Raw genomic sequence first — 60,948 nt, forward strand, 5'->3', positions numbered from 1 at the left:
TTCACTCGCAGTCAATTCACCCTCAGTCAATTCACCCCCATTCAATTCACTCTCTGACAATTTAGTCTCTGACAATTCACTCTCGGTCAATTCACTGTCAGTCAATTCACGCTCAGTCAATTCATCCTCAGTCAGTTCTCCCTCAGACAAGACACTCTCAGTCAGTGCACTCTCAGTCAATTCACCCTCAGACAATTCACTCTCAGTCAATTCACTCTCAGTCAATTCAATCTCAGTAAATTCGTCACTCAATTCACTCTCAGCCAATTCACTCTCAGTCAATTCACCGTCAGTTAATTCAATCTCAGTCAATTCACTCTCATTCAATTCACTCTCCATCAATTCACCCTCAGTCAATTCAATCTCAGTCAATTCATCCTCAGTCAATTCACTCTCAGCCAATTCACTCTCAGTCAATTCACCCTCAGTCAATTCACTCGCAGTCAATTCACCCTCAGTCAATTCACCCCCATTCAATTCACTCTCTGACAATTTAGTCTCTGACAATTCACTCTCGGTCAATTCACTGTCAGTCAATTCACTCTCAGTCAATTCATCCTCAGTCAATTCTCCCTCAGACAAGACACTCTCAGTCAGTGCACTCTCAGTCAATTCACCCTCAGACAATTCACTCTCAGTCAATTCACCCTCAGTTAATTCACCATCAGTCAATTCAATCTTAACCATTTCAATCTCAGCCAATTCACCCTCAGTCAATTCACTCTCAGTCAATTCACTCTCAGTCAATTCAATCTCAGTAAATTCCTCAGTCAATTCACTCTCAGCCAATTCACTCTCAGCCAATTCACTCTCAGTCAATTCACCGTCAGTTAATTCAATCTCAGTCAATTCTCCCTCAGTTAATTCATTCTCAATCAATTCACCCTCAGACAATTGACACTCAGTCAATTCACCCTCAGTCAATTCACCCTCAGTCAATTCACCCTCAGTCAATTCACCCTCAGTCAAATCACTCGCAGTCAATTCACACTCAGTCAATCCATCCTCAGTCAATTCACTCGCAGACAATTGATCCTCAGTCAATTCACCCTCAGTCAATTCACCGTCAGTCAATTCACCTTCAAACAAGACACTCTCAGTCAATTCACTATCAGTCAATTCACCCTCAGTCAATTCACCCTCAGTCAATTCATTCTCAGACAACTCCCTTTCATTCAATTCACACTCTGTCAATTCAGCCTCAATCAATTTACCCTCAGTCAATTCACTCCCAGTCAATTCACCCTCAGTCAATTCACCCTCAGTCAATTCACCCTCAGACAACTCACTCTCAGTCAATTTACCCGAGTCAATTCACTCCCAGTCAATTCACCCTCAGTCAATTCAATCTCAGTCAATTCACTCTCAGCCAATTCACTCTCAGTCAATTCAATCTCAGTCAATTCATCGTCAGTCAATTCACTCAGTTAATTCACCCTCAGTCAATTCAATCTCAGTTAATTCACTCTCAGCCAATTCACTCTCAGCCAATTCACTCTCAGTCAATTCTTCCTCAGTCAATTCACTCTCAGTCAATTCACTCTCAGTCAATTCACCCTCAGTCAATTCACCCTCAGTCAATTCACTCTCAGTCAATTCACCCTCAGTCAATTCAATCTCAGTTAATTCACTCTCAGCCAATTCACTCTCAGTCAATTCATCCTCAGTCAATTCACTCTCAGTCAATTCACTCTCAGTCAATTCAATCTCAGTCAATTCACTCTCAGTCAATTCAATCTCATTCAATTCATCCTCAGTCAATTCACTCTCAGCTAATTCACTCTCAGTCAATTCACTCTCAGTCAATTCACTCTCAGTCAATTCAATCTCAGTCAATTCACTCTCAGCCAATTCACTCTCAGCCCATTCACTCTCAGTCAATTCAATCTCAGTCAATTCACTCTCAGTCAATTCATCCTCAGTCAATTCACTCTCAGCCAATTCACTCTCAGTCAATTCACCCTCAGTCAATTCACTCTCAGTCAATTCTCCCTCAGCCAATTCACTCTCAGTCAATTCACTCTCATTCAATTCAATCTCAGACAATTCAATTTCAGTCAATTCACTCTCAGTCAATTCACTCTCCATCAATTCACCCTCAGTCAATTCAATCTCAGTCAATTCATCCTCAGTCAATTCACTCTCAGCCAATTCACTCTCAGTCAATTCACCCTCAGTCAATTCACTCGCAGTCAATTCACCCTCAGTCAATTCACCCCCATTCAATTCACTCTCTGACAATTTAGTCTCTGACAATTCACTCTCGGTCAATTCACTGTCAGTCAATTCACTCTCAGTCAATTCATCCTCAGTCAATTCTCCCTCAGACAAGACACTCTCAGTCAGTGCACTCTCAGTCAATTCACCCTCAGACAATTCACTCTCAGTCAATTCACCCTCAGTTAATTCACCATCAGTCAATTCAATCTCAACCATTTCAATCTCAGCCAATTCACCCTCAGTCAATTCACTCTCAGTCAATTCACTCTCAGTCAATTCAATCTCAGTAAATTCCTCAGTCAATTCACTCTCAGCCAATTCACTCTCAGCCAATTCACTCTCAGTCAATTCACCGTCAGTTAATTCAATCTCAGTCAATTCTCCCTCAGTCAATTCATTCTCAATCAATTCACCCTCAGACAATTGACACTCAGTCAATTCACCCTCAGTCAATTCACCATCAGTCAATTCATCAATTCTCCCACAGTCAATTCAAACTCAGTCAATTCACCCTCAGTCAATTCACCCTCAGTCAAATCACTCGCAGTCAATTCACACTCAGTCAATCCATCCTCAGTCAATTCACTCGCACACAATTGATCCTCAGTCAATTCACCCTCAGTCAATTCACCGTCAGTCAATTCACCTTCAAACAAGACACTCTCAGTCAATTCACTATCAGTCAATTCACCCTCAGTCAATTCACCCTCAGTCAATTCATTCTCAGACAACTCCCTTTCAGTCAATTCACACTCTGTCAATTCAGCCTCAATCAATTTACCCTCAGTCAATTCACTCCCAGTCAATTCACCCTCAGTCAATTCACCCTCAGTCAATTCACCCTCAGACAAGACACTCTCAGTCAATTCACTCTCAGTCAATTCACTATCAGTCAATTCACCCTCAGTCAATTCACCCTCAGTCAAATCATTCTCAGACAACTCCCTTTCAGTCAATTCACACTCTGTCAATTCAGCCTCAATCAATTTACCCTCAGTCAATTCACTCCCAGTCAATTCACCCTCAGTCAATTCACCCTCAGACAAGACACTCTCAGTCAATTCACCCTCAGTCAATTTACCCTCAGTCAATTCACCCTCAGTCAATTCACCCTCAGACAAGACAATCTCAGTCAATTCACCCTCAGTCAATTCACCCTCAGTCAATTCACCCTCAGTCAATTCAGCCTCAGTCAATTCACCCTCAGAGAACTCACTCTCAGTCAATTTACCCTAGTCAATTCACTCCCAGTCAATTCACCCTCAGTCAATTCAATCTCAGTCAATTCACTCTCAACCAATTCACTCTCAGTCAATTCACTCTCAGTCAATTCACTCTCAGCCAATTCACTCTCAGTCAATTCAATCTCAGTCAATTCATCATCAGTCAATTCACTCAGTCAATTCACCCTCAGTCAATTCAATCTCAGTTAATTCACTCTCAGCCAATTCACTCTCAGTCAATTCATCCTCAGTCAATTCACTCTCAGTCAATTCACTCTCAGTCAATTCACCCTCAGTCAATTCACTCTCAGTCAATTCACCCTCAGTCAATTCAATCTCAGTTAATTCACTCTCAGCCAATTCACTCTCAGTCAATTCATCCTCAGTCAATTCACTCTCAGTCAATTCACTCTCAGTCAATTCAATCTCAGTCAATTCACTCTCAGTCAATTCAATCTCATTCAATTCATCCTCAGTCAATTCACTCTCAGCGAATTCACTCTCAGTCAATTCACTCTCAGTCAATTCACTCTCAGTCAATTCAATCTCAGTCAATTCACTCTCAGCCAATTCACTCTCAGCCAATTCACTCTCAGTCAATTCAATCTCAGTCAATTCATCATCAGTCAATTCACTCAGTCAATTCACCCTCAGTCAATTCAATCTCAGTTAATTCACTCTCAGCCAATTCACCCTCAGTCAATTCATCCTCAGTCAATTCACTCTCAGTCAATTCACTCTCAGTCAATTCACCCTCAGTCAATTCACTCTCAGTCAATTCACCCTCAGTCAATTCAATCTCAGTTAATTCACTCTCAGCCAATTCACTCTCAGTCAATTCATCCTCAGTCAATTCACTCTCAGTCAATTCACTCTCAGTCTATTCACCCTCAGTCAATTCACTCTCAGTCAATTCACCCTCAGTCAATTCATACTCAGTCAATCCATCCTCAGTCAATTCACCCTCAGTCAATTCACCGTCAGTCAATTCACCTTCAAACAAGACACTCTCAGTCAATTCACTATCAGTCAATTCACCCTCAGTCAATTCACCCTCAGTCAATTCATTCTCAGACAACTCCCTTTCAGTCAATTCACACTCTGTCAATTCAGCCTCAATCAATTCACTCTTAGACAATTCACTCCCAGTCAATTCACCCTCAGTCAATTCACCCTCAGTCAATTCACCCTCAGACAAGACACTCTCAGTCAATTCACCCTCAGTCAATTTACCCGAGTCAATTCACTCCCAGTCAATTCACCCTCAGTCAATTCAATCTCAGTCAATTCACCCTCAGTCAATTCACTCGCAGTCAAGTCACCCTCAGTCAATTCACCCTCAGTGAAATCACCCTCAGTCAATTCACTGTCAGTCAATTCACCCTCAGTCAATTCACCCTCAGTCAATTCACCCTCAGACAATTCACTCTCAGTCAATTCACCCTCAGTCAATTCACTCGCAGTCAATTCACCCTCAGTCAATTCAATCTCAGTTAATTCACCCTCAATCAAATCAGTCGCAGTCAATTCACACTCAGTCAATCCACCCTCAGTCAATTCACCCTCAGTCAATTCACCCTCAGTCAATTCACTCTCAGTCAATTCACCCTCAGTCAATTCACTCGCAGACAATTGATCCTCAGTCAATTCACCGTCAGTCAATTCACCCTCAAACAAGACACTCTCAGTCAATTCACTATCAGTCAATTCACCCTCAGTCAATTCACCCTCTGTCAATTCAATCTCAGTTAATTCACTCTCAGCCAATTCACTCTCAGCCAATTCACTCTCAGTCAATTCAATCTCAGTCAATTCCTCAGTCAATTGACCCTCAGTCAATTCACCCTCAGTCAATTCAATCTCAGTCAATTCTCCCTCAATCAATTCACTCTCAGTCAATTCACCCTCAGACAATTGACACTCAGTCAATTCACCCTCAGTCAATTCACCCTCAGTTATTTCACTCTCAGTCAATTCTCCCACAGTCAATTCAAACTCAGTCAATTCACCCTCAGTCAATTCACCCTCAATCAAATCACTCGCAGTCAATTCACACTCAGACAATCCACCCTCAGTTAATTCACCCTCAGTCAATTCACCCTCAGTCAATTCACTCTCAGTCAATTCACCCTCAGTCAATTCACTCGCAGACAATTGATCCTCAGTCAATTCACCGTCAGTCAATTCACCCTCAAACAAGACACTCTCAGTCAATTCACTATCAGCCAATTCACTCTCAGTCAATTCACTCTCAGTCAATTCTCCCTCAGCCAATTCACTCTCAGTCAATTCACTCTCAGTCAATTCAATCTCAGTCAATTCAATTTCAGTCAATTCACTCTCAGCCAATTCACTCTCAGTCAATTCACTCTCAGTCAATTCAATCTCAGTCAATTCACTCTCAGCCAATTCACTCTCCATCAATTCACCCTCAGTCAATTCAATCTCAGTCAATTCATCCTCAGTCAATTCACTCTCAGCCAATTCACTCTCAGTCAATTCACCCTCAGTCAATTCAATCTCAGTCAATTCATCCTCTGTCAATTCACTCTCAGTCAATTCACCCTCAGTCAATTCACTCGCAGACAATTGATCCTCAGTCAATTCACCGTCAGTCAATTCACCTTCAAACAAGACACTCTCAGTCAATTCACTATCAGTCAATTCACCCTCAGTCAATTCACCCTCAGTCAATTCATTCTCAGACAACTCCCTTTCAGTCAATTCACACTCTGTCAATTCAGCCTCAATCAATTTACCCTCAGTCAATTCACTCCCAGTCAATTCACCCTCAGTCAATTCACCCTCAGTCAATTCACCCTCAGACAAGACACTCTCAGTCAATTCACCCTCAGTCAATTTACCCTCAGTCAATTCACCCTCAGTCAATTCACCCTAAAACAAGACAATCTCAGTCAATTCACCCTCAGTCAATTCACCCTCAGTCAATTCAGCCTCAGTCAATTCACCCTCAGAGAACTCACTCTCAGTCAATTTACCCTAGTCAATTCACTCCCAGTCAATTCACCCTCAGTCAATTCAATCTCAGTCAATTCACTCTCAACCAATTCACTCTCAGTCAATTCACTCTCAGTCAATTCACTCTCAGCCAATTCACTCTCAGTCAATTCAATCTCAGTCAATTCATCATCAGTCAATTCACTCAGTCAATTCACCCTCAGTCAATTCAATCTCAGTTAATTCACTCTCAGCCAATTCACTCTCAGTCAATTCATCCTCAGTCAATTCACTCTCAGTCAATTCACTCTCAGTCAATTCACCCTCAGTCAATTCACTCTCAGTCAATTCACCCTCAGTCAATTCAATCTCAGTTAATTCACTCTCAGCCAATTCACTCTCAGTCAATTCACTCTCAGTCAATTCACTCTCAGTCAATTCAATCTCAGTCAATTCACTCTCAGTCAATTCAATCTCATTCAATTCATCCTCAGTCAATTCACTCTCAGCTAATTCACTCTCAGTCAATTCACTCTCAGTCAATTCACTCTCAGTCAATTCAATCTCAGTCAATTCACTCTCAGCCAATTCACTCTCAGCCAATTCACTCTCAGTCAATTCAATCTCAGTCAATTCATCATCAGTCAATTCACTCAGTCAATTCACCCTCAGTCAATTCAATCTCAGTCAATTCATCATCAGTCAATTCACTCAGTCAATTCACCATCAGTCAATTCAATCTCAGTTAATTCACTCTCAGCCAATTCACTCTCAGTCAATTCATCCTCAGTCAATTCACTCTCAGTCAATTCACTCTCAGTCAATTCACCCTCAGTCAATTCACTCTCAGTCAATTCACCCTCAGTCAATTCAATCTCAGTTAATTCACTCTCAGCCAATTCACTCTCAGTCAATTCATCCTCAGTCAATTCACTCTCAGTCAATTCACTCTGAGTCAATTCAATCTCAGTCAATTCACTCTCAGTCAATTCAATCTCATTCAATTCATCCTCAGTCAATTCACTCTCAGCTAATTCACTCTCAGTCAATTCACTCTCAGTCAATTCACTCTCAGTCAATTCAACCTCAGTCAATTCACTCTCAGCCAATTCACTCTCAGCCAATTCACTCTCAGTCAATTCACTCTCAGTCAATTCAATCTCAGTCAATTCACCCTCAGTCAATTCACCCTCAGTCAAATCACTCGCAGTCAATTCACACTCAGTCAATCCATCCTCAGTCAGTTCACCCTCAGTCAATTCACCCTCAGTCAATTCACTCTCAGTCAATTCACCCTCAATCAATTCACTCGCAGACAATTGATCCTCAGTCAATTCACCCTCAGTCAATTCACCGTCAGTCAATTCACCTTCAAACAAGACACTCTCAGTCAATTCACTATCAGTCAATTCACCCTCAGTCAATTCACCCTCAGTCAATTCATTCTCAGACAACTCCCTTTCAGTCAATTCACACTCTGTCAATTCAGCCTCAATCAATTCACTCTTAGACAATTCACTCCCAGTCAATTCACCCTCAGTCAATTCACCCTCAGTCAATTCACCCTCAGACAAGACACTCTCAGTCAATTCACCCTCAGTCAATTTACCCGAGTCAATTCACTCCCAGTCAATTCACCCTCAGTCAATTCAATCTCAGTCAATTCACCCTCAGTCAATTCACTCGCAGTCAAGTCACCCTCAGTCAATTCACCCTCAGTGAAATCACCCTCAGTCAATTCACTGTCAGTCAATTCACCCTCAGTCAATTCACCCTCAGTCAATTCACCCTCAGACAATTCACTCTCAGTCAATTCACCCTCAGTCAATTCACTCGCAGTCAATTCACCCTCAGTCAATTCAATCTCAGTTAATTCACCCTCAATCAAATCAGTCGCAGTCAATTCACACTCAGTCAATCCACCCTCAGTCAATTCACCCTCAGTCAATTCACCCTCAGTCAATTCACTCTCAGTCAATTCACCCTCAGTCAATTCACTCGCAGACAATTGATCCTCAGTCAATTCACCGTCAGTCAATTCACCCTCAAACAAGACACTCTCAGTCAATTCACTATCAGTCAATTCACCCTCAGTCAATTCACCCTCTGTCAATTCAATCTCAGTTAATTCACTCTCAGCCAATTCACTCTCAGCCAATTCACTCTCAGTCAATTCAATCTCAGTCAATTCCTCAGTCAATTGACCCTCAGTCAATTCACCCTCAGTCAATTCAATCTCAGTCAATTCTCCCTCAATCAATTCACTCTCAGTCAATTCACCCTCAGACAATTGACACTCAGTCAATTCACCCTCAGTCAATTCACCCTCAGTCAATTCACTCTCAGTCAATTCTCCCACAGTCAATTCAAACTCAGTCAATTCACCCTCAGTCAATTCACCCTCAATCAAATCACTCGCAGTCAATTCACACTCAGTCAATCCACCCTCAGTCAATTCACCCTCAGTCAATTCACCCTCAGTCAATTCACTCTCAGTCAATTCACCCTCAGTCAATTCACTCGCAGACAATTGATCCTCAGTCAATTCACCGTCAGTCAATTCACCCTCAAACAAGACACTCTCAGTCAATTCACTATCAGTCAATTCACCCTCAGTCAATTCACCCTCAGTCAATTCATTGTCAGACAACTCACTCTCAGTCAATTCACACTCTGTCAATTCAGCCTCAATCAATTCACTCTTAGACAATTCACTCCCAGTCAATTCACCCTCAGTCAATTCACCCTCAGTCAATTCACCCTCAGACAAGACACTCTCAGTCAATTCACCCTCATTCAATTCACCATCAGTCAATTCACCCTCAGACAAGACACTCTCAGTCAATTCACGCTCAGTCAATTCACCCTCAGTCAATTCACCCTCAGTCAATTCAGCCTCAGTCAATTCACCCTCAGACAACTCACTCTCAGTCAATTTACACTCTGTCAATTCAGCCTCAGTCAATTCACCATCAGTCAATTCACTCTCAGTAAATTTACCCGAGTCAATTCACTCCCAGTCAATTCACCCTCAGTCAATTCACCCTCAGTCAATTCAATCTCAGTTAATTCACTCTCAGCCAATTCACTCTCAGCCAATTCACTCTCAGTCAATTCAATCTCAGTCAATTCATCCTCAGTCAATTCATCCTCACTCAATTCACTCTCAGTCAATTCACTCTCAGTCAATTCACCCTCAGTCAATTCACTCTCAGTCAATTCACCCTCAGTCAATTCAATCTCAGTTAATTCACTCTCAGCCAATTCACTCTCAGTCAATTCACCGTCAGTCAATTCACCCTCAAACAAGACACTCTCAGTCAATTCACTATCAGTCAATTCACCCTCAGTCAATTCACCCTCAGTCAATTCATTGTCAGACAACTCACTCTCAGTCAATTCACACTCTGTCAATTCAGCCTCAATCAATTCACTCTTAGACAATTCACTCCCAGTCAATTCACCCTCAGTCAATTCACCCTCAGTCAATTCACCCTCAGACAAGACACTCTCAGTCAATTCACCCTCATTCAATTCACCATCAGTCAATTCACCCTCAGACAAGACACTCTCAGTCAATTCACGCTCAGTCAATTCACCCTCAGTCAATTCACCCTCAGTCAATTCAGCCTCAGTCAATTCACCCTCAGACAACTCACTCTCAGTCAATTTACACTCTGTCAATTCAGCCTCAGTCAATTCACCATCAGTCAATTCACTCTCAGTAAATTTACCCGAGTCAATTCACTCCCAGTCAATTCACCCTCAGTCAATTCACCCTCAGTCAATTCAATCTCAGTAAATTCACTCTCAGCCAATTCACTCTCAGCCAATTCACTCTCAGTCAATTCAATCTCAGTCAATTCATCCTCAGTCAATTCATCCTCACTCAATTCACTCTCAGTCAATTCACTCTCAGTCAATTCACCCTCAGTCAATTCACTCTCAGTCAATTCACCCTCAGTCAATTCAATCTCAGTTAATTCACTCTCAGCCAATTCACTCTCAGTCAATTCATCCTCAGTCAATTCACTCTCAGTCAATTCACTCTCAGTCAATTCACTCTCAGTCAATTCAATCTCAGTCAATTCATCCTCAGTCAATTCACTCTCAGTCAATTCACTCTCAGTCAATTCACCCTCAGTCAATTCAATCTCAGTTAATTCACTCTCAGCCAATTCACCCTCAGTCAATTCACCCTCAGTCAATTCAATCTCAGTCAATTCACTCTCAGTCAATTCAATCTCATTCAATTCATCCTCAGTCAATTCACTCTCAGTCAATTCAATCTCAGTCAATTCAATCTCAGTCAATTCACTCTCAGCCAATTCACTCTCAGCCAATTCACTCTCAGTCAATTCACTCTCAGTCAATTCAATCTCAGTCAATTCACTCTCAGTCAATTCATCCTCAGTCAATTCACTCTCAGCCAATTCACTCTCAGTCAATTCACCCTCAGTCAATTCACTCTCAGTCAATTCTCCCTCAGCCAATTCACCCTCAGTCAATTCACCCTCAGACAATTCACTCTCAGTCAATTCACCCACAGTCAATTCACTCGAAGTCAATTCACCCTCAGCCAATTCACCCTCAGTCAATTCACCCTCAGACAATTCACTCTCAGTCAATTCACCCACAGTCAATTCACTCGAAGTCAATTCACCCTCAGCCAATTCACCCTCAGTCAATTCACCCTCAGACAATTCACTCTCAGTTAATTCACCCACAGTCAATTCACTCGCAGTCAATTCACACTCAGTCAATCCACCCTCAGTCAATTCACCCTCAGTCAATTCACCCTCAGTCAATTCACTCTCAGTCAATTCACCCTCAGTCAATTCACTCGCAGACAATTGATCCTCAGTCAATTCACCGTCAGTCAATTCACCCTCAAACAAGACACTCTCAGTCAATTCACTATCAGTCAATTCACCCTCAGTCAATTCACCCTCTGTCAATTCAATCTCAGTTAATTCACTCTCAGCCAATTCACTCTCAGCCAATTCACTCTCAGTCAATTCAATCTCAGTCAATTCCTCAGTCAATTGACCCTCAGTCAATTCACCCTCAGTCAATTCAATCTCAGTCAATTCTCCCTCAATCAATTCACTCTCAGTCAATTCACCCTCAGACAATTGACACTCAGTCAATTCACCCTCAGTCAATTCACCCTCAGTCAATTCACTCTCAGTCAATTCTCCCACAGTCAATTCAAACTCAGTCAATTCACCCTCAGTCAATTCACCCTCAATCAAATCACTCGCAGTCAATTCACACTCAGTCAATCCACCCTCAGTCAATTCACCCTCAGTCAATTCACCCTCAGTCAATTCACTCTCAGTCAATTCACCCTCAGTCAATTCACTCGCAGACAATTGATCCTCAGTCAATTCACCGTCAGTCAATTCACCCTCAAACAAGACACTCTCAGTCAATTCACTATCAGTCAATTCACCCTCAGTCAATTCACCCTCAGTCAATTCATTCTCAGACAACTCACTCTCAGTCAATTCACACTCTGTCAATTCAGCCTCAATCAATTCACTCTTAGACAATTCACTCCCAGTCAATTCACCCTCAGTCAATTCACCCTCAGTCAATTCACCCTCAGACAAGACACTCTCAGTCAATTCACCCTCATTCAATTCACCATCAGTCAATTCACCCTCAGACAAGACACTCTCAGTCAATTCACGCTCAGTCAATTCACCCTCAGTCAATTCACCCTCAGTCAATTCAGCCTCAGTCAATTCACCCTCAGACAACTCACTCTCAGTCAATTTACACTCTGTCAATTCAGCCTCAGTCAATTCACCATCAGTCAATTCACTCTCAGTAAATTTACCCGAGTCAATTCACTCCCAGTCAATTCACCCTCAGTCAATTCACCCTCAGTCAATTCAATCTCAGTTAATTCACTCTCAGCCAATTCACTCTCAGCCAATTCACTCTCAGTCAATTCAATCTCAGTCAATTCATCCTCAGTCAATTCATCCTCACTCAATTCACTCTCAGTCAATTCACTCTCAGTCAATTCACCCTCAGTCAATTCACTCTCAGTCAATTCACCCTCAGTCAATTCAATCTCAGTTAATTCAATCTCAGTCAATTCATCCTCAGTCAATTCACTCTCAGTCAATTCACTCTCAGTCAATTCACCCTCAGTCAATTCAATCTCAGTTAATTCACTCTCAGCCAATTCACCCTCAGTCAATTCACCCTCAGTCAATTCAATCTCAGTCAATTCACTCTCAGTCAATTCAATCTCATTCAATTCATCCTCAGTCAATTCACTCTCAGTCAATTCAATCTCAGTCAATTCAATCTCAGTCAATTCACTCTCAGCCAATTCACTCTCAGCCAATTCACTCTCAGTCAATTCACTCTCAGTCAATTTAATCTCAGTCAATTCACTCTCAGTCAATTCATCCTCAGTCAATTCACTCTCAGCCAATTCACTCTCAGTCAATTCACCCTCAGTCAATTCACTCTCAGTCAATTCTCCCTCAGCCAATTCACCCTCAGTCAATTCACCCTCAGACAATTCACTCTCAGTCAATTCACCCTCAGTCAATTCACTCGCAGTCAATTCACCCTCAGTCAATTCAATCTCAGTTAATTCACCCTCAATCAAATCAGTCGCAGTCAATTCACACTCAGTCAATCCACCCTCAGTCAATTCACCCTCAGTCAATTCATCCTCAGTCAATTCACTCTCTGTCAATTCACCCTCAGTCAATTCACTCGCAGACAATTGATCCTCAGTCAATTCACCGTCAGTCAATTCACCCTCAAACAAGACACTCTCAGTCAATTCTCTATCAGTCAATTCACCCTCAGTCAATTCACCCTCTGTCAATTCAATCTCAGTTAATTCACTCTCAGCCAATTCACTCTCAGCCAATTCACTCTCAGTCAATTCAATCTCAGTCAATTCCTCAGTCAATTGACCCTCAGTCAATTCACCCTCAGTCAATTCAATCTCAGTCAATTCTCCCTCAATCAATTCACTCTCAGTCAATTCACCCTCAGACAATTGACACTCAGTCAATTCACCCTCAGTCAATTCACCCTCAGTCAATTCACTCTCAGTCAATTCTCCCACAGTCAATTCAAACTCAGTCAATTCACCCTCAGTCAATTCACCCTCAATCAAATCACTCGCAGTCAATTCACACTCAGTCAATCCACCCTCAGTCAATTCACCCTCAGTCAATTCACCCTCAGTCAATTCACTCTCAGTCAATTCACCCTCAGTCAATTCACTCGCAGACAATTGATCCTCAGTCAATTCACCGTCAGTCAATTCACCCTCAAACAAGACACTCTCAGTCAATTCACTATCAGTCAATTCACCCTCAGTCAATTCACACTCTGTCAATTCAGCCTCAATCAATTCACTCTTAGACAATTCACTCCCAGTCAATTCACCCTCAGTCAATTCACCCTCAGTCAATTCAACCTCAGACAAGACACTCTCAGTCAATTCACCCTCATTCAATTCACCATCAGTCAATTCACCCTCAGACAAGACACTCTCAGTCAATTCACGCTCAGTCAATTCACCCTCAGTCAATTCACCCTCAGTCAATTCAGCCTCAGTCAATTCACCCTCAGACAACTCACTCTCAGTCAATTTACACTCTGTCAATTCAGCCTCAGTCAATTCACCATCAGTCAATTCACTCTCAGTAAATTTACCCGAGTCAATTCACTCCCAGTCAATTCACCCTCAGTCAATTCACCCTCAGTCAATTCAATCTCAGTTAATTCACTCTCAGCCAATTCACTCTCAGCCAATTCACTCTCAGTCAATTCAATCTCAGTCAATTCATCCTCAGTCAATTCATCCTCACTCAATTCACTCTCAGTCAATTCACTCTCAGTCAATTCACCCTCAGTCAATTCACTCTCAGTCAATTCACCCTCAGTCAATTCAATCTCAGTTAATTCACTCTCAGCCAATTCACTCTCAGTCAATTCATCCTCAGTCAATTCACTCTCAGTCAATTCACTCCCAGTCAATTCACTCTCAGTCAATTCAATCTCAGTCAATTCATCCTCAGTCAATTCACTCTCAGTTAATTCACTCTCAGTCAATTCACCCTCAGTCAATTCAATCTCAGTTAATTCACTCTCAGCCAATTCACCCTCAGTCAATTCACCCTCAGTCAATTCAATCTCAGTCAATTCACTCTCAGTCAATTCAATCTCATTCAATTCATCCTCAGTCAATTCACTCTCAGTCAATTCAATCTCAGTCAATTCAATCTCAGTCAATTCACTCTCAGCCAATTCACTCTCAGCCAATTCACTCTCAGTCAATTCACTCTCAGTCAATTCAATCTCAGTCAATTCACTCTCAGCCAATTCATCCTCAGTCAATTCACTCTCAGCCAATTCACTCTCAGTCAATTCACCCTCAGTCAATTCACTCTCAGTCAATTCTCCCTCAGCCAATTCACTCTCAGTCAATTCACTCTCAGTCAATTCCCCCTCAGCCAATTCACTCTCAGTCAATTCACTCTCAGTCAATTCACTCTCATTCAATTCAATCTCAGTCAATTCAATTTCAGTCAATTCACTCTCAGTCAATTCACTCTCCATCAATTCACCCTCAGTCAATTCAATCTCAGTCAATTCATCCTCAGTCAATTCACTCTCAGTCAATTCACTCTCAGTCAATTCACCCTCAGTCAATTCACTCGCAGTCAATTCACCCTCAGTCAATTCACCCCCATTCAATTCACTCTCTGACAATTTAGTCTCTGACAATTCACTCTCGGTCAATTCACTGTCAGTCAATTCACTCTCAGTCAATTCATCCTCAGTCAATTCTCCCTCAGACAAGACACTCTCAGTCAGTGCACTCTCAGTCAATTCACCCTCAGACAATTCACTCTCAGTCAATTCACCCTCAGTTAATTCACCATCAGTCAATTCAATCTCAACCATTTCAATCTCAGCCAATTCACCCTCAGTCAATTCACTCTCAGTCAATTCACTCTCAGTCAATTCAATCTCAGTCAATTCCTCAGTCAATTCACTCTCAGCCAATTCACTCTCAGTCAATTCACCGTCAGTCAATTCACCCTCAGTCAAATCACTCGCAGTCAATTCACACTCAGTCAATCCATCCTCAGTCAATTCACTCGCAGACAATTGATCCTCAGTCAATTCACCCTCAGTCAATTCACCGTCAGTCAATTCACCTTCAAACAAGACACTCTCAGTCAATTCACTATCAGTCAATTCACCCTCAGTCAATTCACCCTCAGTCAATTCATTCTCAGACAACTCCCTTTCAGTCAATTCACACTCTGTCAATTCAGCCTCAATCAATTTACCCTCAGTCAATTCACTCCCAGTCAATTCACCCTCGGTCAATTCACCCTCAGTCAATTCACCCTCAGACAAGACACTCTCAGTCAATTCACTCTCAGTCAATTCACTATCAGTCAATTCACCCTCAGTCAATTCACCCTCAGTCAATTCATTCTCAGACAACTCCCTTTCAGTCAATTCACACTCTGTCAATTCAGCCTCAATCAATTTACCCTCAGTCAATTCACTCCCAGTCAATTCACCCTCAGTCAATTCACCCTCAGTCAATTCACCCTCAGACAAGACACTCTCAGTCAATTCACCCTCAGTCAATTCACCCGCAGTCAATTCAGCCTCAGTCAATTCACCCTCAGACAAGACAATCTCAGTCAATTCACCCTCAGTCAATTCACCCTCAGTCAATTCACCCTCAGTCAATTCAGCCTCAGTCAATTCACCCTCAGACAACTCACTCTCAGTCAATTTACCCTAGTCAATTCACTCCCAGTCAATTCACCCTCAGTCAATTCAATCTCAGTCAATTCACTCTCAACCAATTCACTCTCAGTCAATTCACTCTCAGTCAATTCACTCTCAGCCAATTCACTCTCAGTCAATTCAATCTCAGTCAATTCATCATCAGTCAATTCACTCAGTCAATTCACCCTCAGTCAATTCACTCTCAGTCAATTCAATCTCAGTCAATTCACTCTCAGCCAATTCACTCTCAGCCAATTCACTCTCAGTCAATTCACTCTCAGTCAATTCAATCTCAGTCAATTCACTCTCAGTCAATTCATCCTCAGTCAATTCACTCTCAGCCAATTCACTCTCAGTCAATTCACCCTCAGTCAATTCACTCTCAGTCAATTCTCCCTCAGCCAATTCACTCTCAGTCAATTCACTCTCAGTCAATTCTCCCTCAGCCAATTCACTCTCAGTCAATTCACTCTCAGTCAATTCACTCTCAGTCAATTCAATCTCAGTCAATTCACTCTCAGCCAATTCACTCTCCATCAATTCACCCTCAGTCAATTCAATATCAGTCAATTCATCCTCAGTCAATTCACTCTCAGCCAATTCACTCTCAGTCAATTCACCCTCAGTCAATTCAATCTCAGTCAATTCATCCTCTGTCAATTCACTCTCAGTCAATTCACTCTCAGTCAATTCAATCTCAGTTAATTCACTCTCAGCCAATTCACTCTCAGTCAATTCACCCTCAGTCAATTCAATCTCAGTCAATTCTCTTTCAGTCAATTCAATCTCAGCCAATTCAATCTCAGTCAATTCACCCTCAGACAATTGACCCTCAGTCAATTCACCCTCAGTCAATTCAATCTCATTCAATTCTCTCTCAGTCAATTCTCCCACAGTCAATTCAATCTCAGTCAATTCACCCTCAGTCAAATCACTCGCAGTCAATTCACACTCAGTCAATTCACCCTCAGTCAATTCACTCTCAGTCAATTCACCCTCAGTCAATTCACCCTCAGTCAATTCACTCTCAGTCAATTCACCCTCAGTCAATTAACTCTCAGAAAATTGATCCTCAGTCAATTCACCCTCAGTCAATTCACCGTCAGTCAATTCACCCTCAAACAAGAAATTCTCAGTCAATTCACTATCAGTCAATTCACCCTCAGTCAATTCAGCCTCAATCAATTCACTCTTAGACAATTCACTCTCAGTCAATTCGCCCTCAGTTAATTCACCCTCAGTCATTTCACTCTGAGACAATTCACTCCAAGTCAATTCACCCACAGACAATTCACCCTCAGTCAATTCACCCTCAGTCAATTCAGCCTCAGGCAATTCACCCTCAGACAATTCACTCTCAGTCAATTCGCCCTCAGTTAATTCACTCTCAGTCATTTCACTCTGAGACAATTCACTCCAAGTCAATTCACCCTCAGTAAGTTCTCTCTCAGTCAATTCACCCTCAGTCAATTCACTCTCATTCAATTCACCATCAGTCAATTCACTCTTATTCAATTCACCATCAGTCAATTCACTCTCACTAAATTTACCCTCAGTCAATTCACTCCCAGTCAATTCATCCTCAGTCAATTCATTCTCAGTCAATTCAATCTCATTCAATTCATCCTCAGTCAATTCACTCTCAGCTAATTCACTCTCAGTCAATTCAATCTCAGTCAATTCACTCTCAGCCAATTCACTCTCCGTCAATTCACCCTCAGTCAATTCAATCTCAGTCAATTCATCCTCAGTCAATTCACTCTCAGCCAATTCACCCTCAGTCAATTCAGCCTCAATCAATTCACTCTTAGACAATTCACTCTCAGTCAATTCGCCCTCAGTTAATTCACCCTCAGTCATTTCACTCTGAGACAATTCACTCCAAGTCAATTCATCCTCAGTCAATTCACTCTCAGCCAATTCACTCTCAGTCAATTCATCCTCAGTCAATTCACTCTCAGTCAATTCACTCTCAGTCAATTCAATCTCAGTCAATTCACTCTCAGTCAATTCAATCTCATTCAATTCATCCTCAGTCAATTCACTCTCAGCTAATTCACTCTCAGTCAATTCACTCTCAGTCAATTCACTCTCAGTCAATTCAATCTCAGTCAATTCACTCTCAGCCAATTCACTCTCAGCCAATTCACTCTCAGTCAATTCACTCTCAGTCAATTTAATCTCAGTCAATTCACTCTCAGTCAATTCATCCTCAGTCAATTCACTCTCAGCCAATTCACTCTCAGTCAATTCACCCTCAGTCAATTCACTCTCAGTCAATTCTCCCTCAGCCAATTCACTCTCAGTCAATTCACTCTCAGTCAATTCTCCCTCAGCCAATTCACCCTCAGTCAATTCTCCCTCAGCCAATTCACTCTCAGTCACTTCACTCTAAGTCAATTCACTCTCAGTCAATTGAATCTCAGTCAATTCAATTTCAGTCAATTCACTCTCAGCCAATTCACTCTCAATCAATTCACTCTCAGTCAATTCAATCTCAGTCAATGCAATTTCAGTCAATTCACTCTCAGCCAATTCACTCTCAGTCAATTCACTCTCAGTCAATTCAATCTCAGTCAATTCAATCTCAGTCAATTCACTCTCAGCCAATTCACTCTCCATCAGTTCACCCTCAGTCAATTCAATCTCAGTCAATTCATCCTCAATCAATTCACTCTCAGCCAATTCACTCTCAGTCAATTCACCCTCAGTCAATTCAATCTCAGTCAATTCATCCTCTGTCAATTCACTCTCAGTAAATTCACTCTCAGTCAATTCAATCTCAGTTAATTCACTCTCAGCCAATTCACTCTCAGTCAATTCACCCTCAGTCAATTCAATCTCAGTCAATTCTCTTTCAGTCATTTCAATCTCAGCCTATTCAATCTCAGTCAATTCACCCTCAGACAATTGACCCTCAGTCAATTCACCCTCAGTCAATTCACCCTCAGTCAATTCACTCTCAGTCAATTCACCCTCAGTCAATTCACTCTCAGAAAATTGATCCTCAGTCAATTCACCCTCAGTCAATTCACCGTCAGTCAATTCACCCTCAAACAAGACACTCTCAGTCAATTCACTATCAGTCAATTCACCCTCAGTCAATTCAGCCTCAATCAATTCACTCTTAGACAATTCAATCTCAGTCAATTCGCCCTCAGTTAATTCACCCTCAGTCATTTCACTCTGAGACAATTCACTCCAAGTCAATTCACCCACAGACAATTCACCCTCAGTACATTCACCCTCAGTCAATTCAGCCTCAGGCAATTCACCCTCAGACAATTCACTCTCAGTCAATTCGCCCTCAGTTAATTCACTCTCAGTCATTTCACTCTGAGACAATTCACTCCAAGTCAATTCACCCTCAGTAAGTTCTCTCTCAGTCAATTCACCCTCAGTCAATTCACTCTCATTCAATTCACCATCAGTCAATTCACTCTCATTCAATTCACCATCAGTCAATTCACTCTCTGTAAATTTACCCTCAGTCAATTCACTCCCAGTCAATTCACCCTCAGTCAATTCACTCTCAGTCAATTCAATCTCATTCAATTCATCCTCAGTCAATTCACTCTCAGCTAATTCACTCTCAGTCAATTCAATCTCAGTCAATTCACTCTCAGCCAATTCACTCTCCGTCAATTCACCCTCAGTCAATTCAATCTCAGTCAATTCATCCTCAGTCAATTCACTCTCAGCCAATTCACCCTCAGTCAATTCAGCCTCAATCAATTCACTCTTAGACAATTCACTCTCAGTCAATTCGCCCTCAGTTAATTCACCCTCAGTCATTTCACTCTGAGACAATTCACTCCAAGTCAATTCACCCACAGACAATTCACCCTCAGTCAATTCACCCTCAGTCAATTCAGCCTCAGGCAATTCACACTCAGACAATTCACTCTCAGTCAATTCGCCCTCAGTTAATTCATTCTCAGTCATTTCACTCTGAGACAATTCACTCCAAGTCAATTCACCCTCAGTAAGTTCTCTCTCAGTCAATTCACCCTCAGTCAATTCACTCTCTTTCAATTCACCATCAGTCAATTCACTCTCATTCAATTCACCATCAGTCAATTCACTCTCAGTAAATTTACCCTCAGTCAATTCAGTCCCAGTCAATTCACCCTCAGTCAATTCACCCTCAGTCAATTCACCCTCAGACAAGACACTCTCAGTCAATTCACCCTCAGTCAATTCACTCTCAGTCAATTCACCCTCAGTCAATTCAGCCTCAGTCAATTCACCATCAGACAACTCACTCTCAGTCAATTTACACTCTGTCAATTCAGCCTCAGTCAATTCACCGTCAGTCAATTCACCTTCAAACAAGACACTCTCAGTCAATTCACTATCAGTCAATTCACCCTCAGTCAATTCACCCTCAGTCAATTCATTCTCAGACAACTCCCTCTCAGTCAATTCACACTCTGTCAATTCAGCCTCAATCAATTCACTCTTAGACAATTCACTCCCAGTCAATTCACCCTCAGACAATTCACCCTCAGTCAATTCACCCTCAGACAAGACACTCTCAGTCAATTCACCCTCAGTCAATTCACCCTCAGTCAATTCACCCTCAGTCAATTCGCCCTCAGACAAGAAACTCTGTCAATTCACCCTCAGACAACTCACTCTCAGTCAATTTACCCTAGTCAATTCACTCCCAGTCAATTCACTCTCAGTCAATTCACTCTCAGTCAATTCACTCTCAGCCAATTCACTCTCAGTCAATTCAATCTCAGTCAATTCATCCTCAGTCAATTCACTCAGTCAATTCACACTCAGTCAATTCAATCTCAGTTAATTCACTCTCAGCCAATTCACTCTCAGTCAATTCATCCTCAGTCAATTCACTCTCAGTCAATTCACTCTCAGTCAATTCACCCTCAGTCAATTCTCCCTCAGTCAATTCACTCTCAGTCAATTCACCCTCAGTCAATTCAATCTCAGTTAATTCACTCTCAGCCAATTGACCCTCAGTCAATTCATCCTCAGTCAATTCACTCTCAGTCAATTCACTCTCAGTCAATTCAATCTCATTCAATTCATCCTCAGTCAATTCACTCTCAGCTAATTCACTCTCAGTCAATTCAATCTCAGTCAATTCACTCTCAGGCAATTCACTCTCCGTCAATTCACCCTCAGTCAATTCAATCTCAGTCAATTCATCCTCAGTCAATTCACTCTCAGCCAATTCACTCTCAGTCAATTCACCCTCAGTCAATTCAATCTCAGTCAATTCATCCTCTGTCAATTCACTCTCAGTCAATTCACTCTCAGTCAATTCAATCTCAGTTAATTCACTCTCAGCCAATTCACTCTCAGTCAATTCACCCTTAGTCAATTCAATCTCAGTCAATTCTCTTTCAGTCAATTCAATCTCAGCCAATTCAATCTCAGTCAATTCACCCTCAGTCAAATCACTCGCAGTCAATTCACCCTCAGTCAATTCACCCTCAGTCAATTCACTCTCAGTCAATTCACCCTCAGTCAATTCACCCTCAGTCAATTCACTCAGTCAATTCACCCTCAGTCAATTCACTCTCAGAAAATTGATCCTCAGTCAATTCACCCTCAGTCAATTCACCGTCAGTCAATTCACCCTCAAACAAGACACTCTCAGTCAATTCACTATCAGTCAATTCACCCTCAGTTAATTCAGCCTCAAACAATTCACTCTTAGACAATTCACTCTCAGTCAATTCGCCCTCAGTTAATTCACCCTCAGTCATTTCACTCTGAGACAATTAACTCCAAGTCAATTCACCCACAGACAATTCACCCTCAGTCAATTCACCCTCAGCCAATTCAGCCTCAGGCAATTCACCCTCAGACAATTCACTCTCAGTCATTTCACTCTGAGACAATTCACTCCAAGTCAAATCACCCTCAGTAAGTTCTCTCTCAGTCAATTCACCCTCAGTCAATTCACTCTCATTCAATTCACCATCAGTCAATTCACTCTAATTCAATTCACTATCAGTCTATTCACTCTCAGTAAATTTACCCTCAGTCAATTCACTCCCAGTCAATTCACTCAGTCAATTCACCCTCAGTCAATTCAATCTCAGTTAATTCACTCTCAGCCAATTCACTCTCAGTCAATTCATCCTCAGTCAATTCACTCTCAGTCAATTCACTCTCAGTCAATTCACCCTCAGTCAATTCACCCTCAGACAAGACACTCTCAGTCAATTCACCCTCAGTCAATTCACCCTCAGTCAATTCACCCTCAGTCAATTCACCCTCAGACAACTTACTCTCAGTCAATTTACACTCTGTCAATTCAGCCTCAGTCAATTCAGCCTCAGTCAATTCACTCTCAGTAAATTTACCCCAGTCAATTCACTCTCAGCCAATTCACTCTCAGTCAATTCAATCTCAGTCAATTCACTCTCAGTCAATTCACTCTCAGCCAATTCACTCTCAGTCAATTCAATCTCAGTCAATTCACTCTCAGTCAATTCACTCTAAGTCAATTCACCCTCAGTCAATTCACTCTCAGCCAATTCACCCTCAGTCAATTCACTCTCAATCAATTCACTCTCAGTCAATTCACCCTCAGTCAATTCACCCTCAGTCAATTCACTCTCAGTCAATCCACCGTCAGTCAATTCACCCTCAGTCAATTCACCCTCAGTCAATTCACTCTCAGTCATTTCACTCTGAGACAATTCACTCCAAGTCAATTCACCCTCAGTAAGTTCTCTCTCAGTCAATTCACCCTCAGTCAATTCACTCTCATTCAATTCACCATCAGTCAATTCACTCTCATTCAATTCACCATCAGTCTATTCACTCTCAGTAAATTTACCCTCAGTCAATTCACTCCCAGTCAATTCACCCTCAGTCAATTCACCCTCAGTCAATTCACCCTCAGTCAAGACACTCTCAGTCAATTCACCCTCAGTCAATTCAGCCTCAGTCAATTCACCCTCAGACAACTCACTCTCAGTCAATTTACACTCTGTCAATTCAGCCTCAGTCAATTCACCATCAGTCAATTCACGCTCAGTAAATTTACCCGAGTCAATTCACTCCCAGTCAATTCACCCTTAGTCAATTCAATCTCAGTCAATTCACTCTCAGCCAATTCACTCTCAGTAAATTTACCCCAGTCAATTCACTCTCAGACAATTCACTCTCAGTCAATTCAATCTCAGTCAATTCACTCTCAGTCAATTCACTCTCAGCCAATTCACTCTCAGTCAGTTCAATCTCAGTCAATTCACTCTCAGTCAATTCACTCTAAGTCAATTCACCCTCAGTCAATTCACTCTCAGCCAATTCACCCTCAGTCAATTCACTCTCAATCAACTCACTCTCAGCCAATTCACCCTCAGTCAATTCACTCTCAATCAATTCACTCTCAGTCAATTCACCCTCAGTCAATTCACCCTCAGTCAATTCACTCTCAGTCAATTCTCCCACAGTCAATTCACTATCAGTCAATTCACCCTCAGTCAATTCACCCTCAATCAAATCACTCGCAGTCAATTCACACTCAGTCAATCCACCCTCAGTCAATTCACCCTCAGTCAATTCACCCTCAGTCAATTCACCCTCAGTCAATTCACTCGCAGTCAATTCACCCTCAGTCAATTCACTCGCAGACAATTGATCCTCAGTCAATTCACCCTCAGTCAATTCACCCTCAGTCAATTCACCCTCAATCAAATCACTCGCAGTCAATTCACTCTCAGTCAATTCAATCTCAGTCAATTCACTCTCAGTCAATTCACTCTCAGCCAATTCACTCTCAGTCAATTCAATCTCAGTCAATTCACTCTCAGTCAATTCACTCTAAGTCAATTCACCCTCAGTCAATTCACTCTCAGCCAATTCACCCTCAGTCAATTCATTCTCAGACAACTCACTCTCAGTCAATTCACACTCTGTCAATTCAGCCTCAATCAATTCACTCTTAGACAATTCACTCCCAGTCAATTCACCCTCAGTCAATTCACCCTCAGTCAATTCACCCTCAGACAAGACACTCTCAGTCAATTCACCCTCAGTCAATTCACCCTCAGACAAGGCACTCTCAGTCAATTCACCCTCAGTCAATTCACCCTCAGTCAATTCACCATCAGTCAATTCACTCTCAGTTAATTCACTCTCAGCCAATTCACTCTCAGTCAATTCATCCTCAGTCAATTCACTCTCAGCCAATTCACTCTCAGTCAATTCACCCTCAGTCAATTCACTCTCAGTCAATTCACCCTCAGTCAATTCACTCGCAGACAATTGATCCTCAGTCAATTCACCCTCAGTCAATTCACCCTCAGTCAATTCACCCTCAATCAAATCACTCGCAGTCAATTCACTCTCAGTCAATTCAATCTCAGTCAATTCACTCTCAGTCAATTCACTCTCAGCCAATTCACTCTCAGTCAATTCAATCTCAGTCAATTCACTCTCAGTCAATTCACTCTAAGTCAATTCACCCTCAGTCAATTCACTCTCAGCCAATTCACCCTCAGTCAATTCATTCTCAGACAACTCACTCTCAGTCAATTCACACTCTGTCAATTCAGCCTCAATCAATTCACTCTTAGACAATTCACTCCCAGTCAATTCACCCTCAGTCAATTCACCCTCAGTCAATTCACCCTCAGTCAATTCACCCTCAGACAAGACACTCTCAGTTAATTCACTCTCAGCCAATTCACTCTCAGTCAATTCATCCTCAGTCAATTCACTCTCAGTCAATTCACTCTCAGTCAATTCACTCTCAGTCAATTCACTCTCAGCCAATTCACTCTCAGTCAATTCAATCTCAGTCAATTCATCCTCAGTCAATTCACTCAGTCAATTCACCCTCAGTCAATTCACCCTCAGTCAATTCAATCTCAGTTAATTCACTCTCAGCCAATTCACTCTCAGTCAATTCATCCTCAGTCAATTCACTCTCAGTTAATTCACTCTCAGCCAATTCGCTCTCAGTCAATTCATCCTCAGTCAATTCACTCTCAGTCAATTCACTCTCAGTCAATTCACTCTCAGTCAATTCACTCTCAGCCAATTCACTCTCAGTTAATTCAATCTCAGTCAATTCATCCTCAGTCAATTCACTCAGTCAATTCACCCTCAGTCAATTCACCCTCAGTCAATTCAATCTCAGTTAATTCACTCTCAGCCAATTCACTCTCAGTCAATTCATCCTCAGTCAATTCACTCTCAGTCAATTCAATCTCAGTCAATTCACCCTCAGTCAATTCACCCTCAGACAAGGCACTCTCAGTCAATTCACCCTCAGTCAATTCACTCTCAGTCAATTCACCCACAGACAATTCAGCATGAGCCAATTCACCCTTTGTCAATTCACCCCCATTTAATTGACACTCAGTCAATTCACCCTCAGTGAAATCACCCTCAGTCAATTCACTGTCAGTCAATTCACCTCAGTCAATTCACCCTCAGTCAATTCACCCTCAGTCAATTCACCCTCAGTCAATTCAGCATCAGTCAATTCACCCTCAGACAACTCACTCTCAGTCAATTTACCCGAGTCAATTCACTCCCAGTCAATTCACACTCAGTCAATACAATCTCAGTCAATTCATTCTCAGCCAATTCACTCTCAGTCAATTCAATCTCAGTCAATTCACTCTCAGTCAATTCACTCTCAGTCAATTCACTCTCAGCCAATTCACTCTCAGCCAATTCACTCTCAGTCAATTCAATCTCATTAAATTCATCCTCAGTCAATTCACTCTCAGCTAATTCACTCTCAGCCAATTCACTCTCAGCCAATTCACTCTCAATCAATTCACTCTCAGTCAATTCAATCTCAGTCAATTCACTCTCAGTCAATTCATCCTCAGTCAATTCACTCTCAGCCAATTCACTCTCAGTCAATTCACCCTCAGTCAATTCACTCTCAGTCAATTCTCCCTCAGCCAATTCACCCTCTGTCAATTCTCCCTCAGCCAATTCACTCTCAGTCAATTCACTCTCAGTCAATTCACTCTCAGTCAATTCAATCTCAGTCAATTCAATTTCAGTCAATTCACTGTCAGTCAATTCATCCTCAGTCAATTATCCCTCAGACAGGACACTCTAAGTCAGTGCACTCTCAGTCAATTCACCCTCAGAAAATTCACTCTCAGTCAATTCACCCTCAGTTAATTCACCATCAGTCAATTCAATCTCAGCCATTTCAATCTCAGCCAATTCACCCTCAGTCAATTCACTCTCAATCAATTCACTCTCAGTCAATTCAATCTCAGTCAATTCCTCAGTTAATTCACTCTCAGCCAATTCACTCTCAGTCAATTCACCGTCAGTTAATTGAATCTCAGTCAATTCATCCTCAGTCAATTCACTCTCAGTCAATTCACCCTCAGCCAATTCACTCTCAGTCAATTCTCCCTCAGCCAATTCACCCTCAGTCAATTCTCCCTCAGCCAATTCACTCTCAGTCAATTCACTCTCAGTCAATTCACTCTCAGTCAATTCAATCTCAGTCAATTCAATTTCAGTCAATTCACTCTCAGCCAATTCACTCTCAGTCAATTCACTCTCAGTCAATTCAATCTCAGTCAATTCACTCTCAGTCAATTCACTCTCAGCCAATTGACTCTCCCTCAATTCACCCTCAGTCAATTCAATCTCAGTCAATTCATCCTCAGTCAATTCACTCTCAGCCAATTCAATCTCAGTTAATTCACTCTCAGCCAATTCACTCTCAGTCAATTCACCCTCAGTCAATTCACCCTCAGTCAATTCAATCTCAGTCAATTCATCCTCAGTCAATTCACTCTCAGTCAATTCACCCTCAGTCAATTCAATCTCAGTCAATTCTCTCTGTCAATTCAATCTCAGCCAATTCAATCTCAGCCAATTCACCCTCAGTCAATTCAATCTCAGTCAATTCACTCTCAGTCAATTCAATCTCATTAAATTCATCCTCAGTCAATTCACTCTCAGCTAATTCACTCTCAGCCAATTCACTCTCAGCCAATTCACTCTCAATCAATTCACTCTCAGTCAATTCAATCTCAGTCAATTCTCTGTCAGTCAATTCTCCCACAGTCAATTCAATCTCAGTCAATTCACCCTCAGTCAAATCACTCGCATTCAATTCACTGTCAGTCAATTCACTGTCAGTCAATTCATCCTCAGTCAATTCTCCCTCAGACAGGACACTCTCAGTAAGTGCACACTCAGTCAATTCACCCTCAGACAATTCACTCTCAGTCAATTCACCCTCAGTTAATTCACCATCAGTCAATTCAATCTCAGCCATTTCAATCTCAGCCAATTCACCCTCAGTCAATTCACTCTCAATCAATTCACTCTCAGTCAATTCAATCTCAGTCAATTCCTCAGTTAATTCACTCTCAGCCAATTCACTCTCAGTCAATTCACCGTCAGTTAATTGAATCTCAGTCAATTCATCCTCAGTCATTTCAAACTCAGCCAATTCACCCTCAGTCAATTCAATCTCAGTCAATTCACCCGAAGACAATTGACCCTCAGTCAATTCACAGTCAGTCAATTCATTCTCAGTTAGTTCTCTCTCAGTCAATTCACTCTCAGTCAATTCACCCTCAGCCAATTCACTCTCAGTCAATTCTCCCTCAGCCAATTCACCCTCAGTCAATTCTCCCTCAGCCAATTCACTCTCAGTCAATTCACTCTCAGTCAATTCACTCTCAGTCAATTCAATCTCAGTCAATTCAATTTCAGTCAATTCACTCTCAGCCAATTCACTCTCAGTCAATGCACTCTCAGTCAATTCAATCTCAGTCAATTCATCCTCAGTCAATTCACTCTCAGCCAATTCACTCTCAGTCAATTCACCCTCAGTCAATTCAATCTCAGTCAATTCATCCTCAGTCAATTCACTCTCAGTCAATTCAATCTCAGTTAATTCACTCTCAGCCAATTCACTCTCAGTCAATTCACCCTCAGTCAATTCACTCTCAGTCAATTCTCCCACAGTCAATTCACTATCAGTCAATTCACCCTCAGTCAATTCACCCTCAATCAAATCACTCGCAGTCAATTCACACTCAGTCAATCCACCCTCAGTCAATTCACCCTCAGTCAATTCACCCTCAGTCAATTCACCCTCAGTCAATTCACTCTCAGTCAATTCACCCTCAGTCAATTCACTCGCAGACAATTGATCCTCAGTCAATTCACCCTCAGTCAATTCACCCTCAGTCAATTCACCCTCAATCAAATCACTCGCAGTCAATTCACTCTCAGTCAATTCAATCTCAGTCAATTCACTCTCAGTCAATTCACTCTCAGCCAATTCACTCTCAGTCAATTCAATCTCAGTCAATTCACTCTCAGTCAATTCACTCTAAGTCAATTCACCCTCAGTCAATTCACTCTCAGCCAATTCACCCTCAGTCAATTCATTCTCAGACAACTCACTCTCAGTCAATTCACACTCTGTCAATTCAGCCTCAATCAATTCACTCTTAGACAATTCTCTCCCAGTCAATTCACCCTCAGTCAATTCACCCTCAGTCAATTCACCCTCAGACAAGACACTCTCAGTCAATTCACCCTCAGTCAATTCACCCTCAGACAAGGCACTCTCAGTCAATTCACCCTCAGTCAATTCACCCTCAGTCAATTCACCATCAGTCAATTCACTCTCAGTTAATTCACTCTCAGCCAATTCACTCTCAGTCAATTCATCCTCAGTCAATTCACTCTCAGTCAATTCACTCTCAGTCAATTCACTCTCAGTCAATTCACTCTCAGCCAATTCACTCTCAGTCAATTCAATCTCAGTCAATTCACGCTCAGTCAATTCACTCTCAGTCAATTCTCCCACAGTCAATTCACTATCAGTCAATTCACCCTCAGTCAATTCACCCTCAATCAAATCACTCGCAGTCAATTCACACTCAGTCAATCCACCCTCAGTCAATTCACCCTCAGTCAATTCACCCTCAGTCAATTCACCCTCAGTCAATTCACTCTCAGTCAATTCACCCTCAGTCAATTCACTCGCAGACAATTGATCCTCAGTCAATTCACCCTCAGTCAATTCACCCTCAGTCAATTCACCCTCAATCAAATCACTCGCAGTCAATTCACTCTCAGTCAATTCAATCTCAGTCAATTCACTCTCAGTCAATTCACTCTCAGCCAATTCACTCTCAGTCAATTCAATCTCAGTCAATTCACTCTCAGTCAATTCACTCTAAGTCAATTCACCCTCAGTCAATTCACTCTCAGCCAATTCACCCTCAGTCAATTCATTCTCAGACAACTCACTCTCAGTCAATTCACACTCTGTCAATTCAGCCTCAATCAATTCACTCTTAGACAATTCTCTCCCAGTCAATTCACCCTCAGTCAATTCACCCTCAGTCAATTCACCCTCAGACAAGACACTCTCAGTCAATTCACCCTCAGTCAATTCACCCTCAGACAAGGCACTCTCAGTCAATTCACCCTCAGTCAATTCACCCTCAGTCAATTCACCATCAGTCAATTCACTCTCAGTTAATTCACTCTCAGCCAATTCACTCTCAGTCAATTCATCCTCAGTCAATTCACTCTCAGTCAATTCACTCTCAGTCAATTCACTCTCAGTCAATTCACTCTCAGCCAATTCACTCTCAGTCAATTCAATCTCAGTCAATTCATCCTCAGTCAATTCACTCAGTCAATTCACCCTCAGTCAATTCACGCTCAGTCAATTCAATCTCAGTTAATTCACTCTCAGCCAATTCACTCTCAGTCAATTCATCCTCAGTCAATTCACTCTCAGTTAATTCACTCTCAGCCAATTCACTCTCAGTCAATTCATCCTCAGTCAATTCACTCTCAGTCAATTCACTCTCAGTCAATTCACTCTCAGTCAATTCACTCTCAGCCAATTCACTCTCAGTCAATTCAATCTCAGTCAATTCATCCTCAGTCAATTCACTCAGTCAATTCACCCTCAGTCAATTCACCCTCAGTCAATTCAATCTCAGTTAATTCACTCTCAGCCAATTCACTCTCAGTCAATTCATCCTCAGTCAATTCACTCTCAGTCAATTCACTCTCAGTCAATTCACCCTCAGTCAATTCACCCTCAGACAAGGCACTCTCAGTCAATTCACCCTCAGTCAATTCACTCTCAGTCAATTCACCCACAGACAATTCAGCATGAGCCAATTCACCCTTTGTCAATTCACCCCCATTTAATTGACACTCAGTCAATTCACCCTCAGTGAAATCACCCTCAGTCAATTCACTGTCAGTCAATTCACCTCAGTCAATTCACCCTCAGTCAATTCATCCTCAGTCAATTCACCCTCAGTCAATTCAGCATCAGTCAATTCACCCTCAGACAACTCACTCTCAGTCAATTTACACTCTGTCAATTCAGCCTCAGTCAATTCACCATCAGTCAATTCACTCTCAGTAAATTTACCCGAGTCAATTCACTCCCAGTCAATTCACCCTCAGTCAATACAATCTCAGTCAATTCACTCTCAGCCAATTCACTCTCAGTCAATTCAATCTCAGTCAATTCACTCTCAGTCAATTCACTCTCAGTCAATTCACTCTCAGCCAATTCACTCTCAGCCAATTCACTCTCAGTCAATTCAATCTCATTAAATTCATCCTCAGTCAATTCACTATCAGCTAATTCACTCTCAGCCAATTCACTCTCAGCCAATTCACTCTCAATCAATTCACTCTCAGTCAATTCAATCTCAGTCAATTCACTCTCAGTCAATTCATCCTCAGTCAATTCACTCTCAGCCAATTCACTCTCAGTCAATTCACCCTCAGTCAATTCACTCTCAGTCAATTCTCCCTCAGCCAATTCACTCTCAGTCAATTCACTCTCAGTCAATTCTCCCTCAGCCAATTCACCCTCTGTCAATTCTCCCTCAGCCAATTCACTCTCAGTCAATTCACTCTCAGTCAATTCACTCTCAGTCAATTCAATCTCAGTCAATTCAATTTCAGTCAATTCACTGTCAGTCAATTCATCCTCAGTCAATTATCCCTCAGACAGGACACTCTAAGTCAGTGCACTCTCAGTCAATTCACCCTCAGAAAATTCACTCTCAGTCAATTCACCCTCAGTTAATTCACCATCAGTCAATTCAATCTCAGCCATTTCAATCTCAGCCAATTCACCCTCAGTCAATTCACTCTCAATCAATTCACTCTCAGTCAATTCAATCTCAGTCAATTCCTCAGTTAATTCACTCTCAGCCAATTCACTCTCAGTCAATTCACCGTCAGTTAATTGAATCTCAGTCAATTCATCCTCAGTCATTTCAAACTCAGCCAATTCACCCTCAGTCAATTCAATCTCAGTCAATTCACCCTAAGACAATTGACCCTCAGTCAATTCACAGTCAGTCAATTCAATCTCAGTTAGTTCTCTCTCAGTCAATTCACTCTCAGTCAATTCACCCTCAGCCAATTCACTCTCAGTCAATTCTCCCTCAGCCAATTCACCCTCAGTCAATTCTCCCTCAGCCAATTCACTCTCAGTCAATTCACTCTCAGTCAATTCACTCTCAGTCAATTCAATCTCAGTCAATTCAATTTCAGTCAATTCACTCTCAGCCAATTCACTCTCAGTCAATTCACTCTCAGTCAATTCAATCTCAGTCAATTCACTCTCAGTCAATTCACTCTCAGCCAATTCACTCTCAGTCAATTCACCCTCAGTCAATTCAATCTCAGTCAATTCATCCTCAGTCAATTCACTCTCAGTCAATTCAATCTCAGTCAATTCACTCTCAGTCAATTCAATCTCATTAAATTCATCCTCAGTCAATTCACTCTCAGTCAATTCACCCTCAGTCAATTCAATCTCAGTCAATTCTCTCTGTCAATTCAATCTCAGCCAATTCAATCTCAGTCAATTCACTCTCAGTCAATTCAATCTCATTAAATTCATCCTCAGTCAATTCACTCTCAGCTAATTCACTCTCAGCCAATTCACTCTCAGCCAATTCACTCTCAGTCAATTCAATCTCAGTCAATTCTCCCACAGTCAATTCAATCTCAGTCAATTCACCCTCAGTCAAATCACTCGCATTCAATTCACTGTCAGTCAATTCACTGTCAGTCAATTCATCCTCAGTCAATTCTCCCTCAGACAGGACACTCTCAGTCAGTGCACACTCAGTCAATTCACCCTCAGACAATTCACTCTCAGTCAATTCACCCTCAGTTAATTCACCATCAGTCAATTCAATCTCAGCCATTTCAATCTCAGCCAATTCACCCTCAGTCAATTCACTCTCAATCAATTCACTCTCAGTCAATTCAATCTCAGTCAATTCCTCAGTTAATTCACTCTCAGCCAATTCACTCTCAGTCAATTCACCGTCAGTTAATTGAATCTCAGTCAATTCATCCTCAGTCATTTCAAACTCAGCCAATTCACCCTCAGTCAATTCAATCTCAGTCAATTCACCCTAAGACAATTGACCCTCAGTCAATTCACAGTCAGTCAATTCATTCTCAGTTAGTTCTCTCTCAGTCAATTCACTCTCAGTCAATTCACCCTCAGCCAATTCACTCTCAGTCAATTCTCCCTCAGCCAATTCACCCTCAGTCAATTCTCCCTCAGCCAATTCACTCTCAGTCAATTCACTCTCAGTCAATTCACTCTCAGTCAATTCAATCTCAGTCAATTCAATTTCAGTCAATTCACTCTCAGCCAATTCACTCTCAGTCAATTCACTCTCAGTCAATTCAATCTCAGTCAATTCACTCTCAGTCAATTCACTCTCAGCCAATTGACTCTCCGTCAATTCACCCTCAGTCAATTCAATCTCAGTCAATTCATCCTCAGTCAATTCACTCTCAGCCAATTCACTCTCAGTCAATTCACCCTCAGTCAATTCAATCTCAGTCAATTCATCCTCAGTCAATTCACTCTCAGTCAATTCAATCTCAGTTAATTCACTCTCAGCCTATTCACTCTCAGTCAATTCACCCTCAGTCAATTCACCCTCAGTCAATTCAATCTCAGTCAATTCATCCTCAGTCAATTCACTCTCAGTCAATTCACCCTCAGTCAATTCAATCTCAGTCAATTCTCTCTGTCAATTCAATCTCAGCCAATTCAATCTCAGCCAATTCACCCTCAGTCAATTCAATCTCAGTCAATTCACTCTCAGTCAATTCAATCTCATTAAATTCATCCTCAGTCAATTCACTCTCAGCTAATTCACTCTCAGCCAATTCACTCTCAGCCAATTCACTCTCAATCAATTCACTCTCAGTCAATTCAATCTCAGTCAATTCTCTGTCAGTCAATTCTCCCACAGTCAATTCAATCTCAGTCAATTCACCCTCAGTCAAATCACTCGCATTCAATTCACTGTCAGTCAATTCACTGTCAGTCAATTCATCCTCAGTCAATTCTCCCTCAGACAGGACACTCTCAGTCAGTGCACACTCAGTCAATTCACCCTCAGAAAATTCACTCTCAGTCAATTCACCCTCAGTTAATTCACCATCAGTCAATTCAATCTCTGCCATTTCAATCTCAGCCAATTCACCCTCAGTCAATTCACTCTCAGTCAATTCACTCTCAGTCAATTCATCCTCAGTCAATTCAAACTCAGCCAATTCACCCTCAGTCAATTCAATCTCAGTCAATTCACCCTCAGACAATTGACCCTCAGTCAATTCACCATCAGTCAATTCAATCTCAGTCAATTCTCTCTGTCAATTCACTCTCAGTCAATTCACCCTCAGACAATTGACACTCAGTCAATTCAACCTCTGTCAATTCACCCTCAGTCAATTCATCAGTCAATTCTCCCACAGTCAATTCAAACTCAATCAATTCACCCTCAGTCAATTCACCCTCAGTCAAATCACTCGCAGTCAATTCACCCTCTGTCAATTCACCCTCAACCAAGACACTCTCAGTCAATTCACCCTGAGTCAATTCATCCTCCGTCAATTCACCCTCAGACAATTGACTCTCATTCAATTCATCCTGAGTCAATTCACCCTCAGTCAATTCACTCTTAGTCAATTCACCCTGAGTCAATTCATCCTCAGTCAATTCACCCTCAGACAATTGACTCTCATTTAATTCATCCTGAGTCAATTCATCCTCGGTCAATTCACTCTCAGTCAATTCACCCTCAGTCCATTCACTCTCAGTCAATTCACCCTCAGTCAATTCACTCTCGGTCAATTCACTCTCGGTCAATTCACCCTCAGTCAATTCCCACTTCAGTAAATTCACGCTCAGATAATTCACCCTCAATCATTTCATCCTCAGACAATTCACCCTCAATCAATTCACTCTCAGTCTATTCACCTTCAGTCAATTCACTCTCAGACAATTCACTCTCAGTCTATTCACCTTCAGTCAATTCACTCTCAGTCAAGTCACCCTCAGACAATTCACCCTCAGTCAATTCACCCTCAGTTAATTCACTCTCATTCAATTCACCCACAGACAATTCAGCATGAGCCAATTCACCCTCAGTCAATTCACCCCCATTTAATTGACACTCAGTCAATTCACCCTCAGTGAAATCACCCTCAGTCAATTCACTGTCAGTCAATTCAGCCTCAGTCAATTCACCATCAGTCAATTCACTCTCAGTAAATTTACCCGGGTCAATTCACTCCCAGTCAATTCACCCTCAGTCAATACAATCTCAGTCAATTCACTCTCAGCCAATTCACTCTCAGTCAATTCACTCTCAGTCAATTCAATCTCAGTCAATTCACTCTCAGTCAATTCACTCTCAGTCAATTCACTCTCAGCCAATTCACTCTCAGTTAATTCAATCTCAGTCAATTCATCCTCAGTCAATTCATTCAGTCAATTCACCCTCAGTCAATTCACCCTCAGTCAATTCAATCTCAGTTAATTCACTCTCAGCCAATTCACTCTCAGTCAATTCATCCTCAGTCAATTCACTCTCAGTCAATTCACTCTCAGTCAATTCATCCTCAGTCAATTCACCCTCAGACAAGACACTCTCAGTCAATTCACCCTCAGTTAATTCACCCTCAGTCAATTCACCCTCAGACAAGACACTCTCAGTCAATTCAACCACAGTCAATTCAATCTCAGTTAATTCACTCTCAGCCAATTCACTCTCAGTCAATTCACCCTCAGTCAATTCAATCTCAGTCAATTCTCTCTCAGTCAATTCAATCTCAGCCAATTCCTCAGTTAATTCACTCTCAGCCAATTCACTCTCAGTCAATTCACCGTCAGTTAATTGAATCTCAGTCAATTCAACCTCAGTCATTTCAAACTCAGCCAATTCACCCTCAGTCAATTCAATCTCAGTCAATTCACCCTAAGACAATTGACCCTCAGTCAATTCACACTCAGTCAATTCACCCTCAGTCAATTCACTCTCAGTCAATTCTCCCTCAGCCAATTCACCCTCAGTCAATTCTCCCTCAGCCAATTCACTCTCCGTCAATTCACTCTCAGTCAATTCACTCTCAGTCAATTCAATCTCAGTCAATTCAATTTCAGTCAATTCACTCTCAGCCAATTCACTCTCAGTCAATTCACTCTCAGTCAATTCAATCTCAGTCAATTCACTCTCAGCCAATTCACTCTCAGCCAATTCACTCTCTGTCAATTCACCCTCAGTCAATTCAATCTCAGTCAATTCATCCTCAGTCAATTCACTCTCAGCCAATTCACTCTCAGTCAATTCACCCTCAGTCAATTCAATCTCAGTCAATTCATCCTCAGTCAATTCACTCTCAGTCAATTCACTCTCAGTCAATTCAATCTCAGTTAATTCACTCTCAGCCAATTCACTCTCAGTCAATTCACCTTCAGTCAATTCACCCTCAGTCAATTCAATCTCAGTCAATTCACCCTCAGTCAAATCACTCGCAGTCAATTCAATCTCAGCCAATTCAATCTCAGTCAATTCACCCTCAGACAATTGACCCTCAGTCAATTCACCCTCAGTCAATTCAATCTCAGTCAATTCTCTCTCAGTCAATTCTCCCACAGTCAATTCAATCTCAGTCAATTCACTCTCAGTCAAATCACTCGCAGTCAATTCACCCTCAGTCAATTCACCCTCAGTCAATTCAATCTCAGTCAATTCATCCTCAGTCAATTCACTCTCAGTCAATTCACTCTCAGTCAATTCAATCTCAGTTAATTCACTCTCAGCCAATTCACTCTCAGTCAATTCATCCTCAGTCAATTCAATCTCAGTCAATTCTCTCTCAGTCAATTCAATCTCAGCCAATTCAATCTCAGTCAATTCACCCTCAGACAATTGACCCTCAGTCAATTCACCCTCAGTCAATTCAAGCTCAGTCAATTCTCTCTCAGTCAATTCTCCCACAGTCAATTCAATCTCAGTCAATTCACCCTCAGTCAAATCACTCGCAGTCAATTCAATCTCAGCCAATTCAATCTCAGTCAATTCACCCTCAGACAATTGACCCTCAGTCAATTCACCCTCAGTCTATTCAATCTCAGTCAATTCTCTCTCAGTCAATTCTCCCACAGTCAATTCAATCTCAGTCAATTCACCCTCAGTCAAATCACTCGCAGTCAATTCACTGTCAGTCAAATTCACTGTCAGTCAATTCATCCTCAGTCAATTCTCCCTCAGACAGGACACTCTCAGTCAGTGCACACTCAGTCAATTCACCCTCAGACAATTCACTCTCAGTCAATTCACCCTCAGTTAATTCACCATCAGTCAATTCAATCTCTGCCATTTCAATCTCAGCCAATTCACCCTCAGTCAATTCACTCTCAGTCAATTCACTCTCAGTCAATTCATCCTCAGTCAATTCAAACTCAGCCAATTCACCCTCAGTCAATTCAATCTCAGTCAATTCACCCTCAGACAATTGACCCTCAGTCAATTCACCATCAGTCAATTCAATCTCAGTCAATTCTCTCTGTCAATTCACTCTCAGTCAATTCACCCTCAGACAATTGACACTCAGTCAATTCAACCTCAGTCAATTCACCCTCAGTCAATTCACTCAGTCAATTCTCCCACAGTCAATTCAAACTCAATCAATTCACCCTCAGTCAAGTCACCCTCAGTCAAATCACTCGCAGTCGATTCACCCTCAGTCAATTCACCCTCAACCAAGACACTCTCAGTCAATTCACCCTGAGTCAATTCATCCTCAGTCAATTCACCCTCAGACAATTGACTCTCATTCAATTCACCCTGAGTCAATTCATCCTCAGTCAATTCACCCTCAGACAATTGACTCTCATTTAAATCATCCTGAGTCAATTCATCCTCAGTCAATTCACTCTCAGTCAATTCACCCTCAGTCCATTCACTCTCAGTCAATTCACTCTCGGTCAATTCACTCTCGGTCAATTCACCCTCAGTCAATTCCCACTTCAGTAAATTCACGCTCAGATAATTCACCCTCAATCAATTCATCCTCAGACAATTCACCCTCAATCAATTCACTCTCAGTCTATTCACCTTCAGTCAATTCACTCTCAGTCAAGTCACCCTCAGACAATTCACCCTCAGTCAATTCACCCTCAGTTAATTCACTCTCATTCAATTCACCCACAGACAATTCAGCATGAGCCAATTCACCCTCAGTCAATTCACCCCCATTTAATTGACACTCAGTCAATTCACCCTCAGTGAAATCACCCTCAGTCAATTCACCATCAGTCAATTCACTCTCAGTAAATTTACCCGGGTCAATTCACTCCCAGTCAATTCACCCTCAGTCAATACAATCTCACTCAATTCACTCTCAGCCAATTCACTCTCAGTCAATTCACTCTCAGTCAATTCAATCTCAGTCAATTCACTCTCAGTCAATTCACTCTCAGTCAATTCACTCTCAGCCAATTCACTCTCAGTTAATTCAATCTCAGTCAATTCATCCTCAGTCAATTCATTCAGTCAATTCACCTCAGTCAATTCACCCTCAGTCAATTCACCCTCAGACAACTCACTCTCAGTCAATTTACACTCTGTCAATTCAGCCTCAGTCAATTCACCATCAGTCAATTCACTCTCAGTAAATTTACCCGGGTCAATTCACTCCCAGTCAATTCACCCTCAGTCAATACAATCTCACTCAATTCACTCTCAGCCAATTCACTCTCAGTCAATTCACTCTCAGTCAATTCAATCTCAGTCAATTCACTCTCAGTCAATTCACTCTCAGTCAATTCACTCTCAGCCAATTCACTCTCAGTTAATTCAATCTCAGTCAATTCATCCTCAGTCAATTCATTCAGTCAATTCACCCTCAGTCAATTCACCCTCAGTCAATTCAATCTCAGTTAATTCACTCTCAGCCAATTCACTCTCAGTCAATTCATCCTCAGTCAATTCACTCTCAGTCAATTCACTCTCAGTCAATTCATCCTCAGTCAATTCACCCTCAGACAAGACATTCTCAGTCAATTCACCCTCAGTCAATTCACCCTCAGTCAATTCACCCTCAGACAAGACACTCTCAGTCAATTCACCCTCAGTCAATTCAATCTCAGTTAATTCACTCTCAGCCAATTCACTCTCAGTCAATTCACCCTCAGTCAATTCAATCTCAGTCAATTCTCTCTCAGTCAATTCACCGTCAGTTAATTGAATCTCAGTCAATTCATCCTCAGTCATTTCAAACTCAGCCAATTCACCCTCAGTCAATTCAATCTCAGTCAATTCACCCTAAGACAATTGACCTTCAGTCAATTCACACTCAGTCAATTCACCCTCAGTCAATTCACTCTCAGTCAATTCTTCCTCAGCCAATTCAATCTCAGTTAATTCACTCTCAGCCAATTCACTCTCAGTCAATTCACCCTCAGTCAATTCAATCTCAGTCAATTCTCTCTCAGTCAATTCAATCTCAGCCAATTCAATCTCAGTCAATTCACCCTCAGACAATTGACCCTCAGTCAATTCACCCTCAGTCAATTCAATCTCAGTCAATTCTCTCTCAGTCAATTCTCCCACAGTCAATTCAATCTCAGTCAATTCACCCTCAGTCAAATCACTCGCAGTCAATTCACACTCAGTCAATTCACCCTCAGTCAATTCACTCTCAGTCAATTCACCATCAGTCAATTCACCCTCAGTCAATTCACTCTCAGTCAATTCACCCTCAGTCAATTCACCCTCAGTCAAGTCACTCTCAGAAAATTGATCCTCAGTCAATTCACCCTCAGTCAATTCACCGTCAGTCAATTCACCCTCAAACAAGACACTCTCAGTCAATTCACTATCAGTCAATTCACCCTCAGTCAATTCAGCCTCAATCAATTCACTCTTAGACAATTCACTCTCAGTCAATTCGCCCTCAGTTAATTCACCCTCAGTCATTCCACCCTCAGTCAATTCAGCCTCAGTCAATTCATCCTCAGTCAATTCTCCCTCAGACAGGACACTCTCAGTCAGTGCACCCTCAGTCAATTCACCCTCAGAAAATTCACTCTCAGTCAATTCACCCTCAGTTAATTCACCATCAGTCAATTCAATCTCAGCCATTTCAATCTCAGCCAATTCACCCTCAGTCAATTCACTCTCAATCAATTCACTCTCAGTCAATTCAATCTCAGTCAATTCCTCAGTTAATTCACTCTCAGCCAATTCACTCTCAGTCAATTCACCGTCAGTTAATTGAATCTCAGTCAATTCATCGTCAGTCATTTCAAACTCAGCCAATTCACCCTCAGTCAATTCAATCTCAGTCAATTCACCCTAAGACAATTGACCCTCAGTCAATTCACACTCAGTCAATTCAATCTCAGTTAGTTCTCTCTCAGTCAATTCACTCTCAGTCAATTCACCCTCAGTCAATTCACTCTCAGTCAATTCTCCCTCAGCCAATTCACCCTCAGTCAATTCTCCCTCAGTAAATTCACTCTCAGTCAATTCACTCTCAGTCAATTCACTCTCAGTCAATTCAATCTCAGTCAATTCAATTTCAGTCAATTCACTCTCAGCCAATTCACTCTCAGTCAATTCACTCTCAGTCAATTCAATCTCAGTCAACTCACTCTCAGCCAATTCACTCTCAGCCAATTCACTCTCCGTCAATTCACCCTCAGTCAATTCAATCTCAGTCAATTCATCCTCAGTCAATTCACTCTCAGTCAATTCACTCTCAGTCAATTCAATCTCAGTCAACTCACTCTCAGCCAATTCACTCTCAGCCAATTCACTCTCCGTCAATTCACCATCAGTCAATTCAATCTCAGTCAATTCATCCTCAGTCAATTCACTCTCAGCCAATTCACTCTCAGTCAATTCACCCTCAGTCAATTCACTCTCAGTCAATTCAATCTCAGTTAATTCACTCTCAGCCAATTCACTCTCAGTCAATTCACCCTCAGTCAATTCAATCTCCGTCAATTCTCTCTCAGTCAATTCAATCTCAGCCAATTCAATCTCAGTCAATTCACCCTCAGACAATTGACCCTCAGTCAATTCACACTCAGTCAATTCAATCTCAGTCTATTCTCCCTCAGTCAATTCTCCCACAGTCAATTCAATCTCAGTCAATTCACCCTCAGTCAAATCACTCGCAGTCAATTCACACTCAGTCAATTCACCCTCAGTCAATTCACTGTCAGTCAATTCACCCTCAGTCAATTCACCCTCAGTCAATTCACTCTCAGTCAATTCACCCTCAGTCAATTCACTCTCAGAAAATTGATCCTCAGTCAATTCACCCTCAGTCAATTCACCGTCAGTCAATTCACCCTCACTCAAGAAACTCTCAGTCAATTACTTTCAGTCAATTCACACTCAGTCAATTCAGCCTCAATCAATTCACTCTTAGACAATTCACTCTCAGTCAATTCGCCCTCAGTTAATTCACCCTCAGTCATTCCACCCTCAGTCAATTCACTCTCATTCAATTCACCCTCAGTCAATTCACCCTCAGTCAATTCACCCTCAGTCAATTCACTCTCATTCAATTCATCCTCAGTCAATTCACCCTCAGTCAATTCACCCTCAGTCAATTCAGCCTCAGTCAATTCACCATCAGTCAATTCACTCTCAGTAAATTTACCCTAGTCAATTCACTCCCAGTCAATTCACCCTCAGTCAATTCCCCTGAGTCAATTCATCATCAGTCAATTCACTCTCAGTAAATTTACCCTCAGTCAATTCACTCTCAGTCAATTCACCCTGAGTCAATTCATCCTCAGTCAATTCACCCTCAGACAATTGACTCTCATTCAATTCACCCTGAGTCAATTCACCCTCAGTCAATTCACCCTCAGTCAATTCACTCTTAGTCAATTCACCCTGAGATAATTCACACTCAGTAATTTAATTCTCATTCAATGCACCCTCAGTCAATTCACTCTCAGTCAATTCACTCTCAGTCAATTCAATCTCAGTCAACTCACTCTCAGCCAATTCACTCTCAGCCAATTCACTCTCCGTCAATTCACCATCAGTCAATTCAATCTCAGTCAATTCATCCTCAGTCAATTCACTCTCAGCCAATTCACTCTCAGTCAATTCACCCTCAGTCAATTCAATCTCAGTCAATTCATCCTCAGTCAATTCACTCTCAGTCAATTCACTCTCAGTCAATTCAATCTCAGTTAATTCACTCTCAGCCAATTCACTCTCAGTCAATTCACCCTCAGTCAATTCACCATCAGTCAATTCAATCTCAGTCAATTCATCCTCAGTCAATTCACTCTCAGTCAATTCACTCTCAGTCAATTCAATCTCAGTTAATTCACTCTCAGCCAATTCACTCTCAGTCAATTCACCCTCAGTCAATTCATCCTCAGTCAATTCACTCTCAGTCAATTCACTCTCAGTCAATTCACCCTCAGTCAATTCACTCTCAGTCAATTCAATCTCAGTTAATTCACTCTCAGCCAATTCAATCTCAGTCAATTCACCCTCAGACAATTGACCCTCAGTCAATTCACCCTCAGTCAATTCAATCTCAGTCAATTCTCTCTCAGTCAATTCTCCCACAGTCAATTCAATCTCAGTCAATTCACCCTCAGTCAAATCACTCGCAGTCAATTCACACTCAGTCAATTCACCCTCAGTCAATTCACTCTCAGTCAATTCACCCTCAGTCAATTGACCCTCAGTCAATTCACCCTCAGTCAATTCAATCTCAGTCAATTCTCTCTCAGTTAATTCACTCTCAGCCAATTCAATCTCAGTCAATTCACTCTCAGTCAATTCACTCTCAGTCAATTCAATCTCAGTTAATTCACTCTCAGCCAATTCACTCTCAGTCAATTCACCCTCAGTCAATTCAATCTCAGTCAATTCTCTCTCAGTTAATTCACTCTCAGTCAATTCAATCTCAGTCAATTCACCCTCAGTCAATTCACTCTCAGTCAATTCACGGTCAAACAAGACACTCTCAGTCAATTACTATCAGTCAATTCACCCTCAATCAATTCAGCCTCAATCAATTCACTCTTAGACAATTCACTCTCAGTCAATTCGCCCTCAGTTAATTCACCCTCAGTCATTCCACCCTCAGTCAATTCACTCTCATTCAATTCACCCTCAGTCAATTCACCCTCAGTCAATTCACCCTCAGTCAATTCACTCTCAGTCAATTCAGCCTCAGTCAATTCACCATCAGTCAATTCACTCTCAGTAAATTTACCCTAGTCAATTCACTCTCATTCAATTCACCCTCAGTCAATTCACTCTCATTCAATTCATCCTCAGTCAATTCATCTTCAGTCAATTCATCCTCAGTCAATTCACCCTCAGTCAATTCACTCCCAGTCAATTCACCCTCAGTCAATTCCCCTGAGTCAATTCATCATCAGTCAATTCACTCTCAGTAAATTTACCCTCAGTCAATTCACTCTCAGTCAATTCACCCTGAGTCAATTCATCCTCAGTCAATTCACCCTCAGACAATTGACTCTCATTCAATTCACCCTGAGTCAATTCACCCTCAGTCAATTCACCCTCAGTCAATTCACTCTTAGTCAATTCACCCTGAGATAATTCACACTCAGTAATTTAATTCTCAGTCAATGCACCCTCAGTCAATTAACTCTCAGTCAATTCACCCTCAGTCAATTCACTCTCAGTCAATTCACTCTCGGTCAATTCACTCTCAGTCAATTCACTCTCGGTCAATTCACCCTCAGTCAATTCACTCTCAGTCAATTAACTCTCAGTCAATTCACCCTCAGTCAATTCACGCTCAGTCAATTCACTCTCGGTCAATTCACCCTCAGTCAATTCACCCTCAATCAATTCACCCTCAGTCAATTCACTCTCAGTCAATTCACTCTCGGTCAATTCACCCTCAGTCAATTCCCACTTCAGTAAATTCACGCTCAGGTAATTCACCCTCAATCAATTCATCCTCAGACAATTCACTCTCACTCAATTCACCCTCAGTCAATTCACTCTCGGTTAATTCACTCTCGGTCAATTCACCCTCAGTGAATTCCCACTTCAGTAAATTCACCCTCAGTTAATTCACTCTCAGTAAATTCACCCACAGACAATTCAGCATGTGCCAATTCAGCCTCAGTCAATTCAGCACCATTCAATTGACACTCAGTCAATTCACCCTCAGTGAAATCACCCTCAGTCAATTCACTGTCAGTCAATTCACCCTCAGTCAATTCACCCTCAGTCAATTCAATCTCAGTTAATTCACTCTCAGCCAATTCACTCTCAGTCAATTCACCCTCAGTCAATTCACTCGCAGTCAATTCACCCTCAGTCAATTCACCCCCATTCAATTCACTCTCTGACAATTCACTGTCTGACAATTCACTCTCGGTCAATTCACTGTCAGTCAATTCACCGTCAGTTAATTCACCATCAGTAAATTCAATCTCAGCCATTTCAATCTCAGCCAATTCACCCTCAGTCAATTCACTCTCAGCCAATTCACTCTCAGTCAATTCACCCTCAGTCAATTCAATCTCAGCCAATTCACCCTCAGTCAAATCACTCGCAGTCAATTCACACTCAGTCAATTCACCCTCAGTCAATTCATTCTCAGTCAATTCACCCTCAGTCAATTCACCCTCAGTCAATTCACTCTCAGTCAATTCACCCTCAGTCAATTCACTCTCAGAAAATTGATCCTCAGTCAATTCACCCTCAGTCAATTCACCGTCAGTCAATTCACCCTCAAACAAGAAACTCTCAGTCAATTACTTTCAGTCAATTCACCCTCAGTCAATTCACTCTCATTCAATTCATCCTCAGTCAATTCACCCTCAGTCAATTCACCCTCAGTCAATTCAGCCTCAGTCAATTCACCATCAGTCAATTCACTCTCAGTAAATTTACCCTAGTCAATTCACTCCCAGTCAATTCACCCTCAGTCAATTCCCCTGAGTCAATTCATCATCAGTCAATTCACTCTCAGTAAATTTACCCTCAGTCAATTCACTCTCAGTCAATTCACCCTGAGTCAATTCATCCTCAGTCAATTCACCCTCAGACAATTGACTCTCATTCAATTCACCCTGAGTCAATTCACCCTCAGTCAATTCACCCTCAGTCAATTCACTCTTAGTCAATTCACCCTGAGATAATTCACACTCAGTAATTTAATTCTCATTCAATGCACCCTCAGTCAATTCACTCTCAGTCAATTCACTCTCAGTCAATTCAATCTCAGTCAACTCACTCTCAGCCAATTCACTCTCAGCCAATTCACTCTCCGTCAATTCACCATCAGTCAATTCAATCTCAGTCAATTCATCCTCAGTCAATTCACTCTCAGCCAATTCACTCTCAGTCAATTCACCCTCAGTCAATTCAATCTCAGTCAATTCATCCTCAGTCAATTCACTCTCAGTCAATTCACTCTCAGTCAATTCAATCTCAGTTAATTCACTCTCAGCCAATTCACTCTCAGTCAATTCACCCTCAGTCAATTCATCCTCAGTCAATTCACTCTCAGTCAATTCACTCTCAGTCAATTCACCCTCAGTCAATTCACTCTCAGTCAATTCAATCTCAGTTAATTCACTCTCAGCCAATTCAATCTCAGTCAATTCACCCTCAGACAATTGACCCTCAGTCAATTCACCCTCAGTCAATTCAATCTCAGTCAATTCTCTCTCAGTCAATTCTCCCACAGTCAATTCAATCTCAGTCAATTCACCCTCAGTCAAATCACTCGCAGTCAATTCACACTCAGTCAATTCACCCTCAGTCAATTCACTCTCAGTCAATTCACCCTCAGTCAATTGACCCTCAGTCAATTCACCCTCAGTCAATTCAATCTCAGTCAATTCTCTCTCAGTTAATTCACTCTCAGCCAATTCAATCTCAGTCAATTCACTCTCAGTCAATTCACTCTCAGTCAATTCAATCTCAGTTAATTCACTCTCAGCCAATTCACTCTCAGTCAATTCACCCTCAGTCAATTCAATCTCAGTCAATTCTCTCTCAGTTAATTCACTCTCAGTCAATTCAATCTCAGTCAATTCACCCTCAGTCAATTCACTCTCAGTCAATTCACGGTCAAACAAGACACTCTCAGTCAATTACTATCAGTCAATTCACCCTCAATCAATTCAGCCTCAATCAATTCACTCTTAGACAATTCACTCTCAGTCAATTCGCCCTCAGTTAATTCACCCTCAGTCATTCCACCATCAGTCAATTCACTCTCATTCAATTCACCCTCAGTCAATTCACCCTCAGTCAATTCACCCTCAGTCAATTCACTCTCAGTCAATTCAGCCTCAGTCAATTCACCATCAGTCAATTCACTCTCAGTAAATTTACCCTAGTCAATTCACTCTCATTCAATTCACCCTCAGTCAATTCACTCTCATTCAATTCATCCTCAGTCAATTCATCTTCAGTCAATTCATCCTCAGTCAATTCACCCTCAGTCAATTCACTCCCAGTCAATTCACCCTCAGTCAATTCCCCTGAGTCAATTCATCATCAGTCAATTCACTCTCAGTAAATTTACCCTCAGTCAATTCACTCTCAGTCAATTCACCCTGAGTCAATTCATCCTCAGTCAATTCACCCTCAGACAATTGACTCTCATTCAATTCACCCTGAGTCAATTCACCCTCAGTCAATTCACCCTCAGTCAATTCACTCTTAGTCAATTCACCCTGAGATAATTCACACTCAGTAATTTAATTCTCAGTCAATGCACCCTCAGTCAATTAATTCTCAGTCAATTCACCCTCAGTCAATTCACTCTCAGTCAATTCACTCTCGGTCAATTCACTCTCAGTCAATTCACTCTCGGTCAATTCACCCTCAGTCAATTCACTCTCAGTCAATTAACTCTCAGTCAATTCACCCTCAGTCAATTCACGCTCAGTCAATTCACTCTCGGTCAATTCACCCTCAGTCAATTCACCCTCAATCAATTCACCCTCAGTCAATTCACTCTCAGTCAATTCACTCTCGGTCAATTCACCCTCAGTCAATTCCCACTTCAGTAAATTCACGCTCAGGTAATTCACCCTCAATCAATTCATCCTCAGACAATTCACTCTCACTCAATTCACCCTCAGTCAATTCACTCTCGGTTAATTCACTCTCGGTCAATTCACCCTCAGTGAATTCCCACTTCAGTAAATTCACCCTCAGTTAATTCACTCTCAGTAAATTCACCCACAGACAATTCAGCATGTGCCAATTCAGCCTCAGTCAATTCAGCACCATTCAATTGACACTCAGTCAATTCACCCTCAGTGAAATCACCCTCAGTCAATTCACTGTCAGTCAATTCACCCTCAGTCAATTCACCCTCAGTCAATTCAATCTCAGTTAATTCACTCTCAGCCAATTCACTCTCAGTCAATTCACCCTCAGTCAATTCACTCGCAGTCAATTCACCCTCAGTCAATTCACCCCCATTCAATTCACTCTCTGACAATTCACTGTCTGACAATTCACTCTCGGTCAATTCACTGTCAGTCAATTCACCGTCAGTTAATTCACCATCAGTAAATTCAATCTCAGCCATTTCAATCTCAGCCAATTCACCCTCAGTCAATTCACTCTCAGCCAATTCACTCTCAGTCAATTCACCCTCAGTCAATTCAATCTCAGCCAATTCACCCTCAGTCAAATCACTCGCAGTCAATTCACACTCAGTCAATTCACCCTCAGTCAATTCACTCTCAGTCAATTCACCCTCAGTCAATTCACCCTCAGTCAATTCACTCTCAGTCAATTCACCCTCAGTCAATTCACTCTCAGAAAATTGATCCTCAGTCAATTCACCCTCAGTCAATTCACCGTCAGTCAATTCACCCTCAAACAAGAAACTCTCAGTCAATTACTTTCAGTCAATTCACACTCAGTCAATTCAGCCTCAATCAATTCACTCTTAGACAATTCACTCTCAGTCAATTCGCCCTCAGTTAATTCACCCTCAGTCATTCCACCCTCAGTCAATTCACTCTCATTCAATTCACCCTCAGTCAATTCACCCTCAGTCAATTCACCCTCAGTCAATTCACTCTCATTCAATTCATCCTCAGTCAATTCACCCTCAGTCAATTCACCCTCAGTCAATTCAGCCTCAGTCAATTCACCATCAGTCAATTCACTCTCAGTAAATTTACCCTAGTCAATTCACTCCCAGTCAATTCCCCTGAGTCAATTCATCATCAGTCAATTCACTCTCAGTAAATTTACCCTCAGTCAATTCACCCTCAGTCAATTCCCCTGAGTCAATTCATCATCAGTCAATTCACTCTCAGTAAATTTACCCTCAGTCAATTCACTCTCAGTCAATTCACCCTGAGTCAATTCATCCTCAGTCAATTCACCCTCAGACAATTGACTCTCATTCAATTCACCCTGAGTCAATTCACCCTCAGTCAATTCACCCTCAGTCAATTCACTCTTAGTCAATTCACCCTGAGATAATTCACACTCAGTAATTTAATTCTCATTCAATGCACCCTCAGTCAATTCACTCTCAGTCAATTCACTCTCAGTCAATTCAATCTCAGTGAACTCACTCTCAGCCAATTCACTCTCAGCCAATTCACTCTCCGTCAATTCACCATCAGTCAATTCAATCTCAGTCAATTCATCCTCAGTCAATTCACTCTCAGCCAATTCACTCTCAGTCAATTCACCCTCAGTCAATTCAATCTCAGTCAATTCATCCTCAGTCAATTCACTCTCAGTCAATTCACTCTCAGTCAATTCAATCTCAGTTAATTCACTCTCAGCCAATTCACTCTCAGTCAATTCACCCTCAGTCAATTCACCATCAGTCAATTCAATCTCAGTCAATTCATCCTCAGTCAATTCACTCTCAGTCAATTCACTCTCAGTCAATTCAATCTCAGTTAATTCACTCTCAGCCAATTCACTCTCAGTCAATTCACCCTCAGTCAATTCATCCTCAGTCAATTCACTCTCAGTCAATTCACTCTCAGTCAATTCACCCTCAGTCAATTCACTCTCAGTCAATTCAATCTCAGTTAATTCACTCTCAGCCAATTCAATCTCAGTCAATTCACCCTCAGACAATTGACCCTCAGTCAATTCACCTTCAGTCAATTCAATCTCAGTCAATTCTCTCTCAGTCAATTCTCCCACAGTCAATTCAATCTCAGTCAATTCACCCTCAGTCAAATCACTCGCAGTCAATTCACACTCAGTCAATTCACCCTCAGTCAATTCACTCTCAGTCAATTCACCCTCAGTCAATTGACCCTCAGTTAATTCACCCTCAGTCAATTCAATCTCAGTCAATTCTCTCTCAGTTAATTCACTCTCAGCCAATTCAATCTCAGTCAATTCACTCTCAGTCAATTCACTCTCAGTCAATTCAATCTCAGTTAATTCACTCTCAGCCAATTCACTCTCAGTCAATTCACCCTCAGTCAATTCAATCTCAGTCAATTCTCTCTCAGTTAATTCACTCTCAGTCAATTCAATCTCAGTCAATTCACCCTCAGTCAATTCACCGTCAGTCAATTCACCCTCAAACAAGACACTCTCAGTCAATTACTATCAGTCAATTCACCCTCAGTCAATTCAGCCTCAATCAATTCACCCTCAAACAAGACACTCTCAGTCAATTACTATCAGTCAATTCACCCTCAGTCAATTCAGCCTCAATCAATTCACTCTTAGACAATTCACTCTCAGTCAATTCGCCCTCAGTTAATTCACCCTCAGTCATTCCACCCTCAGTCAATTCACTCTCATTCAATTCACCCTCAGTCAATTCACCCTCAGTCAATTCACCCTCAGTCAATTCACTCTCAGTCAATTCAGCCTCAGTCAATTCACCATCAGTCAATTCACTCTCAGTAACTTTACCCTAGTCAATTCACTCTCATTCAATTCACCCTCAGTCAATTCACTCTCATTCAATTCATCCTCTGTCAATTCATCCTCAGTCAATTCACCCTCAGTCAATTCACTCCCAGTCAATTCACCCTCAGTCAATTCCCCTGAGTCAATTCATCATCAGTCAATTCACTCTCAGTAAATTTACCCTCAGTCAATTCACTCTCAGTCAATTCACCCTGAGTCAATTCATCCTCAGTCAATTCACCCTCAGACAATTGACTCTCATTCAATTCACCCTGAGTCAATTCACCCTCAGTCAATTCACCCTCAGTCAATTCACTCTTAGTCAATTCACCCTGAGATAATTCACACTCAGTAATTTAATTCTCAGTCAATGCACCCTCAGTCAATTAACTCTCAGTCAATTCACCCTCAGTCAATTCACTCTCAGTCAATTCACTCTCGGTCAATTCACTCTCAGTCAATTCACTCTCGGTCAATTCACCCTCAGTCAATTCACTCTCAGTCAATTAACTCTCAGTCAATTCACCCTCAGTCAATTCACGCTCAGTCAATTCACTCTCGGTCAATTCACCCTCAGTCAATTCACCCTCAATCAATTCACCCTCAGTCAATTCACTCTCAGTCAATTCACTCTCGGTCAATTCACCCTCAGTCAATTCCCACTTCAGTAAATTCACGCTCAGGTAATTCACCCTCAATCAATTCATCCTCAGACAATTCACTCTCACTCAATTCACCCTCAGTCAATTCACTCTCGGTTAATTCACTCTCGGTCAATTCACCCTCAGTCAATTCCCACTTCAGTAAATTCACCCTCAGTTAATTCACTCTCAGTAAATTCACCCACAGACAATTCAGATTGTGCCAATTCACCCTCAGTCAATTCAGCACCATTCAATTGACACTCAGTCAATTCACCCTCAGTGAAATCACCCTCAGTCAATTCACTGTCAGTCAATTCACCCTCAGTCAATTCACCCTCAGTCAATTCAATTTCAGTTAATTCACTCTCAGCCAATTCACTCTCAGTCAATTCACCCTCAGTCAATTCACTCGCAGTCAATTCACCCTCAGTCAATTCACCCCCATTCAATTCACTCTCTGACAATTCACTGTCTGACAATTCACTCTCGGTCAATTCACTGTCAGTCAATTCACCGTCAGTTAATTCACCATCAGTAAATTCAATCTCAGCCATTTCAATCTCAGCCAATTCACCCTCAGTCAATTCACTCTCAGCCAATTCACTCTCAGTCAATTCACCCTCAGTCAATTCAATCTCAGCCAATTCACCCTCAGTCAATTCAATCTCAGTCAATTCATCCTCAGTCAATTCTATCTCAGCCAATTCACCCTCAGTCAATTCAATCTCAGTCAATTCACGCTCAGACAATTGACCCTCAGTCAATTCACCCTCAGTCAATTCAATCTCAGTCAATTCTCTCTCAGTCAATTCACTCTCAGTCAATTCACCAACAGACAATTGACACTCATCAATTCTCCCAAAGTCAATTCAAACTCAGTCAATTCACCCTCAGTCAATTCACCCTCAGTCAAATCACTCGCAGTCAATTCACCCTCAGTCAATTCACTCTCAGTCAATTCACCCTCAGTCAATTCACTCGCAGACAATTGATCCTCAGTCAATTCACCCTCAGTCAATTCACCGTCAGTCAATTCACTCTCAAACAAGACACTCTCAGTCAATTCACTATCAGTCAATTCAACCTCAGTCAATTCACCCTCAGTCAATTCATTCTCAGACAACTCACTCTCAGTCAATTCACACTCTGTCAATTCAGCCTCAATCAATTCACTCTGAGACAATTCAATCTCAGTTAATTCACTCTCAGCCAATTCACTCTCAGTCAATTCACCCTCAGTCAATTCACCCTCAGTCAATTCAATCTCAGTCAATTCATCCTCAGTCAATTCACTCTCAGTCAATTCACTCTCAGTCAATTCAATCTCAGTTAATTCACTCTCAGCCAATTCACTCTCAGTCAATTCACCCTCAGTCAATTCAATCTCCGTCAATTCTCTCTCAGTCAATTCAATCTCAGCCAATTCAATCTCAGTCAATTCACCCTCAGAAAATTGACCCTCAGTCAATTCACCCTCAGTCAATTCAATCTCAGTCAATTCTCTCTCAGTCAATTCTCCCACAACAATTCAATCTCAGTCAATTCACCCTCAGTCAAATCACTCGCAGTCAATTCACACTCAGTCAATTCACCCTCAGTCAATTCACTCTCAGTCAATTCACCCTCAGTCAATTCACCCTCAGTCAATTCACTCTCAGTCAATTCACTCTCCGTCAATTCAATCTCAGTCAATTCATCCTCAGTCAATTCACTCTCAGCCAATTCACTCTCAGTCAATTCACCCTCAGTCAATTCAATCTCAGTCAATTCATCCTCAGTCAATTCACTCTCAGTCAATTCACTCTCAGTCAATTCAATCTCAGTCAATTCATCCTCAGTCAATTCACTCTCAGTCAATTCACTCTCAGTCAATTCACTCTCAGTCAATTCGCCCTCAGTTAATTCACCCTCAGTCATTCCACCCTCAATCAATTCACTCTCATTCAATTCAGCCTCAGTCAATTCACCTTCAGTCAATTCACCCTCAGTCAATTCACTCTCATTCAATTCATCCTCAGTCAATTCACCCTCAGTCAATTCACCCTCAGTCAATTCAGCCTCAGTCAATTCACCATAAGTCAATTCACTCCCAGTCAATTCACCCTCAGTCAATTCACCTGAGTCAATTCATCATCAGTCAATTCACTCTCAGTAAATTTACCCTCAGTCAATTCACTCTCAGTCAATTCACCCTGAGTCAATTCATCCTCAGTCAATTCACCCTCAGACAATTGACTCTCATTCAATTCACCCTGAGTCAATTCACCCTCAGTCAATTCACCCTCAGTCAATTCACTCTTAGTCAATTCACCCTGAGATAATTCACACTCAGTAATTTAATTCTCAGTCAATGCACCCTCAGTCAATTAACTCTCAGTCAATTCACCCTCAGTCAATTCACTCTCAGTCAATTCACTCTCAGTCAATTCACTCTCGGTCAATTCACTCTCGGTCAATTCACTCTCAGTCAATTCACTCTCGGTCAATTCACCCTCAGTCAATTCACTCTCAGTCAATTAACTCTCAGTCAATTCACCCTCAGTCAATTCACCCTCAGTCAATTCACTCTCGGTCAATTCACCCTCAGTCAATTCACCCTCAATCAATTCACCCTCAGTCAATTCACTCTCAGTCAATTCACTCTCAGTCAATTCACACGAAGTCAATTCACCCTCAGTCAATTCACCCTCAGTCAATTCACCCTCAGACAATTGATCCTTCGTCAATTCAACCGCAGTCAATTCACTCTCCGTCAATTCACCCTCAGTCAATTCACCCTCAGACAATTCACTCTCAGTCAATTCACCCTCAGTCAATTCACTCTCAGAAAATTGATCCTCAGTCAATTCACCCTCAGTCAATTCACCCTCAGTCAATTCACTCGCAGTCAATTCACCCTCAGTCAATTCACCCCCATTCAATTCACTCTCTGACAATTCACTGTCTGACAATTCACTCTCGGTCAATTCACTGTCAGTCAATTCACCGTCAGTTAATTCACCATCAGTAAATTCAATCTCAGCCATTTCAATCTCAGCCAATTCACCCTCAGTCAATTCACTCTCAGCCAATTCACTCTCAGTCAATTCACCCTCAGTCAATTCAATCTCAGCCAATTCACCCTCAGTCAATTCAATCTCAGTCAATTCATCCTCAGTCAATTCTATCTCAGCCAATTCACCCTCAGTCAATTCAATCTCAGTCAATTCACGCTCAGACAATTGACCCTCAGTCAATTCACCCTCAGTCAATTCAATCTCAGTCAATTCTCTCTCAGTCAATTCACTCTCAGTCAATTCACCAACAGACAATTGACACTCATCAATTCTCCCAAAGTCAATTCAAACTCAGTCAATTCACCCTCAGTCAATTCACCCTCAGTCAATTCACTCGCAGTCAATTCTCCCTCAGTCAATTCTCCCACAGTCAATTCAATCTCAGTCAATTCACCCTCAGTCAAATCACTCGCAGTCAATTCACACTCAGTCAATTCACCCTCAGTCAATTCACTCTCAGTCAATTCACCCTCAGTCAATTCACCCTCAGTCAATTCACTCTCAGTCAATTCACCCTCAGTCAATTCACTCTCAGAAAATTGATCCTCAGTCAATTCACCCTCAGTCAATTCACCCTCAGTCAATTCACTCTCAGTCAATTCAATCTCAGTTAATTCACTCTCAGCCAATTCACTCTCAGTCAATTCACCCTCAGTCAATTCAATCTCAGTCAATTCTCTCTCAGTTAATTCACTCTCAGTCAATTCAATCTCAGTCAATTCACCCTCAGTCAATTCACCGTCAGTCAATTCACCCTCAAACAAGACACTCTCATTCAATTACTATCAGTCAATTCACCCTCAGTCAATTCAGCCTCAATCAATTCACCCTCAAACAAGACACTCTCAGTCAATTACTATCAGTCAATTCACCCTCAGTCAATTCAGCCTCAATCAATTCACTCTTAGACAATTCACTCTCAGTCAATTCGCCCTCAGTTAATTCACCCTCAGTCATTCCACCCTCAGTCAATTCACTCTCATTCAATTCACCCTCAGTCAATTCACCCTCAGTCAATTCACCCTCAGTCAATTCACTCTCAGTCAATTCAGCCTCAGTCAATTCACCATCAGTCAATTCACTCTCAGTAAATTTACCCTAGTCAATTCACTCTCATTCAATTCACCCTCAGTCAATTCAGCCTCAATCAATTCACTCTTAGACAATTCACTCTCAGTCAATTCGCCCTCAGTTAATTCACCCTCAGTCATTCCACCCTCAGTCAATTCACTCTCATTCAATTCACCCTCAGTCAATTCACCCTCAGTCAATTCACCCTCAGTCAATTCACTCTCAGTCAATTCAGCCTCAGTCAATTCACCATCAGTCAATTCACTCTCAGTAACTTTACCCTAGTCAATTCACTCTCATTCAATTCACCCTCAGTCAATTCACTCTCATTCAATTCATCCTCTGTCAATTCATCCTCAGTCAATTCACCCTCAGTCAATTCACTCCCAGTCAATTCACCCTCAGTCAATTCCCCTGAGTCAATTCATCATCAGTCAATTCACTCTCAGTAAATTTACCCTCAGTCAATTCACTCTCAGTCAATTCACCCTGAGTCAATTCATCCTCAGTCAATTCACCCTCAGACAATTGACTCTCATTCAATTCACCCTGAGTCAATTCACCCTCAGTCAATTCACCCTCAGTCAATTCACTCTTAGTCAATTCACCCTGAGATAATTCACACTCAGTAATTTAATTCTCAGTCAATGCACCCTCAGTCAATTAACTCTCAGTCAATTCACCCTCAGTCAATTCACTCTCAGTCAATTCACTCTCGGTCAATTCACTCTCAGTCAATTCACTCTCGGTCAATTCACCCTCAGTCAATTCACTCTCAGTCAATTAACTCTCAGTCAATTCACCCTCAGTCAATTCACGCTCAGTCAATTCACTCTCGGTCAATTCACCCTCAGTCAATTCACCCTCAATCAATTCACCCTCAGTCAATTCACTCTCAGTCAATTCACTCTCGGTCAATTCACCCTCAGTCAATTCCCACTTCAGTAAATTCACGCTCAGGTAATTCACCCTCAATCAATTCATCCTCAGACAATTCACTCTCACTCAATTCACCCTCAGTCAATTCACTCTCGGTTAATTCACTCTCGGTCAATTCACCCTCAGTCAATTCCCACTTCAGTAAATTCACCCTCAGTTAATTCACTCTCAGTAAATTCACCCACAGACAATTCAGATTGTGCCAATTCACCCTCAGTCAATTCAGCACCATTCAATTGACACTCAGTCAATTCACCCTCAGTGAAATCACCCTCAGTCAATTCACTGTCAGTCAATTCACCCTCAGTCAATTCACCCTCAGTCAATTCAATCTCAGTTAATTCACTCTCAGCCAATTCACTCTCAGTCAATTCACCCTCAGTCAATTCACTCGCAGTCAATTCACCCTCAGTCAATTCACCCCCATTCAATTCACTCTCTGACAATTCACTGTCTGACAATTCACTCTCGGTCAATTCACTGTCAGTCAATTCACCGTCAGTTAATTCACCATCAGTAAATTCAATCTCAGCCATTTCAATCTCAGCCAATTCACCCTCAGTCAATTCACTCTCAGCCAATTCACTCTCAGTCAATTCACCCTCAGTCAATTCAATCTCAGCCAATTCACCCTCAGTCAATTCAATCTCAGTCAATTCATCCTCAGTCAATTCTATCTCAGCCAATTCACCCTCAGTCAATTCAATCTCAGTCAATTCACGCTCAGACAATTGATCCTCAGTCAATTCACCCTCAGTCAATTCAATCTCAGTCAATTCTCTCTCAGTCAATTCACTCTCAGTCAATTCACCAACAGACAATTGACACTCATCAATTCTCCCAAAGTCAATTCAAACTCAGTCAATTCACCCTCAGTCAATTCACCCTCAGTCAAATCACTCGCAGTCAATTCACCCTCAGTCAATTCACTCTCAGTCAATTCACCCTCAGTCAATTCACTCGCAGACAATTGATCCTCAGTCAATTCACCCTCAGTCAATTCACCGTCAGTCAATTCACTCTCAAACAAGACACTCTCAGTCAATTCACTATCAGTCAATTCAACCTCAGTCAATTCACCCTCAGTCAATTCATTCTCAGACAACTCACTCTCAGTCAATTCACACTCTGTCAATTCAGCCTCAATCAATTCACTCTGAGACAATTCAATCTCAGTTAATTCACTCTCAGCCAATTCACTCTCAGTCAATTCACCCTCAGTCAATTCACCCTCAGTCAATTCAATCTCAGTCAATTCACCCTCAGTCAATTCACTCTCAGTCAATTCACCCTCAGTCAATTCACTCGCAGACAATTGATCCTCAGTCAATTCACCCTCAGTCAATTCACCGTCAGTCAATTCACTCTCAAACAAGACACTCTCAGTCAATTCACTATCAGTCAATTCAACCTCAGTCAATTCACCCTCAGTCAATTCATTCTCAGACAACTCACTCTCAGTCAATTCACACTCTGTCAATTCAGCCTCAATCAATTCACTCTGAGACAATTCAATCTCAGTTAATTCACTCTCAGCCAATTCACTCTCAGCCAATTCACTCTCAGTCAATTCACCCTCAGTCAATTCAATCTCCGTCAATTCTCTCTCAGTCAATTCAATCTCAGCCAATTCAATCTCAGTCAATTCACCCTCAGAAAATTGACCCTCAGTCAATTCACCCTCAGTCAATTCAATCTCAGTCAATTCTCTCTCAGTCAATTCTCCCACAACAATTCAATCTCAGTCAATTCACCCTCAGTCAAATCACTCGCAGTCAATTCACACTCAGTCAATTCACCCTCAGTCAATTCACTCTCAGTCAATTCACCCTCAGTCAATTCACCCTCAGTCAATTCACTCTCAGTCAATTCACCCTCAGTCAATTCACTCTCAGAAAATTGATCCTCAGTCAATTCACCCTCAGTCAATTCACCGTCAGTCAATTCACCCTCAAACAAGACACTCTCAGTCAATTACTATCAGTCAATTCACCCTCAGTCAATTCAGCCTCAATCAATTCACTCTTAGACAATTCACTCTCAGTCAATTCGCCCTCAGTTAATTCACCCTCAGTCATTCCACCCTCAGTCAATTCACTCTCATTCAATTCACCCTCAGTCAATTCACCCTCAGTCAATTCACTCTCATTCAATTCATCCTCAGTCAATTCACCCTCAGTCAATTCACCCTCAGTCAATTCAGCCTCAGTCAATTCACCATCAGTCAATTCACTCTCAGTAAATTTACCCTAGTCAATTCACTCCCAGTCAATTCACCCTGAGTCAATTCATCCTCAGTCAATTCACTCTCAGACAATTGACTCTCATTCAATTCACCCTGAGTCAATTCACCCTCAGTCAATTCACTCTCAGTCAATTCACTCTTAGTCAATTCACCCTGAGATAATTCACACTCAGTAATTTAATTCTCAGTCAATGCACCCTCAGTCAATTCACTCTCAGTCAATTCACTCTCAGTCAATTCAATCTCAGTCAACTCACTCTCAGCCAATTCACTCTCAGCCAATTCACTCTCCGTCAATTCAATCTCAGTCAATTCATCCTCAGTCAATTCACTCTCAGCCAATTCACTCTCAGTCAATTCACCCTCAGTCAATTCAATCTCAGTCAATTCATCCTCAGTCAATTCACTCTCAGTCAATTCACTCTCAGTCAATTCAATCTCAGTCAATTCATCCTCAGTCAATTCACTCTCAGTCAATTCACTCTCAGTCAATTCACTCTCAGTCAATTCGCCCTCAGTTAATTCACCCTCAGTCATTCCACCCTCAATCAATTCACTCTCATTCAATTCAGCCTCAGTCAATTCACCTTCAGTCAATTCACCCTCAGTCAATTCACTCTCATTCAATTCATCCTCAGTCAATTCACCCTCAGTCAATTCACCCTCAGTCAATTCAGCCTCAGTCAATTCACCATAAGTCAATTCACTCCCAGTCAATTCACCCTCAGTCAATTCACCTGAGTCAATTCATCATCAGTCAATTCACTCTCAGTAAATTTACCCTCAGTCAATTCACTCTCAGTCAATTCACCCTGAGTCAATTCATCCTCAGTCAATTCACCCTCAGACAATTGACTCTCATTCAATTCACCCTGAGTCAATTCACTCTCAGTCAATTCACCCTCAGTCAATTCACCCTCAGTCAATTCACCCTCAGCCAATTCACCCTCAGTCAATTCACTCTTAGTCAATTCACCCTGAGATAATTCACACTCAGTAATTTAATTCTCAGTCAATGCACCCTCAGTCAATTAACTCTCAGTCAATTCACCCTCAGTCAATTCACTCTCAGTCAATTCACTCTCAGTCAATTCACCCTCAGTCAATTCACTCTCGGTCAATTCACTCTCGGTCAATTCACTCTCAGTCAATTCACTCTCGGTCAATTCACCCTCAGTCAATTCACTCTCAGTCAATTAACTCTCAGTCAATTCACCCTCAGTCAATTCACCCTCAGTCAATTCACTCTCGGTCAATTCACCCTCAGTCAATTCACCCTCAATCAATTCACCCTCAGTCAATTCACTCTCAGTCAATTCACTCTCAGTCAATTCACTCTCAGTCAATTCACCCTCAGTCAATTCACCCTCAGACAATTCTCACTCACTAACTCAGCCTCAGTCAATTCAGCCTAAGTCAATTCACCCTCAGTCAATTCAGCCTCAGTCAATTCACCCTCAGACAAGTCTCACTCACTAACTCAGCCTCAATCAATTCAGCCTCAGTCAATTCACCCTCAGTCAATTCACCCTCAGTCAATTCACCCTCAGTCAATTCACCCTCAGACAAGTCTCACTCACTAACTCAGCCTCAGTCAATTCACCCTAAGTCAATTCACCCTTAGTCAATCCACCCTCAGTCAAATCACCATCAGTCAATTCACCCTCAGTCAATTCACCCTCAGTCAATTCAGCCTCAGTCAATTCACCCTCATTCAATTCACTCTCCGTCAATTCACCCTCAGTCAATTCACTCTCAGTCAATTCACACGAAGTCAATTCACCCTCAGTCAATTCACCCTCAGTCAATTCACCCTCAGACAATTGATCCTTCGTCAATTCAACCGCAGTCAATTCACTCTCCGTCAATTCACCCTCAGTCAATTCACCCTCAGACAATTCACTCTCAGTCAATTCACCCTCAGTCAATTCACTCTCAGAAAATTGATCCTCAGTCAATTCACCTTCAGTCAATTCACCCTCAGTCAATTCACTCGCAGTCAATTCACCCTCAGTCAATTCACCCCCATTCAATTCACTCTCTGACAATTCACTGTCTGACAATTCACTCTCGGTCAATTCACTGTCAGTCAATTCACCGTCAGTTAATTCACCATCAGTAAATTCAATCTCAGCCATTTCAATCTCAGCCAATTCACCCTCAGTCAATTCACTCACAGCCAATTCACTCTCAGTCAATTCACCCTCAGTCAATTCAATCTCAGCCAATTCACCCTCAGTCAATTCAATCTCAGTCAATTCATCCTCAGTCAATTCTATCTCAGCCAATTCACCCTCAGTCAATTCAATCTCAGTCAATTCACGCTCAGACAATTGACCCTCAGTCAATTCACCCTCAGTCAATTCAATCTCAGTCAATTCTCTCTCAGTCAATTCACTCTCAGTCAATTCACCAACAGACAATTGACACTCATCAATTCTCCCAAAGTCAATTCAAACTCAGTCAATTCACCCTCAGTCAATTCACCCTCAGTCAAATCACTCGCAGTCAATTCTCCCTCAGTCAATTCTCCCACAGTCAATTCAATCTCAGTCAATTCACCCTCAGTCAAATCACTCGCAGTCAATTCACACTCAGTCAATTCACCCTCAGTCAATTCACTCTCAGTCAATTCACCCTCAGTCAATTCACCCTCAGTCAATTCACTCTCAGTCAATTCACCCTCAGTCAATTCACTCTCAGAAAATTGATCCTCAGTCAATTCACCCTCAGTCAATTCACCGTCAGTCAATTCACCCTCAAACAAGAAACTCTCAGTCAATTACTTTCAGTCAATTCACCCTCAGTCAATTCAGCCTCAATCAATTCACTCTTAGACAATTCACTCTCAGTCAATTCGCCCTCAGTTAATTCACCCTCAGTCATTCCACCCTCAGTCAATTCACTCTCATTCAATTCACCCTCAGTCAATTCACCCTCAGTCAATTCACCCTCAGTCAATTCACTCTCATTCAATTCATCCTCAGTCAATTCACCCTCAGTCAATTCACCCTCAGTCAATTCAGCCTCAGTCAATTCACCATCAGTCAATTCACTCTCAGTAAATTTACCCTAGTCAATTCACTCCCAGTTAATTCACCCTCAGTCAATTCCCCTGAGTCAATTCATCATCAGTCAATTCACTCTCAGTAAATTTACCCTCAGTCAATTCACTCTCAGTCAATTCACCCTGAGTCAATTCATCCTCAGTCAATTCACCCTCAGACAATTGACTCTCATTCAATTCACCCTGAGTCAATTCACCCTCAGTCAATTCACCCTCAGTCAATTCACTCTTAGTCAATTCACCCTGAGATAATTCACACTCAGTAATTTAATTCTCAGTCAATGCACCCTCAGTCAATTAACTCTCAGTCAATTCACCCTCAGTCAATTCACTCTCAGTCAATTCACTCTCGGTCAATTCACTCTCAGTCAATTCACTCTCGGTCAATTCACCCTCAGTCAATTCACTCTCAGTCAATTAACTCTCAGTCAATTCACCCTCAGTCAATTCACGCTCAGTCAATTCACTCTCGGTCAATTCACCCTCAGTCAATTCAC

General features: G+C 41.7%; 2 protein-coding genes across 2 annotated transcripts; both read right to left on the reverse strand.

The window, feature by feature from the left end:
* Nucleotides 1-4,323: 4,323 nt before the first annotated feature.
* LOC139233561 (uncharacterized protein in mobD 3'region-like) lies at nt 4,324-20,150 on the reverse strand. The gene is made up of 3 exons (XM_070863963.1): nt 20,040-20,150; nt 6,113-6,338; nt 4,324-4,544 (listed from the first exon to the last, which is right to left on the reverse strand). Exons 1-3 carry the CDS (start codon nt 20,148-20,150, stop codon nt 4,324-4,326), a joined length of 558 nt encoding a protein of 185 aa, XP_070720064.1.
* Nucleotides 20,151-21,958: 1,808 nt separating this feature from the next.
* LOC139233562 (uncharacterized protein in mobD 3'region-like) lies at nt 21,959-59,522 on the reverse strand. Its single transcript, XM_070863964.1, has 5 exons — nt 59,348-59,522; nt 53,375-53,490; nt 34,209-34,404; nt 30,330-30,445; nt 21,959-22,174 (listed from the first exon to the last, which is right to left on the reverse strand). The coding sequence occupies exons 1-5, from the start codon at nt 59,520-59,522 to the stop codon at nt 21,959-21,961; spliced, it is 819 nt and encodes a 272-aa protein (XP_070720065.1).
* Between the last annotated feature and the right edge of the window lie 1,426 nt (nt 59,523-60,948).

This window comes from Pristiophorus japonicus, chromosome 21, assembly GCF_044704955.1.
Source record: "Pristiophorus japonicus isolate sPriJap1 chromosome 21, sPriJap1.hap1, whole genome shotgun sequence".
Classification (NCBI taxonomy): domain Eukaryota; kingdom Metazoa; phylum Chordata; class Chondrichthyes; family Pristiophoridae; genus Pristiophorus; species Pristiophorus japonicus.

Bases quoted from the DNA above. Each gene is read 5' to 3' on its own strand.
- LOC139233561 (XM_070863963.1), bottom strand. From the start codon at position 20,150: ATGACTGAGAATGAATTAACTGAGGGCGAATTGACTGAGAGTGAATTG. The intron at 6,339-20,039 runs GTGGGTGAATTG...GTCTTGTTTTAG, and splicing joins TGACTGAGGGTGAATTGTCT to GGTGAATTGACTGAGGGTGA. The intron at 4,545-6,112 runs GTGAATTGACTG...CTGAATTGACAG, and splicing joins TGAGGGTGAATTGACTGAGG to AGTGTGAATTGACTGAAAGG.
- LOC139233562 (XM_070863964.1), bottom strand. From the start codon at position 59,522: ATGGCTGAGATTGAATTTACTGATGGTGAATTAACTGACGGTGAATTG. The intron at 53,491-59,347 runs GTGAATTGACTG...TGACTGTGGGAG, and splicing joins TGAGGGTGAATTGACTGAAG to AATTGACTGAGGGAGAATTG. The intron at 30,446-34,208 runs GTGAATTGACTA...GAATTGACTGAG, and splicing joins TGAGGATGAATTGACTCAGG to GTGAATTGACTGACAGTGAA.